The following is a 69,762-nucleotide window of genomic DNA, read 5'->3' on the forward strand; positions in this document are numbered from 1 at the left end:
CTAAATATAGTATATTTTGTATGATCAAATTAAACTCAATTTTTTGTTAAAGTTCTTAATTTTAATTTTATTTTTGCGTAATGTATTCCTAAAAAGTTGAGCTAAGTTTCCGGCCATTCTTTTTCTTCGATCGCAAAAGAATTTGTAAAGGCTGACGGTCACTTTTTCCGCAAAATCACCATTTAAACCAAATCAGATTATTACATACATATGTACATTATTCAATCAGATCAGATTGATTATGTACAAAACACAATCTGCGAAAAAAAGGTATTTTACTTTTATTATACTGTAATTTATACATAGCATTGTTAAAATTATATATAATTTAAATACCGTAAAGCTTATACAACGTATTGCCATTCAACGCTATAATTAAGTTCTTATCTAACTCGATTCGGAAAGACTAATTTTTGGTCTAAATTAAAAAATATTTTAGACTATTATTAAAATGTTTAAAACTTTTTGCGGTTTACAACCTTATATTACTTCATAAATATATCATTTATCTTTTCATTAGCTTTAGTTTTAGTCGTTTTAACAAATAGCATTCTACTAAACTTGGTATTTGTTCTTAACAACAAATTTTACGAACAAGTATGAAATATTGTTTAATCTAATTTAATACTTCACTTACAAAACCAGCCAAATTCTAAAATACAATTTCTTATTGTTTTGTTAATAATTGGAAAAAAATATTTCATTCATTGTTATCGTTTTGATAATTTGAATGTTTGTGCAAATCCTATATAATATCCATACATACATCAATTTTAAAAACCACTATTACTGCAATGCAATTCACTTTTCCATTCAACTGAAACAAAAACTAGTTTCATATACAAAAGTTCTTTACAAATCATCAAGGGTAACTTTTTTCTACTTTTAAACATTTATACTTGCATTAAGGACTCTCTCAAATACAACATATAAATGTAGACACACACAATTCATTACAAATGCAAAGAGTTCCGAACATTTTTACAAAATCTGTTGGGAAATGTTTTTAAAAGCATCCACTGTTTTGGAAAAATGCGAAATTAGCTTTAACTTATAAAAGTGAAAATACAAAAGTTTTGAATATTGTTTTGTATAAGATAGAAAAAAAACTATGGAAAAAAGAAAAACTTCTTGTTCAAATGAAGTTACGCTAAGCTAAATTTAATTTTAAAGTTATTAAAGATTTGAAGACCTGCCCTTAAGAATATCCATAGATTACTTCAGATTTTTTTGTGAAATGATTTTTTGAACATACATGTTTGCCTTCCTTTTAATGTATTAATCTAAAATATTTGTTATTCCGAATACGATGAGTTGTAGTGATTTTTCTTAACGAATAACTTGTTTGCTTAGTTACCGATAAGCCCTGTATGTAAGTTTCATATAATACTGATTTAAAATTTTTTATTTCTCTTTTAAGTGTTTGAAAAAGTCAAACCTTTACATTTTAAAAGTTTCCAGCCATTTCACTTTAAAATCTAGTTTCAATAATTGTTTTCAAAGGTATTCTTTTCCACACTCAACATATTATGTATTTGAAACAAATTTAAAATAAATCAATTAAATTTTTAAAAATATTTTTATAAACTTCACACTTTACAGCCGTTTAAAAATTATTTGAAATATTTTATTCAACTTTTAACACTTTAAACGAAAAATGTCGGAAAGTAAGAAAACATAACTCTTGTTCATATATACTTACATACATATAAATGCTTATAAAGACTCCAATATTTGCCATTTTCATTTGAAAAAATAAGAAAAACACACTACATGCAATACCACTCGCATTGTAATAGAATACAAAAATTTAAATATGATTTTATTGAATAGAAGGTTGTTATTTAAAATTTTTTTTAAATCCAAAAATTCAAAGAAAAGAAAATATGTACGTATTTTTCAAGCAAGGATATACATATTTAAATAAATTGAAAATGTCATTGATATAAATTTCACATTGCAATTCACAAAAATAAAATAAAATTATAATTTTAATTCTGTTGTAAATTTTCACATTTTTTGATATTTATAAAAAGAAGTTCTTTTATATTGGAAAATAATAAATTCAAATAAATTTTTAGGTTTCTGAATAAAATATTAATAATTTTCTATTCAAATTCATACTTTCTATTTAATATTAATTATGTACACATATTTTTCTTAAAAATAAGTTCACAATTTTTATATTGTTTATTTCCCTCTTACTATAAACTGATCTTAGGTGTAAATTATGAAAGATTGTTAATAAAAAGTTTTGATAATGGTACCAAAGCTTTTTTAACTTACTTTAAAAAATCGGATAAACATGAACAAACATTCAAAATTTATTACACACGTGAAAATGTTTAAAAAAACTTTTTAAGTAAGATCACTTTTTTAAAAGAATATGACGAAGCCTATAGTCTTTTTGGAAAGAAAACATATTTTGACAAATGAGCAATTTAAACTAATGATTTTCCAACCTTAAGTTTTTGTTTTTATTTAATATTGCTTTTAAATTTTCACATTAATTAATTAACAGAAATAATCGCCGACTAACTGCCAAAAGTATTTAATCTTTAAGTTTAGGGAAGGTATTAAAATTTTGTCTAGTTTCATGAGTTATTTTCAACAGAAATGGACTCGGCCGTGTTAAATTTATGTATGTACGAGTATTATTTGTTCGATTGCAATCGAATAAAAAAATTCTCAACTTTACTAAAAGAAAACTTTGTTCTAACTTCTTATTAATCGGTTTAAACTTTTACTCTCTTACTTTATAAAACAAAATTAATCTTTGCTATCTTTTCATATTCCTGATAGAAAAAAGACTGATTTCTCATTCTCTCAGCATGTAAGCAATCGAATTATGGTTTTATTTTAGAGTACTATATAATACAGGTATCCTATAAAAATAAGTTTTTAAAGCTTTCACCTTAATGACACTTGTATTGACCGACATTTTTTTTTGTGGCACAATCTTCTATCTACAACATTAAACATTAAAACTTTTTCCATTTTTTCTATTAAAACTTTGGACACATGTACAATTCGTTTTGCATTTATTGATGACCCAACAATAACAGAATTTCTTATTTTATTTTCATTTTGTTTAATTGTGCCTTTTGCGCCATTACCCAATTTATCTGTCTTCCCCGCTCTAAAATTTATAGCATTTCAAGCCCCTAAAAATGCCATTTTTGAACTATTTACTACAGCGAAACCATATGCATTTTTCAAACGCAGAAAAATAGTAACTGACTTCTTCTGCCGCGTCATACCATACTTGAACATTAGAAAAACAAAATGGCCGTTAAAATTTACCATTACCTAAAACCCGTTTTTGCCAAATTTCTAATATCGTTTTTCTTCTCGACAGAATGGTTCAGGAGTCTGAAATTGCAGCAACTTTTAGACACCAATAATTAGTTTATTTCGTTAGAAGAAACTTTTTTTCACTTCCACTTATAAGCTTTTTATAAATGCAGAAAGCTAAGGGTAAATGCCACGTCATTAAAAAATATAATTATTTTTCTTAAGTCACACAATTAACCCTTAAATTGGACAACTTAACATCTCTTTCAATTTTTTTGGTTTATTGCAATGTATTCAACATTGCTCATCGCAAAGGTATGGAATTTTTTGAAATATACTCATATTATTATGAAAGTAATATTTTAATAATATAGTACACAGGTGATTGTTTTTAAAAACGGTATTTTCACTTGTTGAAGCGAAAAGTGCTAAATTAAAAACCATTGGTTTGATCCAACTTTATTAATTTATACATGTTTTCAGCCTCGCGTCATAGAAACCTAAATTTCGCATTGTACTGAAAGCGAATCTCTTTTCAAATTGCGTTATACTCGTACTAAAAACGCATTGTATAAGTACTGCGTTAAACGAATACCTGTATATTAAAAAACTTTTTCAGCATGCCAATTTTTAAGCCTGAAATTTTATATACATACGTACTTATGTACATCATTATATGAAAATGCGGAATTGGCCGGCCGACATTCATCATGGACGCCTGAGGGATCCAATAGAGCTGCGAACAGAAATCAAACACTTCTGCTCCCTTTCTCCCCTTGTTTTCAATGTGGTGCTTGATGAGGTTATGAAAAAAACGACAAACACTGCAAGAGGAATAAAATGGACCCTCAAAATGGATTGGAAGATCTGAAATATGCAGATGATATAGATATTTCTCACACACACATATAAGGTAATGCAAGAAAAACTAAGAATCCTGCAGCAAAACGTTGCTGAAATTGGTCTTCGTATAAACATGAGCAAAACAAAATATATAGGAGTTAATTGATAAACAATAACCACTCTACAAATAAATAACAAGAATATAGAGGATGTCTCCGAGTTCTGCTATACTTATGCTGTATAGTTACTACAGATGCAGCACCACCATCTGTATAGCACACAGACATAGCAAACAGATTTAGGCTTGTAGAATGGCACTCGGAAGACTAGGGACGGTTTGAAGGCAGCATCGCCTGGCGAGAGTCACCAAAATAAAGATCTTTGACCCATGCGTCAAGTCTCTGCTCCTATATGTCAAGTCTGTGCTCCACACTAGATTCTAGATTCGTAGATTCTAAGGAAACCGAGTGGGACAGGAGTAACCCCCCAAGCCACCGCAGCCATTTTTGACTTATTGTAGCCCCCCCACTCTCCCGTCTATAATATCCCCGTCCCAATCACAAAACCGGAGATATCCCTAAGGGAGTTGGACAACAGTTCCCGAACACTTAGGGACCCATGTCCAAGACGATTGCGGCGCCGAACAGCCAGTGCCGGACAGTCGCAGAGAATGTGCACGGCGGTCTCATCGCCACCCCCACAAAATCTGCACAGGGGCGAGCCCGACTTCCCCGGCCTATGCAGGTGGTACTTCACTGGGCAGTGCCCCGTGAAGAAATTCGCAATAGTGCAAACCCGGGCCCTGCTCACCCCAGCAACTCCGCGGTGAATCCGCTGGAGCACGCCGAATGTAACGTGAGCTCAACGAAGCGCCAGCAGTGCAGCCCTGCTGTCTGAGAACACATGGATGGTGCGGTTTCTATACACCCTTTCCAAATTGATTCGCAGACAGATCTTTATTGCATGTATTTCGGCCTGAAACACTGTGCAATACGGGTCAAGAGTTGCATATACACGCGTGTCCGGGCGGACACCGTATACGCCCGAACCTACACCCGACTCCGTTTTGGACCCGTCCGCATACCACACCCTCGGACCCGACCTAAGTACCGGACCACCCCAATCCCACGTCCATCGACGGTAAACAGAACCCTGTACCTGTGGTCGAAGTTGTACCGCGGCAGACAGGTATCCGACATGGTTATTCTTAGAATCGGATCGCCCTCAATGAAGTCTCTGTGAGTCCTCTGGGCCAACTTTAGCCCTGCCCCGTCCTCTCCAGAGAGAATTCGGTAAGTCACTAGCCGAGCTTCCTTCAATATATGGAGGTGCAGTGGCGGCAATCCGATCATCACCTCAAATGCAGCGGTGGGAGCCGTCCGCATTGCCCCGGTCACTCCCAGGCAGGCCAGCTTCTGTAGCTTTTCCAGCTTGGCCCGCACACCTGCCTGCTGAGCCTTACGGCACCATACAATCGACGCGTAGGTGACGATGGGCCTAGCAAGGGCTGTATATAGCCACAGTGCTATCCGGGGACTAATTCCCCAGGTCCCCCCGATGAAGCTCCTACACGTCCACAAGACCGCCGTAGCTCTCCCGATAACTCTATCTATATGGGTATTCCAAGAGAGACGATCATCCAGGGTTACCCCCAGATATTTCACCTCCCTAGAGTAACTAATACGTTCACCAAACAGAATTGGGCCCGCTAATCTATCCCTGCTTCTGCGTCTGGTGAAGGCGACTAAAGTGCTCTTGCTTGGATTTATATTTAACTCAACACCTTTGCACCACCTTTCCACAACACGTAAATTTTGCTGTAGAAGATCAGAAATAGTGCTCTCAAATTTTCCCCGCACGACGAAGGCCACATCGTCGGCGTATCCCCAGACACGCGCCCCGGAGCCCCTGAGAGCAGCGATTAGATCATCCACTACAATGGACCTCAGGAGGGGCGAAAGAACCCCGCCCTGCGGACATCCTTTTGCAGCGGAGATGAAGAGTATATCATCAGCTATGGTGGACTTAATAATCCTATCCTGTAGCATCCGATTAACCCATCTGCTAGTCGTCCCATCAATCCCTCGTTTATGCAACGACTCACAGATGACATGATATGGGGTGTTGTCAAAAGCTCCCTCTATATCAAGGAAACAGCCAACTGCCACCTCCCGCACTTCCAGTGAGTTTTCAAGCACCTCCACCAGACTCTGCAGAGCGAGTACAGTAGACCTTTCCGGCTGATAGGCGTACTGAGATTCATGCAAGGAATTGCTCCCCAGTGCATCGTCCCGTATAAAACTATCAATCACTTTTTCCATTGCTTTCAATAGAAAAGAAGTAAGGCTGATTGGACGGAAAGACCTTGGGTGGTTGCTTGGTCTCTTACCCACCTTCGGAATATACGTCACTTTAGCCGCCCTCCATGCCTGAGGGATGTAACCCCACGCATAGCTGGCACGAAAAATTTCCAACAGTGCTTTGGCGATATGTTGGAAACCCCTCTGCAAAAATGCAAGATATATCCCGTCATCACCTGGAGATTTGAAGGGCCTGAAAGAGAAAACAGCCCATCTAACCCTGCCCATCGTGAAGACTAGACGGGATCGTTGCCAGTCATCCCTCCTGGAGCAGGATGCCCTCGGTTCAATGACCGCATTTGAGTGATTCCGGAGAATCTCCGAGTCGGGAAAGTGCGTTGACGCCATAAGCTCCAACGTCTGCTTTCCGTTCTCAGTCATGGAGCCATCAGGACGTTCCATTAGGCCCAACCCGCTAGCATACTTTTTGGAAAGCACTCTGTGAAGACGCGCACTGCTGGAGAGTTCATCAATGCCTTTGCAGAACGCCCTCCACGAGATTCTCTTCGCCTTCCTAATTTCCTTATTGTATTTTGTGAGTGAGTCCTTATACCCTTCCCACGAACCCGACGCCTTTGCCTTATTGAATAGCTTTCTGGTCTTTAGTCTAAGCCTTGAAAGCTCTTCATTCCGCCACGGGCACTTCCTATTGCTCCACCTCGGCTTAGCGCGGCAGCTCCCGTAATAGCCTCGCTGGCCAGTTCGATATCCATCACCGTTCTGACAGAAGCAGGAACCGATCCAATCCCATCCATGAGGAGCTTTTCGAATTGACTCCAATCTGTGGATTGGGGCACCCGATAAATTTCTTCTGCCAGGCCCCCGGAGACCATGATATCAAACCTAATCTGCCTATGATCGGACATGGTTGTCTCATTTGAGACACGCCATCCACCAACCCTACTGCCGATAAATTCAGTGCAAAGGGTGATGTCAAGGACCTCTTCCCTAATTACATTTATGAATGTCGGCCTATTGCCCTCATTCATAACCATTAATTTATTGCTATATATAAATTCAAGTAGGCACTCACTTCTTTTGTTTATATTGCTGCTTCCCCAGACGGTGTGGTGGGCATTGGTATCACTTCCTATTATAAGTTGGAAGTTCCTCCTTCCACAAAAGTCCACTAGATCCTTCAGTTGCTCGTCCGGGTGGGCACAGTCCCCCGGGAGGCAGGATGAGCACACAATGACCTCTGTCCAGCCCCCGCAGGACTTCACCTTCACCAACGCAGCCACTTGATCCTTAGAACAGTAATCTGGAATGGGAAAATACGTTAGCGTTTTACTAAACAAAATGCAAGCCCTAGGCCTGCCCCCAATTGTATTATCATACAATAGCTCACTTGTTAGGCCCCTAACCTGATCATTCACTATTTAAGGCTCTTGGATAAGGGCAATATCGAGGTGATCCTTCACAAATCTATGAGCTAGAACATCAGTAGATGCCCTGGCATGCTGTAGATTTATTTGGATACACCTCACAGCCATATCATTTCCTCCGGCTCTTGTCTATGGGCTTTGGCCCTTTAGACAAAGGCTTTACATGAGCCTTACCTCCCATTGCCGCCTTTTTACACATCTTGGTGGGCGCCTGCCCTGCCACAACCTCTTTTGTCGTCCCAGGTGCCACGCTAGCCCCTCCAACAGCAAATACCGAAGCAGTTCCGGGAAGGGCTTGAGCCCTTTTGGTTCCCTCGGGACGCTTGTATTTGGCCTTCTGGTCGATGGTCCTTCCGTTTCCCTTGCCGCCATTTCCGGAGCGACTTCAGACTTTCCAATGAGTTTTGGCTCTTTTGGTTGGCCTGAAGTGCTCGTCGTTGTCGCGGTTGGCATTAGTTTTTTATTTTGTTCTGCCCTGCCGCCAGCACCTTGAGAGGATTTTCTTCCTTTAACCCGAACGGTAACACGGAAGAAATTCAGGAAAAGCCGGAACTCCGCTTTCCCTAGATCATCCAATCCGGAATCATCCACGGAAAAGGTGATGGAGCAGCCCCCGTCCTTTTCCTTATCCATCCTCAGCACCCTCCAGGAGCTTATCTTGAGGCCGGTTTTGCTTCCCTATCCTACTTAGAAATTTGTCCCTGGAGAGACATGCTGTTTGAGCATGTCGTCGCCATCCAGTACCACGACGTCGCAACCGTCCCAAGGCTTTATCTTCCTGCAGACACTGGTTATACACTCCCTGGTGTTTTGATTGTTGCATGTTACGGATATCCATCCGTCCCTTTGCAACGCTGCAGTGAATTGTGGATGAAAGTCCACAACTTTATCCATTTCATCCATGATGGCTACTTTGATTTTCCCCATCTGAACTTCGGATAGCCTTTCCTCTGGGTGCAGTCTATGAGTGATGGCCACCTTGACCTGTGCTACTGCATCCCGATAAGAAGTCATTTTCGGGTTTTGTTGAGGAATGTTCCAGGGACCTTTTGCCCTTCATCGGCAACCTCAACCTCAACATTGCCCTTCATCGACCTCTTTCTTGAGGGCCCTGCATCAGGGGTGTTGCTTGCCGACCTTTCCCTCTTCTGGGGATGGTCGGCCACAACACCCGATCCGCAGGCCTTCAGCCTTTCCAGCCTTTCCTTCTCATATCTGCGAGCTTCCTCTGGGGACATGCCATCCCTGATATAAGTCGCGATACGCCGCTTGGATGCACCAGAGAAATATTGTTTTTTTCCCCTGATGTCCAACCTTTTCAGGTCCTCCTCAGTTTATTGGATAATAGGTCCAAGAGGATCCTGATTATCCGTCTCCATCGGAGGCGCCGCCTTTTCTTCTACTGGCGTGAGAAGGAGTTCCTCCTCTGCGTCAGTCGAGAGAAGCTCTGGTTCCGAAGACCCTTGAGCACTAACTCGGTTTATGTTGTCCTTAGTATTGTTGTTGTTGTTGTTGTTGTTGTTGTTGTTGTTGTTGTTGTTGTTGTTGTTGTTGTTGTTGTTGTTGTTGTTGTTGTTGTTGTTGTTGTTGCAGTTGTTGTGTTTGTCACAGTTGTTGTTCTTGTTCTTGCTGTTATTGTTTAAGTTTTCCATTGTTGGTCCCACGAATAGCGCGGGAAAGTAAAGTCACCCATGGCAGAGCCCGGCATACCATGGGAAGGCTCGTTTAAACTGGAGGGCACCTGGTATCCAGAGTCCGCATACTAACGACTAAGCTCCCCCTTAGTAGAAAAAGAATTAAGAGGCACCCATCAAGTTAGTATTCAATAACTTTATTAAAAAATTTTACATGAATTTTTATGTACTTAATAATTGCGATGTATCTGCAGCTCATCATTGAAAATGTCCTTTTTTTGATCCATTTTTCTATTTTTATTATGAATACAAATATTTAATTACAATTGTTAGTTAAAATGACACAAAAAGAATTTTCTTTTTACTAAATTTGTTAATGTATGTATATATATGCAATCATAGAAGCTTATTTTTTTGGAATAAAAATAATTTTTAATTTATTTTTATTGACCTTTTAATTTACTAAAAACTTAATTGAATGAGTACATAAAATAATTCTAATTTATAAAAACAATTTTATTGAAAAATGATATTTTTTATTAAAATATAAAATATATATTTTTTATTAAAATACGAGTATATTATTTTATTATAACATACCTTAAAAATTCAACAAAATTAAAACTGAAAAAAAAAATCTAAAAGGTGAAAGAAAATTTAAATTGAAATGTTCAAAATGCCGTATTTATACACACATAAAAAGATTTCCATAAATATAATGCAAAAGAAAACATAAATTCATTATTAATATAAAAAATTATTATTTTTAAAATATCAAATTAAATGCACTTAAGAATAATTAAAAATTTGCTAAGTACTTAAATATATTATATGTATTATACGTTAGTATATGCATAATATTAAAATTAAATTTTTGAAATATTATTTAAAATAAAAAAATTAGAAAATTATTTTTAATTGTACTCAAAAATTTCTTTACGTTTTCATTAAGTCAAAAAGGTCTAGTTCCCGAGGTCTCATATATCCCAAACGTTGACCAATGCGCGCCATAGCCAAAATAAACTTGCATATAAAATTTTACCAAAATCGGTACAGCTGAACTTTGCAGACACGCGTGCACAAACAGACTGACAGACCAACATCTCTCTAAAAGCAGTTTATTTACGATTCCCTACTATGGAGGAGTGTGTTCCCACTAAAAACTCGGCATCCAAAATTTGGTGCCATCACATCATCTGCCTCCTATGGTATACAATGGGGTCGGTAAAAAAATATGAAAATTAAATTAAAGCTGCAGAATAATGCTGTAAATTGTAAGCTATAAGCTTATGATGATATTCAATATGTCCAAATTATATTCAATTTATGATCAAAAAAACATCAAAAAATATGGAGCGGGCAAAATAATTAAATTAGAAAAAAATTAAAGAAATTTCATACAAAAATAAAAATATCATTTGTAAGTTTGTTTTCTGATGCAGAAAATATTAAACCTAAATGATATTTTTTACGTATCATATTTACTTGTGTGTGTTTATTGTTGCATTGCATATCATGTGATATTAAGTTCATAAATACGAGTATATACATACATATGCAGCTGCTTACAGTTGCATTTTACAAATATATTTGCGTGTGCATGTTTTTTATAATTACAAGATTTCAGAAAAGAAAAACAAAACCTAAATTAATTTTTGTTTCTATATTATATTAAAGAACACACATGTAATCTAAAATATGTATCTGCTAGAGATCATGGTTTATACACTCATAAGTCTCGAAATTTATTTTAGCGGAACGCAGTTTGTTGCGCTCTGTTGAATTTCAACATCATCAAACTATAAGAACAACAATCACGAAAATTTGTTATGTATCACACACAATAAAACTGAGCGTCACAAAACTCTGGCACATTTTCCGTTCCATAAAACTTTATACTATACCTGTTACATTTGAATTATTATGAGCAAGCCCGAAAATCAGTTAAATTCCAAATTTTGTTACTTTGTTCAATATCTTCTTGCCAAAATCTAACAATTCCTCATTTTGTACTTAATATGGGTATGTATGTATTTTAAAATGAAATATTACTGCAGAAAGCAAACAATTACAATAAAAAAATAAATATATTATTTTAATTAAAAATGTGAAAAGTTAAATCGTTCCAAAATGATGATACGGCAACGCAAAGACGTGTTTGCTCTTAGCTTTACGAGATGTATGTATGCATGTATGTATTGTCTTGTTGTATTGTTCGTTTATTTTATTATTTTTTTTAAAGGGAGTGGTATTTAACTATGTACATATGACTATCACAAGTTACTGCGCAATAATAAAAAGTTTATAGAACATAATATGATCATATTAGATTTTTTTCACTTCATGATTCTAAAAATCAAACAAAAAAAGCAGAATAGAAAACTACTTTAACTAAAATAAACTGATATTAACTTATTGTTATTTTTTACGCTGGTCGGCTGGTATGCTCTGTAATTCTGATCGGTTCACGTTCGCTATTTCCATTCTTTCCAACGCTGTATTTTAATAAATACATGTACATATATCTATATATGTATATATATCTTAGAACAATATGATTTCTTTTTAATTAACATTTATTGTTTTGTAACTTTGTTTTTATTTAAAAACTTTATTTTTGTTTTTAATATAATTATAAATTTTATTTTTTTTCTCTTTGTATTATAATTGCAATTATTTTCGGTTGATCAATCAACCGAAGTTACTTGAATTGTATGTATATAGTAAAAAATTAAGTAATGAGTGTGACGCGCATTTTAAAACAATCATTTCAAGTACAAATACGAATTAAATAAAAATTTTGATATAATTACGTTAAATGATAATTAGGAAAAATTCTAGATTTATGTTTTTCATTATAATGTTTATTAGAACTTGGCGAATTTTAGAGAGTAAAACAATGTTTTATAAATTTGTATTAACAATATTAACAATACGTAAATCAAGAATGATCACAATCTTTTTTTATTTTTGTTAATATTACAGTACAGACGGAAATCATCAAAAGCTCCGTGTTTATGTCAAAATTTAATAACTTTTATTATAACAAAATTTAATCACTCAAATTATAAACAAAATAGTAATAAATTAATCGCTCTTTGAAACTTTCACAAAAATTTATTGGTCGCCATATAACTTTTAAAAAATTTCATATAAAATCTGATGAGAGTAGAGTGATTATTTGCCGTCAGACAAAGTTTTTATATGTTCAATAATTCAATGAAAAATCTCAATTCAAGTGTTTCTACTTTTAATGGAAATTTTAAATAAATTAAATATGTATTGATCCACAGTGAAAGAGTACTATCAATATGAATAAAAACAGACTAAACAAAAAATCACGAAATGAAATTTTCTACACAACATTTGTCTGTTAACCGAGCTTCTCCATACAAAAAAAAATCCTGAATATGAAATTGAAAATATCTTTTATGTAGAATTTTAAATGAAACCTTTTTTTTATCTTTATCTGCATGCTCCCTATCTCTCTGCTTTTAAAAGGGCGGTAAGAATAGAAAAATACAGTTTTTGTGTTTATTTTGAGTTCAAAAGGTATAAAAAGTGGCACACTCAACCTGTCATTATAATTGAATATTAAAAAATCAATTTAATTTAATCCATTTTAAGCCTCATATCGATTTCGAACGAGTATTTTTTACATGTATATATATCTACATATGTAAATATGATAATGGTCTTTGCATATACATTACATACAGTATTGTAATTCTTTAATATCGTGTAGTAGTCAAGAAAACGTTGAAATTGCAGTAGATTTGCTTTTAATGATATATTTACCGACCGTATTGCACATAATGGTTATGTGATGCGCCAAATATCTATGTCGAGTTTTCCACTGATCTATGTAAAATGTGCAATGCATTTGCAGTGATGTGCAAATAAATTTTTTAGGACTATTGGTAAATTGAGCAAGGGGCTGATTTTTAATTTTTTTCCCGCATCTACGAAATTAATTAACGAAATTTTTTGAAATTTATTAACATTTGAGGTCCATTTGCTACCCAAACTAACTGACGAGTTTCCACTGGCGTTCCGATGGTATAAAGTGAATCTCTACTATCTAAACCGGTATAATTATTTAAAAGGAAACAGTGAAATATTCAAAGGTATCACATAATTACATTGAAACGTGGTAAATAATATAATATTACTTTATTTTTTTGTGATTAAATATTATGCTACATGCGACATCTTTCCATATTTATACACTTTTATAGCACAATTGTCTTATATTTTCAAATGTATTTCACATTTAACACCATCAAATACTCCTGTACATATATACATATATACACTATAATATTTAAATATTATTGAAATAGAACGAATAAAAACTCAGAAAACAAAAATTAAAATAGCTCTTATTATAACAATATGATGGGCTCAATAAATAAAATAACAGATATAGAAAAAAAACAAAAGAATGCATATAACAATTGTATTAATATAGACAAACAAGATGTCCCAAAAAATATTCCTATGTTTAATACTTTCATATGTTAATTATACAATATTTTAAAGTGTTCTTAAAAGGATTTCCATTATCTTTCATCCATACGGCGATTTTTTTTGCAAGCCTACATACGTATAAAGCATATAGAAGAAAAAGAGCACTTTATGTTTGCTGTTTTTGCCTCTTTACTTAGCATGAAATAAAACTTTAATTTTTATTTGACAAATTATTTTTATTCTCTTTTTAAAAATTTACCATTTATTTTAGTTTAGCTGCACGTTGCAGCATACCTGATCTTTGTATTTTCAAAAAAACAATGTACATACTTTCATACATATAGGCGTTTGTACTGTTTAAATATTTTTATTTTCAAAATTATCTTGGTACTAGAAAATATTTTAATTATTTCTTTGGTTTTTCACAATCATTTGAAATTCAAAAAATTTATTATAAATAACCTTTATAACAGTGACCTATAAAAATGAACGTAAACTTTCGGATACAGTAAGTGTCCCGTTTACGATATGCATGAATACACAGCTGTTAATGTTGTTATCATATCAAAATAAAATTTTTATAGTTCTTTATTTAAATTTTCAAAAAAAATATTTTCATTTGATTTTGGCTTTAAATCAAAAATAATCAAAAATAGTTTTTATATCGGCAAATATACACGTAAAGTGCATAAATATATGTATATACATATGTGTACGTACATTCGTAAAACGTCCGCAATTATTAATTAAATATTGATAAAAATCTTTTCACTTATAGAATAATATAATTAGGTCGGGGAATTTTCTTATTGATCCACCATAAACTGAATAAATGGTATACAAAAATATATTTTAAATTAAAAAAAAAAATTTCCAATAATATTACCGTTATTGGCTAAAAATAAATGATGAACTTTTATGAAATGTTGAACTATTTATGATTTTTTTTTGGTCGCCAGCATTATTGATTTGTTTCTTTCAATAAATCCATTTAATTGGTACTGCGACAATCTGCATCCTGAACATAATTTTGCATTTTTCTTTTTATTATTTTAATTGAATTTTCTTTGTACTCTCAGAAATTGTTTTTTTTTTACTAAATTGTTTATTGAAATCATATTTTTTTTATTGATTTTTCGTTATTGTTAGTTTAAATGATGATTATACACTTTTGTTGATATTCTAGCTTGTTCGTATTACAGTAGTCTCGATGCAGATGGTTTCCATTTTAATTAATAATTTAAAAGAAATACGTATGTATTTCCTCTTTGTTCATTCGCATGGACATTTAATGTTGGAACGCGAACATTTTGCTTGCTTATGTAAAATTGTTTAGACTACCACGCACTTCATAACATCGAAATGTAAAGTTCTCATCCATATAAAAAAACATTCGAATTGAACCAATATATAGGTTATAAAAAATATAAAAAAAATCCCTTGGAAATTTAAATGCTTTGCTTAGTATTCCATCGTTTATTTAACTAAAATTTATTTTATATATTATTTTTATTTTTAATATTTTCATCGCTTTGTTAATTGCTTTATATTTTATTTTGAATTATATTTGATAGAAAAAAATATCTAATACTTTATAAGATAGCATATTCCCTTTATTGACGTCTAAATTCCTGTAGTATTCAATACCTTTAAAATTTCTCTGTTTCGTGTACTACAAAGCATTAAATAAAAAAATTATTTAGGCGTTACAAAGAACTTCTTTTGGAGCTTTAAAGGCTTGTCTGGGACGACACATTTGATTTTATAGCCTAAAAGATGAAAGAGGATAGAAAATACATAAACTAAGACGAGAAAGATACAATAAAAGAAAAGGAAAAGTCGTTAAATAAAAAAAATTCCCACAAAAATCACATTGTTCATTGCCCAAAACTTTTGTAATCATTTTTATCCTTTGAAAGCGTCGAAATTTCAGTTTTTGGTTTTTTTTTCGATTCTTGCTTTCTGTTAAATTTTTTTTATTCGCTTCATTATAACGTTGTTTTACAACAAGTTTATGAGAAAATTTTCTCAATTTTGAGATTAACTAAATTTCCTTTTTTATTTTAACATTTTTTTTATTTATTTTGTTTTTTTTTCATGTTTTTTGTTTTAACTTTTTACTTAAAGAGAACATCCCTAAAAATCTTGAGTACGAAAAAAATTTAGATATGGAACAAAGTGAAACTGAAAGCAATTTAGTAAAATTTTAGAAATTCTTTTAGGAAGATAAAGTAACAGTTTCATTAGTTCAAATTCTAGAATCAAAGTTGAAATATTTTCGAACGAGTAGCAAATTTTTATTTAAACGGGTATTAATAAATAAAAATGGTTTCGTTATCGCGTATTTATTATAATTATGAACATTCTCTCCCCAAACTAATTAAGAAAAAATTTCATAGAAAAATGTTAATCGACCTGACAAAACGAATAAACCAATGTGACAACATAGTTTGAAATCAACGCATTCCTTTTATTGCCAATTTTTTACTATTTCGAGTTATCAAAAACTTCTACTGAAAAAAAAAAAATCTGATTTTGTAAGTACGTAAAATACTTAACATAAATTTTACTCTTGTATACAAAAATCTCAAGATAAAAATTACCATTGCCATGTAATATCATTAAAATAAATTATGTCACATATACATATGAGACATTATCAATTAAGGGTGGATCAGCGTAAGTTTGTTGGAAATATAGTTTTGTTAACACATCTACTTATGTATAATAGCCTAATCAATCTTTCATTAATATCGTCTTATAATCAGGAGTTATGTCTTTTAAAAATATTAAATTAGTCGGGTGGGTTACTGTGAGTCTGACAGTATGAGTTGTAAATTTCAATTTGACGAAAAGAATTTCTCTTTCGAATAAAATACAATTATTGGGTTTAATTAAAGAAATTATCTTACTTATTCCGAAAACAAATTCACAAATGGCCCACCCAACACATTCACGTAATATTTAGAAAACTTGATAGTAGATGAAAAAGGATCATTTGGAAGAGAACAAAAATCATAATAAAACAAAAGTAAACCAATCTGGTTTGTCCTTGTTTTCAATTATTATGTTAACGACTTTTATCCTTACTGATATCATCTATTCACAAAATCTAAATAAAGGCGGAGAATAAGAAATCGTATTTAAAACATTGAGAAAGCCGCAAATATATAAGATGCGCCCCACTGATAAAACACGTCTTATTAAAAACGAAAAAAATATGTTACCCTCCCGTTTTCTCTTTTTCCCCTATCTATTTCGCTTTCTTTCACAAAAATTTAAGAAAATTGTTTTTTCACTTTTAAAAAGAAAAAACCACAACAAAAAAAATTTTTATGTAATCGCTTAAAAGAATGAACATGGATGAATGTGTGTGTGAATACTTTCATTTAATTTTTCTAAGATTTTCCTTTAAAATGAAAATTTAAATGGCGTAATTCTTTTACATTACGAGAGTGAATGACTATAAACTTAAAAATACTTGAAACTTTTATTGTTTATAATTAATTTGAGGTTTACAAGTTCATAAGATAAGGAGCATTATAATAAAAAAAAACGTAAAAAATTGAATGGTTTGAAAATTAACTCAAAGTGTATCATGGGAGATTACAATATTTAAAACTGTATACAAAGGTAATTGAATATTTATGTATGTAATCTATGGCTGAATAATTTTCAATAACAAGATAGAGTATACATATAAAATATATTGATTATCATTTAATAAAAAGATTGAACTACTAAATACATTTAATATGTCACAAGATCATTTACCTTATAAAAAACGTTAATTATGAAAAAAATGTAAAAGGAATGATAAAATAGTTAAGTAGAAAAAATAAAAAAGGTAAGTTATTGAAAATTAAATGTATAGGGACGAGTTTTAATTGCATGAATTGTATAAATATTTCGTAAATCACAAGAGCCAATTTGGATCGACAAAAATTTTACGCAGTGGTAAATCATAAACCAGAGCTTTTGAGTACCAATATGAAATTTTAGGCAATGACTAATCGTTGGTAGTTCAAGCAATCAAAAGCTATACAAAATTTAAAAGAAGGTTGAGAAATCATTCTAGCAATATACATATACTTACGTATTTTCACATACAAGTAACGTAGGGATTTTATGTATGAGAACCATTACATATGATCATATCGATTCCGTATGATTTATGCTATTGAAGCCTTGTGAATATATTAAAATCAAAATTTATAAATATTCTAAAATGGTTTACATAAATAAACTGAGCTGTCAACATTAAAATTTTATGAATAAAATTAGAATAATAAGTCAAAATAAATAGAGTATAAGAAACAAGTTTTCGGGGTCATTCCCAAATTGGAGAACTTCGGAGCCATTCCCAAATAAATTTTGGAATTTATAGGTTCATTCTTTAATGCGTATACATGCAAAAATTACCAATAGTTATGAAAACTAATATAGCAAATAGTTTATGTAGAATTATAAGCGAAATAATTTTATTAACAAATTCTAAATATGCTTCTTTACAACTATATCAATTTTATTTCCATTATTTCATTAAATTTATTCCAACTAATTAATTATAAACGCACTTAAAATTAAAAAATATTCTTATTTTCCAATAATATAAACGTTATTAAAAAAAATTGCAAAATATTCATGCAAATAAAATGCCACAAATAATATTAAATTTTGTAATTACATGGCGTAAATAATTTAATAATTTATTAATTTTTAAAATTTCTTACATGAAAATTTCTATGTAGCTATAAGAAAAATATTTCTTAAGCATTTTAAAATAGAATAAATTTGAATACCCAAAAAAAGAAACGGAGAAAATTAAAATATAAATTTCGTTGAATTTATTTAAATTTGATATTTTTAAAATAGCATATACTCGTATCATCTATTATATATGAGTGCAATGAATAAGAATTTTATTTATTAAAATATAATTTATACGGGATTATATACGATATTAGAAATATTATAAATTAGATTTTTGATTCATATTTTTATGAAAAAAAAAATTTGGCGATAAACTGATCAATTCAAAATAAAAGTTGCATGAAAAGATCACAAGCGAAAATAATTAACGAAAACTCAAAATCGTTGCCTATTTACAATGGTTTCTTATACAATGTTTGAATAGTCGTAAAGATGCAATCACGTACGATACACAAGTAATATATGTATATTTATGTATATGGATGCATACATAGTTGTCTAAGCGACTAGCACATTTAATTAATATGAAATTATGATACTTAAATGAATTTCAAAAATCTGCAGTATATACTAAATTATAATTATTTTTTCTCAAATTTTTATAAAATTCACATTAATTATCTTCACTTTTAAAATTAATTGAGAATGATGAATTTATAAATTATTAATTTATTAATAATTGTCTATTTTTATATAGATTTCATTAAAAAAATATATATATAAAATTATTGAGGCTACTATAAACAGCTGTTTTTGAAAATTATTATTTAATAAAAGTTAGAAAGTTCTATTTCATTTGATTCAGATATGAAGTCTAAATTTTAGTTTTGAACCTCAATGAACCCTACCCGTCTTTTAAATTGATTTATGTTTATTAAACTTAATTAAACTTATTAAATAGGATGGAATATTTTGTGATATAAGCATTATATATTTTAAAAATTTGAAAAGATGCTCTTCCATAAGACATATTTAAATAAAATATTCTATTATAAAAAATTTAATAATTTTGTAATTAAACAGTAAATTAAAAAATTTAAATATAAAAGCAAATTCTAATTTTTAATATATAGCATTAACTTTATTATTACATATTTTGTTTTTTAAAATGAAGTCACTACAGATGCGACAGAAAAGTTCTAAAGTTATTTTTATATATAAGCACTAATGGAAGGATAAGAGAATTGTATATACCAAAAACACTTATGAAAAAATATTAAAAAAGTTAAAAGAAACAAACAATTTTCCTCTTTTCCATAATAATAAACTCTATTCATATCTTATGTGGCAAAAATACATACATGTATGTATCAAACATGTACCATACTTACATATAAACATTAAAAAGTTTTAACATTCTTTAAAAAATTACCTTGAAGTTTTTTTAAGTTTTATATATTTTTTACCAATACTAATTAGGAAAGCAATTTAAGTAATATTTAACAAGCATACATGTATGTATACATTATTGTGCATGTTATTATATGTATACGTAGATATATGTACATATATACGTTTAAAGATCATCTCATTATCAAATATGCACTCATAATATAAATTGCATATACAATACATACATTTTTCTAAAGCATATCAGGATTTCAACTCTTTTAGTCTATTATACTTTATTCTTTAGAGTTTTAGAGTTAATAAGTAACACCTTATACCTACAAGCTTTTAATTTACATAAATATGCAAACAAGAACTTTTGTAACAGTGCAAAACTTAAAGGACAGACAAATAAACTTGGATTCAACCAATGTTTTGTAAAGAAGTACATTTCTCTTAGATAACTTAAGATAACTAACAACTCATTTAAAAAAGAAACGATGTTTTAAATCATTCTCTATCAATAAAATAAAATTTACTCGTTAGAAGAATTGGCCTGTAACAGAACTGTATATCCAGTTTACATTTTATTATTGCTTTTGGTATTCATTTTATTTTTGTTTTATAATAAGCTGTCGCAAAATGTCACTTTTTACTTATGACTTTTGGAAAATGGAATTTAAATTTTAAATAAAAACTAATATGAATAAATATTAGCAAAAATTTCGTTTTGTTGTTTTTGTTTTATATATAGGTGCTTGCAATTTTGCTATACATATAACGTTTTATTGGTTCTAATATTTTATTACATCTTAAATTTTTTTTTATTTTCATTTCTTTAAAGTAGAACCCTCAATTTTACTCATAATATAAAAAAAAAATTTTAATATATATATATATATATATATATACACTATGCAGAAAGTATAACACAAAGAGTACCATCTTCAAGATCTTTTGAAATTAAATAAATTTTCTTCACTAAATTTATGAATTTTAAAATACTTTTAATGTTATGCATAAAATGGTGTGAATAAAACCCTTCCCTGGATTCAGTAAGACAAGGAAGAACTGGAGAATATAAACAGATGCATCAACAAATTACATAGAAACATTGAATTTACATTCGAAATTGAGGAAAATGGAGTGTTACCTTTTTTGGACATACTGGTGAAAAGAAAATCTGAAAAAATTGGATTCAAGATATATAGGAAGAAAACAACAACACAAAGATGCATTCCAAAGGATTCGTACCATTCAACGAAACATAAAATGGCAGCGTTCAACTCTATGATCCATAGAATGCTAACAACACCGACGGACAAACACGACTATAGATCAGAAGTAAACTTCATTTTGGACACGGCTGTCAAGAACGGTTATTCTACTGAACGTATTAACAAACTTATTAGAAAGAAAAAACGAAATATTGAGCAGGAGAATATATATGAGCACATTGTTTAAACAGAACAGGATATTGGAAGAACAAAGAACAACATGGGCATCTTTAAGTTATGATCATCACTGTACAAACTTGATAAATAAACAACTAAGGAAACACAATATACGGACATTGGAAACCAATAGTAAATATCAACTTAGGAGCTTGCTAAATTCGGCTAAGGATAAATTGAAGATACATGAAATATGCGGTGTGTACAAAATCAATTGTAATAATTGCGATAAATTTTACATAGGACAAACGAAGAGACCCGTTACAACAAGACTTAAGGAACATTTAAGTGAAATAAAACGTGCAAGGAGAGTAGGATTTAACAGGATTTTCGATTCTATGGTTGCAAAACACATTTATGAAACGGATCACACAATCACGGAAGATAACTTAAAGGTATTAAAAGAGGTAAAAGGAAAACACAGGAGAGAAGTTCATGAAAGCATGCAGATACACAAATCAAACAAGGACTGCCTACTGAACACGGACGAAAGTAACGCGACTACTTGGCTCTTTAAATTAATTATTTGACCAGTTTTAAGGTTTGAAACAGGTATAGATTTAGTTTGTAACTAATAACAAAAAAAAACAAAAAAAATAATCAAATTCTAGGTTAAGCCAGGTAGATAATTATATTAAGTCAGGTATAATATTCCTAATTTTAATAGATTTCAATTTTTATTGTTTGTTGTCTTAATTAGAAGAAAATCAGCTTGGATAAAGTGCGTATGTAGCGCACGAAATATCTTCTTCTTCTTCTTCTTTATTTAGAGCCTTGCTCTGTTAATTTACAAAAGCGTTGGACATAATATATAACATTAGTACAGAATATAAATACATGTATATTGCATACATTATATATATACATAAATTTATTTGATACAATATACTATATTTGTTTCTTTTTTTTTGTTAATGATGATCTGACATTGAGCCGAAAGTCCAGCATTCCTGCCATCTCTTCGGTGGTCTTCCTGGAAGTCTACACGAACTGGGTTTCCCCATGAATGCTCTTTTAACCACCCTGTCTGGCGACATCCTTTGTACATGCTGATTCCATTCTTTTCTTCTTCTTCTACTCCATTTGACAATATCCTGAATTTCGCAAATTTCTCTTACTTCATCGTTGCGTTTATGATCGTATCTGGTGTAACCTGTTATGGATCTTAATGTAGCCATTTCCGCTGCGCTCATAATATTTTCGGTCTTTTTTGTGTCTGCCCTGCTTTCTATTGCATAAGTGATTATAGGTCTTATGCATGTCTTATATATGCGGGTTTTGCTTCTAATATTCATGTGCTTATTTTTCCAGATAACATCTTTTAAATAACCTGAAATCGATGATGCTTTAGTTGCTTGTGTTTTAACTTCTTTGGTTAGATCACGTGATGATGTTATAAGTGCTCCTAAGTATTTAAATTCCATCACTTGTTCGATGCTTTTTTCGTATACTGCAAGCTTACATCGCAGAGGGTTTTTGGATATTACCATGTTTTTAGTTTTTTCTACTGATACCTCCATATTAAATTCCTCCGCGGCTTTCTCAAATGCATAAACCAATCTTTGCAGGTTATCCTCGCTATCTGATATCAGAACGGCATCGTCAGCAAAGCATACACATTTTATTTCATTGTCCCCTATTTTGTATCCGCGGCCAGCACATTTCACCTTTTTTATTATTTCGTCCATTATAACATTAAACAAAATAGGACTAAGGCTGTCTCCTTGTCGAATATCCGTATTTATTGGAACCTCAGCGGAAGTGCCGTTGTTCGTTTTTATGAACGTGCTGTTATTAGTATTAAGATCTTTTATTAGTGCTATGATGTTTTTATTGACGTTTCTTTTATTAAGCAGTACCAGTACATCCTTAAGGCAGACTCTATCAAATGCTTTTTTAAGATCTACAAAACAAAAAAAGGCTGGGGAGTTGTATTCTATAGCTTTTTCTGTTATTTGTCTTAAAATAAATATCGCGTCTGTTGTAGATCTGTTGGTTCTAAAGCCTTGCTGTTCTTCACTTATACCTGTATTTGCTATTTCAACTGCAACAATTTTTGTAAGAAGTTTCGACATGGCACTTAGCAACGAAGTTCCTCTATAGTTTTCTGGTACTTTCTTACTGCCTTTTTTGAATATAGGAATGGTAATACTTTTTTTCCACTCGACTGGTACCTTTATGTCTGAAACAATTTTTGCAAATAGATGGGTTATTTCATCCCAGAGTTTTTGACCACCATACTTCAGCATTTCGTTGGTTATCTCACCAATACCTGCTGCCTTCCGATTTTTCAATTTTTTTATATTCGCTTCAACCGTAGCAGACGATATAGAATAAACTGATTCGTTTTGATTGGATTCATAATCATTTCTATCACTGCTTATATTGTTTCGTGTAGGTTGACTGCCAAGCAAGTCTCGAAAGTATTTTTCCCACTCTAATGCTGAGATTTTTTCCATCGTCAAATATTCGTTAATTGGCTTCTTCCTATTCCTCAACATATTCCACACTTTTTTCTGTGCACCATATAAATCATGTTCCATATCTGTTGAGAACCTTTGCCAATAATCCTTTTTGATGTTTGATATTGCCATGTTCACCCTGTTGCGAACTAACTTATACTCATTATATGTAGATTGATTACATTTATACTTTAAATATGATTTCCGTTTCTCCATTGCTAAGTTTTTCACGTCTCCACAGAACCATGGCTTCACGTTCCCTTTTTTGTGTGGCAAATTTATGTTGCGCTTGCCAATTGACTCTAAGGCTGCTTCAGTGATATTAGTTCTAATTTTCTGCCAAGCAATGTCAACGCTATCATCTTGGTTTATCATGTTTTCTTCGATTTTCGCATTCAATCTGCTTTCATACAAATATTGAGTTGAGGAGTTAGTGAAAGATTCGATGTTGTACTTGGTTATTGTTTGTGAAGTTGTATTTATTGCTGTTTTGAGTTTGTCACGAAATTTCAACAGGAGAAGGTTGTGATCAGTTCCTACATTTGCTGAAGATAAGACCCTCACATCTACTATTTTGGTTGGGTGTATATTTTTATTTGTGACAATGAAGTCTATTGTAGATTTATGGCCCCTGGAGTTCATGAACGTGTATTTATGCTGTGGCTTGTGGTCAAAGAACGTATTATTAATTCGAAGCTCATTTTGAGCGCAAAAGTGGGTTAACTGTTCTCCACTATCATTGATCACATGCTCATTAAATTTATTTTTGACTCTATTGACCACTACGTTTCCAATGCGTGCATTGAAATCACCAGCTATGAATATTTCGTTGTTTTGTGGAATGCTCAATGGCTTTTTGCAATTCGTGATAAAATTCGTCTTTTTCGGTTTGTGGTCTTGTAATATCGGGCGCATAAACGCTTATTATGTGGGTTGCTGTATTGGGTTTAAATTTCATTACAACTTGTAGTAACCTATCATTTATATATTTTATTTCCTCGATGTTTTGTTCGAATTTTTCGTGGATCAAGAAACCGACACCGGATGCCGCATGTTTATCTTTGTCTTTACCACTGTATATGAAGATGTAATTGTTATATTTCATGTTTCCTTTACCCTTCTTCTTGGTTTCAGATAACGCGCAGATGTCTATTTTGTGCTTTTCCATTTCAATAAAAATTTCCTGATCTCTTTTCGAAAAAGATGAAATATTCCAACATCCGATCCTCATAATTTTATTTTTCTCTTTATTTAATCGTTTGTGTTTTCTCTTTGTCCTTTGTCGTGCTGTTTCATTACCATTGGGTTCATCACTTGTTCTATCCGAGGCTTTTGTTTTTCTTTGAGCAATTCGTTTTACTCCCAAGTAGGTTGCTAATCTTGCTTGGCAGGATTATTTATCGACCTTTTCTGGTCTAGCCCTTGCTATTTTTGCTTAAACCAATAAACGGATGTTTATTATTTAATTTCCAGGAGCCACCGCGAGGAGGTATAGCAAGCACTTGGCCAGGAATTAAACAGTTGCAACACTGGATCAGCGATCGGTCAGTGCCTACCCTGTTTATCCTTGCCCAGACTCCCCGCACGAAATATATTAGCGAAAAATAAAAAAAAGGATTTTATTCCGAATAAAAGGAAGTTTTCTTTTCATACCAATAATAAAAAAAAAAAAAGAATTATATTTCGGAAAAATTATCAGCCATTGAAAAAAATTTTTTAACTACTGAATTATACTCTGCACCTTAGTAGCATACAATTTAAGTATAAAAATTTGTTTTTGAAATGTTTAGAATTATATTTCATTGTTGTATGGCAATTACACGAATCTGTAAAACCATTCCGTAGAAACTTCAGGGATATACCTGACCTATAATTCAACACGCGACTGCCAAGTTTCATGAATCTAAATTTATTTTTTTTTTTTCAAATATTTGAAATTTACTTTTGGAGTTGTATGGCAGTTCACGATCGGGCGAAGGACGGACGGAAATGTCTAAATCAACGCAGAATTTTACGCTGAGCAAGAATATATATTTACATGTGTATACCGCAGATGACTCTTTCAAGTGGTTACAAACTCCGAACTAAAGTCAATATACCCTTCACGAAGGTCCTGCACCTTTTAAAAATATTTAATCATTTAAAATAAAACTTAACTTATTCTTCTAATGTTATTCTATAAATTTTTTACATGATGTTAATCAAGGTAGAGAAAACCATTTTTTTTCCTCATTTTATTGCACCTAAACGAAAACCATAACTATGTACATAACATTGCTAATGATAATGCAATTTTATAGTTATCTAACATAATATAAACAAGTGCAAACATGCATTTTATAACTCTTTCAAGTAAATTTGTAACAATTTGTAATCATACACATATGTTTACATACAAATCTAAAAATTTCAGGTTTATGTGTCTACATTTCTCTTATATTTTGTTCCGTTTTGTTCCTTATGTTAAAACCACTTAACTAAATAGCACAGTATATAACATTACGGACTAAAAACTAAAAACAATGTAGTGTTTTCCGGAATTTTTGTTTTTTCGGTTTTACTTCATTTAAACTTTTAATTCCGTTTTTCTTTTTCTTTTAAAGAATTTAAAAATCAGCAACCCTTTTTCTATTACATACATTAATGTTCTATACAAAAACTACATTACCTAGATAAGAATACATTCTTTTAAACGTTTGTTTATATGTATGTATAAGATTATCTAAAAAGATTAAATTTTTTTTATTACCAAGTCTACTGTTTTGCGGTCGTAATATTTACAGCTTCATCAAATGAATCTTAATAATATTTTTGGTTTTTAGTATATATGTAGCTGTAGCAAAGATCTTAATAAGGATAATAAAAATTATATTGTACGATTATATATATAACTAAGTATTTTTACAGTACATTTTCCTAATATCTTGAGAAAGGTAAGGAATTCCTGTTGTGTACAAAAATATGTGGATAAATAAAATTTATTTAATTTTATTTATTTTAAAATTAACAAACATTTATATAATTCTGACATTTTCTTTTGCGTTTTTTTTACTTTTACAAAACAATCAAACAGAAATTTATAATATTTTCATCAAAAGATCATAATAACTGAAAGAATATTTTTATAAAGTAATTGTATTTATAATAAATTTTAAAATTTTAATGAACTTAGGAGTGTAAATATAAATAACTACAACAATTCACAACAAACCTATATAAACTACCCATGTGTGTGTAGTATGTGAGTCATTCTTAACATTAAATTGGGTTATTGCCAAGTTGTAAATAAAATTCTGTAAATTAAACCAAGTTGTAAATAAAATTCTGTGATAAAATTAAAATAACATATTAAAATATTCAAAAATATTTCTTAAATTTCAAAAGAAATTTTGAAAAGTCAAAATTGTATAAAGGAAAGTTTCAAAAAAATCAAACAAAAGTTTTGCTTTTAATATGAAAGTTGTATATGTTATTAATTTTGAATCTACTATAATTATAAAAATTCAATGTAATTTTAAATTGCACACCTATAAATATGCAATACTTAACCTTTTTTCAGTAATGAAATTTGAAATACTTAAAAAATTTAATTTATCAAATTTTCCCGAAAATAATTTTATTACGACCGCAAAATGAACCCACAGCCGTGAAAACAATTAAAGTTCGTTTTGTCTTTAGAATAATGCAACAAATAAAATAAAATCAGATAATGGGAGTATTTATTCATTACATAGAGAAATATAACCATTTTTACCGACCGTATTGTGTAAACAATATTTAGGTTATGTGATGGCAACAAATTTTGCATATCGAGTTTTCGGTGGGAATGCACTTCTCCATAGTAGGGAAGTGTAAGTAAACTATTTTTAGCAACCTGTCGGTCCGTCGGTCTGTCGGTCTGTCGGTCTGTGTGTACGCGTGTATCTCAAGTTCTGCTGAACCGATTTTGATGAAATTTTATATGTAAGTTTATTTCCACCATGGCACGGATTGATCAACTTTTGGGATATATCAGGCCTCGGGAACTGCACTTTTTAGCGGGCCTGTTTTACATTTTTGAACATTTTGAAGAAAGTATTCAACCGATTTACTTGAAATTTCATATATGAGCTTTGCTCGACCGTCCGCGAATATTCCTAACTTTTGGAAGAAATCAGGCATCAGCAACTGGACGTTTACTACGGGCCAAACATACATTTTTGTGTATATAAAGAGAAATAATCAACCGATTTCATTGAAATTTAATATTTGAATTGCTCGTATTAAAGCAATGAACATGTAAATTTTTTGGAAAGATCAGGCATCGGCAACTAGACGTTTACTACGGGCCAAATATACATTTTTGTGAATATAAAGAGAAATAATTAACCGATTTCATTCAAATTTAATATATGAATTCCTCCTATTAAAACAATGAACATATAAATTTTTTGGAAACATCAGGGCTCGAAAACTGACTTGCGGGCCGATTTTACATTTTTCACCATATCTACTGAACGAATTGATGGGATTTCATGAAATTTGATATTTGAGTTCTGGGCATTACCAAAACTAACTGGTGGGCATTTCAGGGAAATCGGATAGCACAAAACGAAACTGTACTAAGAGCCAAATTTACATTTTTCTAGATATGTTAACTATAAGCTTACAAATGTCTTTAAAATTGGAAAGAAGTACTTAACAGACATTTCTTTAATATTCTGTAACACTTTCACTCAACTAGACAATACACAATGCGGTCGGTTATGTGCTGACCACATCAGATTTTTTACAATGTTATTGCTTCCCTACGGAGGAAATAATTGTCGTGTTCGAAATATACAATTTTTTCCCTATATATTTTGAAAGACACTAAGCCACTTTGTTGTTTAGGCATATAAATATACAATATATGTATGTATATATATGTAAGAATTTATTAAAAAAGGAAGAGAGAACTTTTTTACCAAGGTGTGTCGACATAATTTATTTTACTAATTCGTACACATTAATCCACTTACCTATATATGAACTTTATCATAGAAAAAACAACAAAAAAATATCACAGTTACATTGTTTTTCCGAGTTTTAATAGCGTATGTATATACACTGTTTTTATATTTGAAACAAAAAAAAAGTTATTATGGCAATGCATGTAGTATGTTATATTTTCAATTTTACTTGTACATTTTAAAAGAAACTTTCTTAAGTTATATAAGCACCTCACAGCCATACCAACTTGTTATGGTTTTTGTCTATGGAACAGAATTCTTTAGCAATCCCAAAAGATTGCAGAGATCATGGTTTTACTTAATTTAACATATGTATTTACATTAAAGCGACAAATCAATCATCACAAAAAAATCTTCTTATTATAATAATTATTGGCAATAATTAGAGCAAGAGTATTTCGAACTTTATTCAACGGTCGCAGTGTATTGTTACTTTTAATATAAGAACATTGTTACAAAATGGCAGTCAAAAGTTATTATTTATATGGAACAAATAGCTCGACTGTTTACAAAGTAATATATATTAATTTTAATTTTTCTTTAATTATTTAGGAAAGATATGGCCAAAGAGCTCCGCAACCACTTATGGTTTACCATAACCCTTCCATATCCCACTTACACTACCCCGGTTCCAAGCAAGTGCTCGCAAACCATCTGCGCCTTCTGGCGGCCACAGCAAGACAGTCACAAAGAATGTGTATGGCCGTTTCCTCATCTTTCCGGCAGAATTTACACAAAAAGGAATCCGGTTTGTCCAGTTTGGGCAAGTGATATTTCACTGGTCAATGTCTAGTGAAGAAGCCAGTAATAGCACGAACCCGATTTCGATCGATCCACAGCAGCTCTGAAGAGAACTTGAAAACGTCCCTCAGTAGCCTTCCAGCGAAGATTCGATTTTTCCTCAAATAGAAAGGCAAGTCTGCCCAAGTAAGCCAAACATTGACAGTCCACAGAAGGGGAAAGGCCAAACGAAAAGGATCCCAAATTTACTGGTGATGAAACTCTTATGTCTTAAATTCGTCCAAAAACAAGCTCGTACTTTCGATCTAGAATTCTCATAGCTTTGCTAATCCTTGTGAGATTAACGCAAAAAGCGGATGAGGAGTATGATGGCAAGAATGTGTTGTCTCGTTGTAGAGATCATAGGATTTATAAGAACGTTGATGGGAAAACGATGAGAAATGGTAACATAAATCTTCTATCCATTGCTGTTTCTATTTACTATCAAAATGTTAGAGACATACGTACTAAAAAATCTAAAGTTTTTGTAAATTCAGCTGTCCTAGATTGTGATACTTTTATCTTAACTGAAACTTGGCTTTGTCACACGATTAATTCTCTTGAACTATTTGGAAACGATTATTCTGTTTATAGATAAGATAGATATAATGCCGTTTCGAGTGATTCTGTTGATAGAGCTTTAGTTGCAAAAGGCGGGGGAATCCTAATTTCGAGTAAAAATAATTTTAATACAAATCAAGTAGATCTGCAGAAATTTTTGTTTTTAGAAATTGTTGCCATAAAAGTTGACCTGATTTACAAGAATGTTTTTGTGGTAATTTTCTACATTTTTCAATCTCTGAAGCTTATGAAAATTTGTAATTGTTGATTATGTTAATTTTGTTATGAATTCAGATGATGAATTACTTTTATTCATAAATTTTTATCTTTCAAATTTTTCTGGATGCCTCATGATGAGCAATGCTTTTTAATACCTGCTCATATTGCAAATGATTCCGAAAATATTTGCTCCAATAAATTTGCAACAAAGTTCATTTTCAAAACAAACAGCTGGACATGATTTTTATTACTAATTTAATAATATGTAATTTAATAATTAATGTTTGTAGTATATCTTTAATTAGTGTAGATAATTGTTATCTTGTCTTTTTTCTAAGTTATAGCTCGATGAAATGGTGAGAAGTTTTTGCGACGTTCTTTATCTTGCCTTTACCTTTCTTACTCTTATTAGGCGTGATGAACTTGTTAATTTTCCCCGCCGTGGTTTGATAAAGAGTTAAAAAAATTTAAAAATAAAAAAACAGGGCTTAGAATTTATATTTAATGTTTATAAGGTTAATTTTCAATTCAAATATGATGATTACCTTATTATTACGGGATATGAAATTAAATCTAATCCGATTTTTTTTTTTGAATTTTGTTAATTCCATAAGGAAGTCTAGTCAATATTCATTTTTATGAATTATAAGGGTTTATCTTCTAATACTTCAATACATATTACAAATTTTTTTCGGGAATTTTTTTCCAGCTTGTATTTAGTAATACCTTCAATGGATTTTTCCATTACTCGAGCAAAAAATATTCGATATTTACGGTCGATAGTAAAGTAATTTTCTGTTGGCCAGGATTGCTATAGGCCAGGATATTGATCTCTTCCGCAGAACTTTCTTCCGAGATCAGAATGTTGAATCTAATCTACCTGTGGTCGGACATAGATGTCTCATTTGAGACATCATCCGTAAACCCTATTATTAATACATTCAGTTATACATAGAGTGATATCAAGAACCTTTCCTGATCTCGTTTATAAATATTGACGTGTTCCCTTCTTTCATAATTGCTAGTTTACTACTGTATATAAATTCAAGTAAGCACTCACCTTTTTCATTTATGTCGGTGTTCTTTTCATTATTTTCTATTATTAATTGGATGTTCCTCTTCCCGCAAAAGTCCACAACTTCCTTTAATTGCTCGTCTGGACGGGTGCTCTCTCCCAAGAGATAGGATGGGCATCAACAAACTCTGTCCAGTCTTTAGGAGACTTCGTCTTAATCAGCGCAGCTACCTCATGCTTGGAGCAGAAGACTGGAATAAGAGGATACTTTAGAATTTTACTAAACAACATGTAGCCCTAGGGCTGCGCCCAACTGTATTATATAATAAGCGTGTAAATAATAACCGTAGATGTCCTTACATGATGTAGATTTACTTGAATGCACCTCACAGCCATACCAACTTGTTATGGTTTTTGTCTATGGAACAGAATTCTTTAGAAAAAAACTTATCGTGCTTATCTCTAGCTTCACCGTTATTTGCAAATAAGTGTATAATAATTCTTTTTCTCAGTAGAACGTTAAATATATCAATCAAAAAATAATCTTACTGTAAGTAACCTATGGTCGCCATTATTCGATTCGGAACAGAAAACATTTTTATGTTGTGTTAAGAGATTTTATGCTTTGAAGCATAATCACGGCTGAACCCGAAGAGGGAAGCAAACACTTTATTAGTAATGATGAATTTCAAAACAGTATATTAACAGTATGAATTATTATACTTTCATAATTATATAAACATAATAATTATACATTCGTTTGCACTTGCGTACATGCAAAATTCAAAAATCTAGAAAACCTTTAATAAAATTATGGACTTCAAAATATTTACAAAAATAAAAAAAATTAATTTCGCGATAATTATAATAATTAACCAAATACAAATTATTTCAATTTTAATTAAACATACTTTATGTGCACACCGCCGCGCAAATTCTTCATCGGTAAAATTAAATGATAAATTATTAGATTTTTCTTGTTTAATTTTAAAGAGTGTATCTATATACATAGATATGTTAAATTCCATTAACTGTAAATAACGCATACATAAGAAACCAATTTGAATAATATGTATAAAAAAATTTCACATTTGAAAAAAAGACTAAAGTACATTTTTCTTCTGCATACTTCCCTCTAAATATGTGTATAAAATTAATTACTTGTTTAATTTATCACCACATTTGTACCCGATTTTATATTACACTTTCATACATTCACGCATGTATAAATTTTACTGCGAAAAGTTATTTTGCAATCTTTCATTTGCTTAATTCTTCATTAAGAAAATTACATCGTCGCACCCATCAAACGAAATAAAAATTGGTAAAAAAACTTCTTTCTAATTTCTTTTACCTTCAATTAGGAAAAAATAAATGGTGACAATGATATTACAACCACGTTACGTAGCATGCATATACAAGGTACATACATATTCATCTTATGCAAAAACAATTAATACTTATAATACATGTACATATGTATGCAAAAAAATCTGTGCTTGTTTTTTATCTCTCTTGTATGAACAGTAAGTTGTATGATTCGAACTGTTTTTCATAAGAGCAATTGTTAATGCTGGTACATCATCAACAGATCGCATATAGAATAAATAGAAATATAACGTTACATTATATATATTAATCAGAGAATTATCATGCTTGTAATTTCTTTCACCATTATCACTCTGATAATTGCTTTCATACTTAATACTTCTGTCAATAATATTAACATTTTCATTTATGTGTATAGTTATAATTTTCATTTTGCAATTTGCACTTTTCACTGGCACGTTTCCAAGAAAATTTGAAAAAAATATACTTGTTTTGTTTAAATTGCCTGCACACGTATCTACGTATTTGAATGCGTTTATACTCATTAACAAGGAAAACGCTCAAATTATGTACGATTTTAAGAACGAGATCAAATTGATCCTGTTATCGAACTTTGTTCCTCCAGAACAAAATCTTTCCATATCATCGGCTGGACACGCGCATAAGCGCGAGCCTAAACCCGTAACGTTCTGTGTTTTAAGCTTAAATACATGCAATAGAGATCTGCATAAGAGTAAACTTAAAAAGGGGATATAATCGCACAATCAATGTTCTCTCAAACAGTAAGACGGCGTTGTCAGGTCGTTGAGCTGATATCAACATATTTCTATTACTGGCTTCTCCACTGTCTGGCTTCACACTTACTGGCCATTGTCCGGCGAAATATCACTAGCACAACCCGGACAAATCGGACTCTCTTTTGTGTAAATTCTACCGGTACGATGAGGCGACAGCCAAATACATTTTGCGTGACTGTCCCGCTCTGGCATTGTTGCCGTTCTCACATTTAGCTCCCTGTGGAATATCTTCGAATATTTACTTTGAGCCGAGGTAGGCTATAATAAGCCTACCTATAATATAATTTCGAAGGCTATAATAAGCCATGGCTGGCTGCAATTGTCGAAGGGAAGGATTTGCCTTGGCCAGATCTCTCTTCAGTAATCTAAAATACACAATCTACCTCCTTTATTTGGAAAAACTATAAAAATAATTTTTTAAATTTTGACTTACATCGTGTTAGGTAAACCTTCAACGACATTCTTAACGTAACTCCGTTTCTTATACCATTGTCCATTAATATTAGTAAAGATATTACTCTTAAATTATTAGTAAAGATATTAAATGCTTACTTACTTACTAATAACTTAAAATTAAATGTAAATTTGGCTCTTAGTAGAATTTCGCTTTGTGCTACTCGAATTCCCTGAAAACTTTACCAGGTAGTTTCGGCAAAAACTAGAACTCAAATATCAAACTTCAAGAAAATCCGTTCTGTAGATATGGTAAATAATGTAATATGGTAACAATGTAAAAAATGGACCTTTGATCTTGTAAAAATGTAAAAAATGGTTTCCGAGCTATGATATTTCAAAAAAATTTATAGGTTCATCGTTTTGGCATCCCGAATTTAAATATTACATATCATAAAATTGGATGATAATCTTTCCTTACATATGCGAAAATGTAAAATCGACCCGCAAAAAAGTTCAGGTCCCGTGGTCTGATATTGATCAATACGTGTCATAGCCAAAATAAACTCACGTATAAAATTTCATCAAAATCGGTTCTGCCGAGAACAGTAATGTTTAGTAACAGAAACTAACTGTGCGTATCATTCGTTTAAATGAACTTAAATGAAAATTTAAAAATGTTACCTATAAATAAAAGAAAGCAACATCCCTGGCAATAATGCTATCTATGTAGATCCCTTCTAAAAACAAAAAAATAAGAATTCATGCAAAAACCAACATAAATTTTTGTATCCTTAAAATCAGTGGTTCCACTTACTACATTTTCTGTCCGCTTGCTAATCACTTCCTCAGAAAAATGTAATTTTAACTGAATAAAATTTCAATAGGTGTTTGTATAGGTATGCAATTAGTCGCTCCTATCTCTTTATGAGAAAATAATAATTTAAGAAATAAAAATGTATTTATTTTGGCATAACTTTTACCTATTTATATAGCAATTAATGTGAAATGTTTCATATGCGTCATGCGCAATACATTTATAAACTTGTAGACAACATGTACATGTATTTACAAGAAACGTAAAAGTACATACGCTCACAACATTTACAAAAAACATCATTGAAAAATTTATGTCATGAGGTAAAAAACAGTTTGTTCATTAAGGAATGATTTTAAAAATAAATATTACATCAATTATTCACTGTTATTGAACCAATTGAACAAAACAAAAAATTTATTTGTACAATCGTATAAGAATGTGTTCTACATTCACGTACAAATATTTTACGTGCATATTGCGTATATGTAGGTATATTAAAAAATGAAAACATAACAAAAAAATAAATATGATAAATTAAAATGTCATCTGCAATCCTTTAGAACACCTTTTTGGCTCTAACAAAATTTTTTAATTTTCTTTCTTTCTATTATTTGAATAATAAATGGAAAATAACTATTAATATTTCATTTTCAACTACAACATTTAATTTAAATCTAAAACAAAAATGAATTAATTTACATTAAAATATAAAGAAATTGTTGTTTTCTTTTAAAGAATGTTTAATTATTTTTTTCATTTATATTTTTTTTTTTTTAAATATTTGTACGAAAATTTGAACAACAATTAAGTGCAATAAATGCAACATTTCAGCATTTGTTATATAAAACAAGAATAATAAATAATATTTCATTTTGTTTTTGTTTTTCTTTTGAATTGTTGTAAATTTATTAATCAAATTGGATTTAAATTTGCGCGTGACCTGATTATTTAATTAGACAAGACTATAATATATGTATATAAGTACTCACACCATATAGATTTTATTTTCCTTTGAAGAAAATCAAAAATATTTTTGCATTTTTATTAGAATTGATTTATCTTTAAAGGAAATGAAAATATTTGGCAGTTATTTTAAAAGGATTCTTTATGAGAATGGGGTGGTTATAAGTGCAATGTATAAAAAATAAAGTCAGCGTTACATAATAATATATTATGTTCTTATATAACAGTTGCATATTATGTGCGAAATAATAACAATTGTATATAGGAGACAATAATGGCATTCAATGATCATTAACTTTTCTAGCGAATAATTTTTAATTCAGCAAAACAAATTCCTCATACTGTTGAGAATCAGCCGGAAGCTCAAGACAATGTAATAATTAAAATAAGTCTCAGATTTTAAATGTTAATTAAATAAAAAGCCAAAAATTGCGGAATCATTTTACGTATATTTTTATTTTCAAAGCAATCATAATATATGTATGTATAAGTAGAATGTAAATAATATGCATATAGGGCAATTTAAAATCTTCATATATGATGATTTAAATCTTCATATAATTTAACATTTATTTAAAAAGTGTAAGATGACATTTAATTTTTACGATTAAATAAGTTGAAGTAACCCAAAAAAAAAATTATACCAATTTTAATATTATTTCAAACTTTATTTAACAAACATTAATTTTGAAATAAATTTAAACTATTAATATTAAATATTTTACCGATATTCTGTTAGTCACATCACTTGACGTGATGGGTTCTATAATATCTCATCACCTTACGTGTTACGACTAGTTGCGATATTAAATATTTCAAAATTCGAAATATTTCCTTATAATTTTTATATTGCAAAAGTTAATATTTTGACCTATAATACCATGCCCTCAAGCAATAGGATCAGTATAATAAAACTATATTGCAATAAGTCATTTTTATCTAGATTAAACTAAAATTTGAATTTTCTAAATGATCATGTGGAACTCATAAAAACAAAAGAAAAAACCGATATAGAAGTTTTCGAAAATATTTATAAATTAAAGTTTAAAGTATTAAAAAAAGCAAATTGGAAACCCTTGTTGAATTTATAGAAATACATTTGAGTACATTTTTAAAATACGTGTACAAAATAGTCATGTACCGACTGACATTTTTTACTTCAAATTTATTCATCCCATCAGTTTTTTATTTTTATTGCAATAAAATTTGCAATAAAAAGGATTTTTTTACCCTATATTTGCACAAAATAAAAATTGAAAATTTACAATAATTTTAATATTTAAGTTTGGCGCATTTCCTATACATAAAACCTAACCTGAATATGTATATATATATACGAGTATATATATATAGTACATACAAAGCTACTAATAAAATTAATTTCTAAAAATACATTTTGTTGCCCTTCTTATTTTTGGGTAAATCGAAAATTCAATTTATTTCTCCTAAATCTATGCACATATACATATATATATTTGTACATTTTAAAGTAGTAAGGAAGAAACTTTCATTAAAATGTTTTCATCTACATATACATATAATATTTATATATGTTTTTACTAGAACAAACCTTATAAAAGCCAACGTTATCAAATTATATATGTACAAGTGTTATATGCATGTTCAAATTGTAAAAAGAAAGCCTGAAAAATACTTATTCAAACCAAAACAAAGATAATTTTCAAAATCCTTAAGGTACATACACATGCAAGCATGTATCAAGAATCAAGTAAATAATTTAGTGAATGTCTTAGGCCATTTTCGCTTAACTCATTTTAAAAAGAAAAACTCATTTAAGAAAGTATTTTCTTTATACGTACATTTACACACACATACGAGTATATTTAATTTCTGTATTTAATTTATATTATAATATATTCATACAATCGCATACATACACACGTATGTTTCAAAATACGTTTCGAAAAAAGTCGGATAAGAAAATTTAGAAAACTAAATAACTAAAGGAAAAGGTAGTGAAAACAAATACAAAAGCAACGGAAACTTCGTTGAAACTGGTGCATAGAAGAAATAACTTTTTTATTTTTAGGTTTTTACCATGTACTCGTATACAATAGATTTCCCTTTTCCAAATAAAATTTGCAATATACTATTTTTGTAAAAGAAAATTTTATAACTTCTCTTTCATATTAATTTTTTTATCCTTTATTTTTATTATATTTTAGAATAAACCTTATATTTTGATTAAAAGTAAAAAAAATGTGATTTTGTTTTAATTTTATAATTTTTATTTTGAATTTATACAAAAATATATAAAAAATATAATAGTGATGGCCAGTATACATATTACGAGTACTCGTATATCAAAAATTTTACTTTAAGAAGTAAATAAAGAAAATTTCTTAATAAAAGTGTAGAACAACATATCGTGTATTTAACTTATCATGGACCAGAAGATATTTTAGTGTCAATGTAGCTACCTCACAAAAATAACATGTACGAGTATAAATAAAATTCAATCAGAAAGCATAACAAAAAAAATATACGTAGCGTGAAACATTTTTTAAATAATACGACCTACAAAAAAAAAAGGAAAGGACTTTCTGTCCGTTCGTTCCAGCGATAATTGCTTGGCTCCTTCTTGAGAGTTATTTGGCTATATATTAAAAACGTTTCAACCTGCAGTACTGAAATTTTTCAAAAAGAAATATGGTGAAAAGGCTATTATATTCACTGAAAGTTTTTGAGATCTCATGAGCATTTGTGACAGCTGTCACACAACTCCAAAAGTTATTTGGTCATATCTCAAAAATTATTCAGCCCATAGTTTTGAAAATTTACAAATAAATATATTGGTAGGGCGTTATGTTTGATAAAATTCGTTGAAATTCCTTAAACTGCTTGTGCTAGCTGCAGTATAACTTCATAAGCTGTTTGTTCATAGCCCAGAAACTATTGAAGCCACAAAGCTGAAATGTTGAACAAAGCAGTTTGATGATGTGGCCGTTATTTACAGTAAAAGTCTTTTAGATTATATGGGATTGTATGATTACTACCATATGTGTATAAAATATCCCAAGACATATAATAAAGTTAAAGTCAAACCAATGGTTTGTATTGTAGCACTTTTCCCTTTAACAAGTGAAAATTCTTCTTTTGAATACAGTCTATGTATACCTATCACACTATTAAAATATTATTTTCATTCATATACAAACCTATTTCTAGGATTGCATATATTTAGGATGAACGATTTATGCAGTCTTTGAAATAAAGCAAAAATTAATATAAAGAGGGGTTAACATAATGCTCGATTTTAAGGTTTAATTGTGTGAGTTAAGAAAAATAATTATATTTTTTAATGTCATGGAATTTACCGTTAGCTTCTTGCGCTAATAAAAATTTTAAAAATCTTGCGGTTTTGGAAATATAGGTGTCAAAAATTCAAATTTTCAAGAGGCGACAACTTGAGAGGGGGTGGACATGGAAAAAAATTTTCTTCTAACGAAATGAAGCATTTATTAGTGTCTAAAAGCCCCTAAAATTTCAACCTTCTACAGGCTGGGGTCTAGAAGAAAAACAATATGAAAAATTTGTAAAAAACGGACTTTAGATAACAGTAAATTTGAACGGCCATTTTGTTTTTCTAAAGTTTAACAGTAGTATACCGCGCTAGGGGAAGCAAGCCACTGCCTTTCTGCTTTTGCAAAATTTCAAAAATGCTTATGGTTTCACTGCACTAAATAGTTAAAAAATGGCATTTTTATGGTTTTGGGGGGGTATAACTTCTAGAGGTGGGGAGATAAAAATTTAGGTAAAAATTTAGAGGTGGGTGAGGTAAAAATTTTTTTCTACGGAAATAAGTTTCTGGTAAAGATCTATGTACGTATTAAATTTCAGCTTTCTATCTTCAAGGGTGTAGAAGTTTTGTAAACAAGAAAAGTGTCCACGGACGGACGGACGGACGGACAGAGTGAAACTAATAGCACTTTTTTTCAAAAAACTTTTGGTATGGTATGTTAACTATAAGCTTACTCATGTCCTAAAAATTGGAAAGAAGTATTTAACAGACATTTTTATAATATTCTGTAACATTTTCACTTAACTAGACAATACACATTGCGGTTGGTTATGTGCTGGCCACATCAGATTTTTTTAGTTTTGTTAATAGAAGAAAGTACATAAGAAACATGTGTATATGTAAAATTTCGAAATAAACCACAATGTGTTAACAAATGTTATTTGTTAACACATTGTGGATTGAACACAATATATAAAACCTGCTTATTGAGTTTTGTTCGTGTTTATTTTGAGGCCGACTCCCGAAGTTTCTCTTTCTAGTAGGTTTATTTTAGTCTGCATATTCGCTTATGTATTCGAGTTAAGAGCCAGATATTGTCTGCTTACCCAAGATTCTCCAACCTGTTGGTCAATCATATTAATTTCATCACCTCATTCAGCTCCATTCTCAGAACTGGTATTCTCGTTCATGCCTTAATGACGCTTACAATTTTTCTGAGAACACTCTTGTAATATAATGTATATTTAGCAACAGCCTCTTATGTATCGTATAGAAAAGAGTGATATCCCTTCTATTCATGCATTCTTGAAGATTGGCTTTCTTCGACAGTTTTATAAGTATTTCTTCTTTACATTTGTTATTTATTTTGACTTCTTTCCAAATCTTCGCTACAGTGGGCCCAATAATTGTAGCCGCCAGATCAGGGTTTTTATTTTTCAATCTCATGATTGCATCCCTTTATCTCTTTTTGGGATGGAGGCCTAGTGTTAAAGTGGTCGATATTGCTGTTCTTTTAGTCCTCTTTTAGGGTAGCACAATTCAATTGTTTCATTGGAAAGTTCCCTCCATCTTCACAAGTTGATCTTGTGTGTTTATGATCAAGTTACCTTTTTTATCTTTTATTGGATGGTGTCTTTTGATGTTTACTTCTTGTAAGGTCATTAATGTATTTATATAAGCGCCTCATGTTCTTCATGTTAAGTGTCGCCTGTGCTTCTCTGGCTATATTTGTTGTGGAATTTTCTCTTTTTGTTAGCTTCTTAACATATTTTTCATTTGAATGGTATAGTGTTCTTCTTTCTGGATTTTTATTTTGTTGGAGTTGCCTATGGAGGCAACGCCAGACCTCAAGTTATTCCAGACGTCATCCAATATCAACATCCTCTTTTCTGGGCGTACTGTGTCTCATACGATTTGTCTTTATATGTTTATTATGTTATTTGCGTTTATATTTCTTGTTTTCTCTGTTATTTTTGACTTTTGAGTGAACCTTAAAAGAAAAAATATTATGCTACAACAACAAACGCCTTTTATAAATTAAATTTGAAAACAAAATAAGGTGTCAAAGAATTAGAAAAATAATTTTTTTAAATACAACAAGTATAATATAAATATACAACATTAGACACTTGTTGGTATTCCCCAAGTAAGGAAAAAGAAATTTCATTCAATTTAAAATGGACGTTGCACAACCTTCTCTATCATCCGATCTTATAATAGAGTTTTAGGAAAGTGAACTCTAAAATGAGGTTTTCCAAAATTTTATTTGGAAATGCAACTCTAGTGCTTAATTTATTTGAGCAGTATTGCTCAATAATTTTGAGTAACTAAGAAACTTTGACTGATATTGTCTGCTACATTTCTAATGTAATGTTAAAAAATATTTTATGCTGATTGGAACAATAAATGTCACCAACGAAAAGAAAGCAAAGATAAGTTTTGTTAACAAATGAGTATTATTTGTAAAATTTTCATTTTTTTTGAATTATAAAATAAGTTAATAACCTTGATTTTTTACTTTTTTTCTTTCTAACAGGTTCGAACCCTTTTTGTTAGCGGTTTACCGATGGACGCAAAACCTAGAGAGTTATATCTTTTATTTAGAGCTTATGAGGTAAATTATTTTTTAAACAATTCATTTGCAAAACAACTTTGTATTGTAAAGAACAACGTTCGATTTCACAACTAGACGTTTAGTTTAAAACTTAATTTTTGAGTATTTAAAATAAAACCTAAAAGTATCTCATTTATGTTAATATTTTTTAGGGTTATGAAGGTTCCTTACTAAAAGTTACCAGTAAAAATGGAAAAACAGCATCGGTAAGTCTTTTGATTACGAATTTTAGAAAAGTAAAAAAGCAGATTACCTAAAATATTACAAATTACTGAGCAAATACCTTAACCGGGTCAAATTCCGTTTCCTATGTAAAATTTTTTTAAAAACAGGCATTTGACCAGTATCAAACGTTATTGCAGATCAGACAAATTTTTTATATTTTGAATATTTTATAAAATCAAATTAAATGTAAAGGTAATTGATGTTTGATTTTTCATTGTAGCCTGTTGGATTTGTCACATTCCATACAAGAGCTGGAGCTGAAGCAGCTAAACAAGATTTGCAAGTAAGATCTGTTGATTTCTTATAGTTTTTAGTATTTTTTATCAGTTTCTTATAAAATATTGATTAAACGTTGATTTATTTTAATATTTATCATCCAAAAATTGTTATTAAGAAAAAAAAATTGTATTCCTTTCCTGATAAATAACCTTAGTTTAGTTGAAAAAAAGAAAATCCTAAATATTCCCGCAATTATGTTAAATGCATGTTTTATAGAAAGAAAACTTCCTTTTTTCTATTTACAATAAAATCTAAGAAATTTCCTTCTATAAGCATGCAATTAATTTTTGCATATATATATCCTCATATATTTTTATTTTTTGTTCATATTTGTATGTCTAACCAAACTGACAGGTTTTTACACAAAAAAAATAAGATCCTTCAAAAAGGAAACAAAATAAACAACAAAATCGTATAATTTTTCTCACGAAAAAGTAAACATTCACACATTTCAATTCTATTTTTTGTTGTTTTATTTAATAAAACTAAAAATTGAAACAAATAAAATGTGCAAATTGCAATTAACATGTATTTTATCAACGTTTATTTGATGATGCAAACTTTAAATTTAATAAACAAATTTTCACATATATGTGCAAAAAAAAATCAGTAACTTTTGGACTTTTAAATGCACGGAACTACTTGAAAAAACTGAATTGATTTTGTTTTCAAAATTTGCATAATTACTTGAATATATACATACGTCACATTTTAAATTAGCCCTTTAGTAACAAACATTGCCAATTTGTATAAAATAAATCATCGAAAATTTACAATGAAATTATTATAATTACAAATTTATCATAAAAAAATTAAATTATTCAATGCTCAAAAAACTTTACTTAAAATATAAAAAATATTTAGCGTGCATGCATATTTAAATTTGTTATATAAATTGCACTTTCAATTGCGAAGTGAAATCATAAAGTCTTAACTGTATTTAGCAACACTCTATTCTTAAAACTTTATCTTATTCATAAATGAAAATTTAAAAAAAATATTTTGAAAATCGATTCATATGCTCATCTCTGTTACTGTGCTCATCTTGTTTATGCATAAAAATATTTTTATTATCTTAATAAAATTATAAGAAAAAATCCGAAAAAATTTTAATTTTTTGTTTTAAAACAAAATCATGATCAAGTGTGTCAAGTAATTATATTGTCAAAATCCCTATACGATGGGAAAATATATTTAAATTTGGCTTTTTAGGTTATTTGACTATTGCAAAGGCACTAAATAAATATGTATTTGTGGAAACTTGTAGTTCCAGTACAGAGCCACGTGTTAAAATGAATTTTGTTGATTGAATTTAACTCAATATTTATTTTAACTATATAATTATAATTTTTTTTTTTATAAATCTACATTTAATTTTCTTTAAGCAAATTTTAAATAAGTTCAATTAAAATTGATTAAATTCTGTAATATACAAATGTACGTGCATAATCCTTTTAAACACTTTTCCAAAAAAATTTACAAAAATTCGTTTTGCCGTTTTGAAAAATCTACATTAGTCTGTCCGTCTGTATATCCGTTTATAAAACTTCAAAGCCTTTTAATATAAAAAGCTGAAATTTTGTATATAAATTGATCTTTAACATAAACTTTAACAAAAACAAAACTTTCATTTATTCAAACGAAATTATTAAAAATATGTCAGCTAGTAAAGAAGAAATTACTGTTACAATTTGAGAGTATTACAATTATAAATAAATTTTAATAATCTGTAAAACAAAATTTAGAAATAATACGACAAATACACTTGAAATGAGACATAAAAAAATATAAGCCAAACCTCATACAAAAACGGTAACTGTCAAATTACTTTGTATTTGCTTACCGCTATTCTCTAAGATTCACCACTAGAACAAATGCATTTCTATTGCAAAGCATGTCAATGGACAAGTACAACTGCATGTCAGAAATAGATCGCGCCAACTCCCACTGCATAATTAAGTACTTAATTTTGATTTTATAAGGGTCGTTAATTTTTAATAAACTACATAATATATTAGCAGTTTTGAAAAAATCTATAATATTAAAAACGCATATTGGCAATTATAAGAAATATTTTTGCATAATGAGGAAGAACTTCATTCAAATATCATTTTGTTTGTGCTAATTTTTTCAATTTTATATAACATAAAAATCTGAAAATTCAAATATGCTACACGTTTTTAATTGCATTTGCACATTTTTTTGTTTTATTCACATAAAATAATATATACATATATATATATATATATATATATATATATATATATATATAAATATATATATATTGTTTTTTATATACATAAGTTATAATAAAAATAAATAAAATTAACACACACACTCACAAATTTTACAATGTATTACTTTTTCTTTTCTATTATTTTCTTATACAAATTAGTTTTGTTTTGCCTTCAATTAAGTGAATATATGAATATTTATAAATATACACATACAAATTTTTTTTTATAATTGTTTGTATATATATACATATATACATATAATTATCATGAAAATTAATTTGAATTATCTGATCTAACATCACACTACTTAATTTTTAAACAAAAGAGAAATTCCAAAAAATTTTATTACATTTATTTACAATTATTACAAATTAGTTCTTAACTCTTTTTGTAGGTTGCTAGATATATTATTTATACCTATACATAATATATACATACAGAGTGATTGAAAACACTTTTTAAAATAATTTATACACAAGGCGTTTCAAATAAGGTGGCAAATAATTTCCGGGATGATTCTTTGATCAATTTCCAGAAAAAAAGTGTTTGAGTAGAAAATTTGCATTTTTTCGCATGTTTTCAAACACATTTAACACGCTTTACTGGCAAAACTATGAGAGATAGAGGAAAATGTTATATGGGTTAACTTTAAGAATAAAAAAAAGAATAACCAAAAAAATATAAGCAAATTTTCCAGAAATTTCGAGTTTCAAAAAAAAATTCGAAAACTATGGCTCAAATCAAATTGATTGTAGGAAAATACAGAGTAATTAATCTTCTGTGAAACCAGCACCCGATGGTTATTCTATGTCGTACGGTTCTAAAGTTGTGAGCATTCTAAAATTGAACCGTAATTCAAATTAAAAATTTGTTTATATTAAAAAAAATCTGTTATCATTTTTTCCACAGACTGTAGCTCGAAGACGAGTATATTTGCACCACCTTGAACAGAAATTTATCAAAGAATCATTCCTGAAATTATTTGCCACCTTCTGAAAAACACCCTGTATATATACATATATGATGGTTAAACACAATTTTTAATTTCACATTAAAACCTACTAACACACTACTATTACTATACTGTATTTAACTCTTCCTGTTGTATTCATAATTTATAAAATTACATGATATTAAATAAAAAAAATCTATAATTTCTTGTTTTCCTTTCCTGTTTGTGAAATAAAAATCAACAAATTAATAGTTTAAATAAAATTTATAGCTACTCAAAGCCTATATTTTTTCTTTTATAAAAAAAAAATTGTTATGCATTGTGTTTTCGGGATAAGCCCCTTTGCACTTAAAATTTAATTGTAGTCACCGTTTGGCATAGCGTCAACAACCAAGCGTTAGTGCAAATTATTGCACAGTAATATATTAATAGTAAATTAAAAAGTAATTCATATGCAAATGATTACTTTCAATTCATTTTTTTTCGTTTATAGATAAAATTGTCAAAAATATAGTTTATAATTAAATAAATCAATATACCTATACATAAATGAAATTTCAAGCTTAGATCAAAAGTATCAAAGAAAAAACTTACCCCAAAATTTACGAAAAAATGTTAACCCTTAAATTGCATTGTAACCCTTCATATTTTCTGTTGCACTAATTGGCCTACCTTTAGAAAATATATAAATCCTTTGATATGTTTTTATTATACGGTATATATAGAAGAACATTTCAAAGAATGAATGTATGTATTTCCTAGGTTTTTTAGTCATTTAGTTATTATTTTATAAACATACCTATTATAAATAGCTAGACACCTTTAGAACATCTAGTTTTTAAGTTTTTTTTATAACTATATTATAATGGTAGCATAAATAATTCGGGAACGTGCACTTTCGGTGTACTTATTAGAAAACTGTTATAATAGTTTAAATTGGCTAGAAATAGTTTTAACTATATACATATACTCGTATATGTATAAAATGATATATTTTACAACATCATCTGTAGAACATGTGCAATAATGAACAAAACATGTGTAGGATAAAAATTACGTTTTCAAAATTTAGATTGAAAATTAACAATTATGTAATATGAAACATAAATTTTGCGACTTAAACAAATGAATTGAAAATTGTTGCCTTTTAGTGGTATATATAAAAAAAATATTTTATATATTTTAACTAAGTTAATTAATAAAAACCGAAAAGTTATTTTCTGATTATTTTTAATAATAACATATCAAATAATATACTTATATTCAATGTTTGTTTTAATTTCTCGTTTTTTTAAAATCGAGTGTAGTGAAAATGATTTGGCATTTAATTTTTAATTTCATAATAATTCTTCTGCAAATACATATTAATAGCAGAAGAATTATTATGAAAAATTGTTCTTTCTGTGATAATCGGCTTGAATTATTGTAGTTGAATTGTAAGTCATACACAAATTAAAAAATCGTTCGTAGTAGTAAATTTTTTATTCAAAGATTTTCTTCTAAAATATTTTAACAAAGTGCTCACAATTTATTATATTTACTCCGCTAATATGTATGGGATCTAATGAACTGGTTTGATTTAAGCTTGAAGGTTGTTCATACTTTTAAGGTTTTGGAAAGTTTGAATTAGTAACATAAATAATAATTAATACATATATACATATATATGTAGTATGTCAATCAAGACAATTTAATATATTTGTGTAAAAAAAGTAGGTATACAATTGTATAATAAGAGTTTAAGTTTTTACCTCGCTATATATCGATTTTTTAACTCGTAGGTTTAAATTTTGCCTAGAAAGACTAAGTCAAGCATTGGCATTGTCTTGCTTTCTTTAATACAAAATTTTCTTGTCAAGCAATCGCAATTAAAAACTAATAATGTGTTTTAATTCTCAATATGTAACCTTCCATCCATCAATAAAATAGTTTCCAAGGCAGTTTGATCCGATACAAACTCAGTTAAATGACTAAAAATAATTAATTTATTATATACTTTTTACCAACAAAAAAAAACAATATACAAAACATTTTTTTTTAAGTATTGTAAAATGTAATTGCATTAAAAATATAATATAGATATAAAAATACTTTATTTATAAAAAAATCCAAATCATACAACAAAATATCAAAAACCAATTTGCAGCAGGGTGTACGCTTCGATCCTGATATGCCCCAAACAATTCGCTTGGAATTCGCCAAGAGTAACACTAAAGTGAGCAAACCTAAACCACAGCCCAATACAGCGACAACAGCCGCACATCCTGCATTGATGCACCCACTCACTCAACGTAAGTAAATTCATAAAAAAAAAAGAATATTCAAGATCTGCAAAAGTAAAAAACGTAACAAAGACTCGCAAAAATTTCATACATTAAAATATTAAAAAAAACATTACGGCCATCGATAAACAATTGCGTACATACTTTAATCAGTAATATATGAGGCAGCAAGTAATTATTATGATTTAAAGAAAACTTCAAAAATTTTGTTTTTTAGTGTTTATTTTCTGCAGCATATTACAAACTATTGGAGCATAAAAGAAAATTTCCTTTTGATTAAAACAAAATTTTTGAAATTTACATAATATTTTTTAGATCTATAAAATTTCTAGAGAAAACAAAAAATAGCGCTAAAAACTTTTCCATGGAAAAAAATAATTGCACTCCTCTTACCTTTATAACTTGTACTACAATTATTTTGCTTCTTATTAAAAAAAATCTACTCAAAAATATACCTAATCAAAGTCGTAAGTAATTTTCAATAAATCAAAAAAATTAAAATTGTTTAGCACATTACTATTTCCTGTATCATATGTATTTAGAACAATTTTATTTAGAACACAATGAATCCTTAATATTTTTTTTACAATAAGTACATTTACATTCACCAGTCAAAGCAATAAAAATAATATGTTGAACACAAATTTTGTTGAAAATTTATCAAATTATTGTAATTTAGTTAGCAAAAAGAAGAAATTTTTTTGTTTATTTTATAATATACATACAATATTAAATGAAAAGAAAACCGCCACTTGATATTATATATAATTTTAAAAAATTTATGTAACGTATTTTGTATACACCAAATCAGCGATTTATTCCTATATCTTTATACAAAAACATTTTTGCACAATCAAAATTGTATACATATATATATTATATAATACAACATATTTTTATATAATAATAAACTTTACACTTAGCAAAAAAATAAAGCAAATTAATTCAAAAATGTACAAGCAAATTTATTTTCTTTCTCTCAAATGAAATTTTCATAAGGCAGAAAAACTTACACGCTAAAAACATTTGCATATGTATGGCAACACTGTTTTTTTCTGTAGGAAATTTTCACAATATTAAAAGCAATGAAAATACGAAATGCAGCATACAAATCTATATATATATATATATATATTTATATATATATATATATATATATTTATTTAGCATGCAGTTTAAACTGTAAAAACTAAAATATATGCAAAGTATTTAGTTAAGAAAGCAATTAGAAAAAACGTCACTTTTCCTAAAGCAATATCCTCAAATTCCTTTAAACCTATATGAAAACGTGTTAAAAATATTTTAACAATAAATTAAGCTTAAAAAAGTATTTTTTATTAATTTTAAGTAATTAATCAAAAAATAACGATACACAAGAAAATAGTTTTTGACTATCGATATAACTATTAACGTGATATTAGCCAACGCATTCGTTCTGAAAGTTCAAGCGCTCTTCTATAATAAATCTATATTATTAACTAATCTAAAAAAAATAAAATAAAAAACGAGAAAACCATTTCGCTTTTTTAAATTGAATCGAAATCAAGTTAATGCAACAAACTTTGTTAACTAAGTTCAAATAAAATTATGTTCTTTTTTTATCACTATTCTAACAGATTTGGGCACACCATTCTTTCCCAGTGGACCTGAATTATGGCATCATCCTTTAGCTTATTCAGCTGCAGCAGCTGAGCTACCAGGGGCAGCAGCATTACAGCATGCAACACTAGTGCATCCGGCTCTGCATCCTCAAGTGCCGGTGCGGTCTTACCTCTGACTAAATTCCGAGAAAGTTTTAGAGCAGCAGCCAATGCACCCACAAGTAAGTTTGACATATTATGATTACGATATTAATATTACACGATTATTAAAACCACAAATTTATTCAGTTTTATCTACAAGTTTTATCAAAAATTTTACTGGTAATCAAAAATAAGCTCCGACTGGCAAAAATTACTTCAAAATAAACAGGAAAAGATAATTTTCTTATAAAACAAAACGAATTTTTTTTATAATTTGGATCATCTACAAAATACTGTCAAATTCCTACAGCACAAACTCTCGTTAGGCGAAACCTCCCTTTCCATGTTGCATTTTCATCATAAACAAGTTGCAATTGCTAACTCTTTATATTTTGCATTATGAACAGAATTTTCAGGTATTTTTAACTCCGTAACGGCAGGATTATATAAGGGTTGAATCGAAATTCTCCTTATCACGAATTTAGCAAAACAAAATTCAAAGGTTGTCTATCGTTTTATTGTAAACAACCTTGTAATTTTTCCTAATCCTGAACTTTAAATTCTCTCTAACTAGAAACAAAATTTTATGTTTGCAATATGGTTATTCGTGCTGTGGAAGTTGGATTGTATGTGCCTTTATTTTTTAACAATTCGTTTTTAGAATTCAAATCGTTTCCAACATACTTAACATCATATTTTAAGACCCTTATCTCTTATTCAAATTAAATTGTTGTTTTTGGGGAAAAAAGCTGAAAACACCCCCAAAACATCATAGAAACCAAATATAAAAATTGTAAGCTAAAAACTGCAAAAAATAACAAGTATTCATATGCGAAGTATCACCAATATGTATATGACGCATATTATGTATTTATTAATTTTGATTTCAGTTTTTTGCTTATGTTTTTAAATCGAATTTCAAAAACTTAAAATTATAAAACTCAAACCGAATATTTAGTTAAACTATTATTAAAATTTTTAAAATATTTATTATTAAATTGCATGTATAATAATAAATTGTGTTTTTTTCTTTTCTTTTTCTTTAATTTTCTCTTTCTTTGTTTAATATTTGTTTTGATCTCCGGGTACTTTACTCTTACTTAATATTAACTCATTTTATTTTACGTTTACAATTTTTACCTTTGTTTGAATATGATTTGTTTGTTTTATTTTGTTTGTTCTTTTCGTTCTTTTTATTTAGATTTACTGTTATGATCCAACTGTTGTTGTTGCAGACACTGACTACTATGCCGCCGCAGCACCACCATCCACATTCAGCAATACACCCAGCAGCGGCAATAGCAGCTGCAGCAACACCAGCCTCAATGCATGTATCCGTAACCTCACCGGTAACAGTTACACAACAAGCATCGGCAGCAATGGTACAACAACAAACTGGCCAACAACATTTTCTACAAAGTCCCGCTTTGGCTAGTCCAATAGTAAACTCTAACGCCACTATTGCTGCTATTGCTGCTACAAATAATACTAATAATTGTCATAATATCATAAATAATAATACATCAATAATGACTACAACAGCAACATCAACACCAAACATTATAAATAATAATCATACTAACAATAATAATATTATGCATAAACTTAATCATAATAATTTCAATAATACGAATAGCAATAACAATCACAATAATCATAATAACATTAATTTGTTAAATGGTGGTAATGCAGGAAATTTGAATGGTAATATAATAAGTTTTCCACGTAATACGGCCACATTGGCTGCTGCTGCTGCAAATGCATCTTGTTCTACACTATATGTTGCTAATCTAGGACAATTTGTTTCTGAACATGAACTAAAGGAAATATTTTCAAGGTAAGACAATTTTGTATCTAAACTGCAAATAAATCAAATAAAATTAAAAGAAAAAATTATTCTAAAAATGAAGCTCATATTTTTGAAACAAAATAAAATAGTTATGTACATATGTAGAGTTATTGTAAATTAATTTTATAGTGCTAGCCAACATTTTCATTTAGCAAGATTTCTTGTTTCTTTTCATTATCAATGATTCAGAATCAATTTTAAATTAACTTAAATTATATTCTTTTTAAAAACAATAACAAAAAATGCTAATTTCATTAACGCTGCAAAACTTACAAAGTTAACTTAGTAAAGTTAGAATAAATTAAATAATTTAAGAATTATAATAAAATTATACATTTGTAGTTAAAAAATAAGATGTAATAAAGTTGGGTCAAACCAATGGTTTTTGGTAATGGTAGCACTTTTCCCTTCAACAAGTGAAAATTCTGCTTTTAAATACAGTCTATGTATACCTATCACACTATTAAAATTATTTTCATTCATATACAAAACTATTTCTAGGATTGCATATATTTAGGATGACGCATATATGCAGTCTTTGAAATAAAGCAAAAATTAATATAAAAAGGGGTTAACACAATGCTCGATTTTAAGGGTTAATTGTGTGAGTTAAGGAAAATAATTATATTTTTTAATTTCATGGAATTTACCGTTAGCTTTTTGCGTTTATAAAAATTTGGAAAAGCTTGCGGTTTCGGAAATATAAGGTGTCAAAAATTCAAATTTTACGAATTTCAAGAGGTGATAATTTGAGAGGGGGCGGAGATGAAAAAAAATTTTCTTCTAACAAAATGAACTATTTGTTAATATCTAAAAGCTCCTAAAATTTCAAGCTTCTACAGTCTGGGGTCTAAAGGAAAAACGACATCAAAAATTTGGAAAAAAAGGACTTTAGATAACGGTAAATTTGAACGGCCATTTTGTTTTTCTAAAGTTTAACTATAGCATACCGCGCAAGGGGAAGCAAGCCACTGCCTTTCTGCGTTTGCAAAATTTCAAAAATGCTTTTGGTTTCATTGCAACAAATATTTAAAAAAGGCCATTTCTAGGGTTTTGGGGGGGTATAACTTCTAGAGGGGGGGAGATAGGTAAAAATTTTGTTCTACGGAAATAAGTTTCTAGTGAAGATCTATGTACGTATTAAATTTCAGCTTTCTATCTTCAAAGGTGTAGAAGTTTTGTAAACAAAAAAAGTGTCCACGGACGGACGGACGGACGGACAGAGTGAAACTAATAAGCACTTTTTTCAAAAAAATTTTTGGAAAAGTGCTAAAAAGCTAATATCAAAGCGGAAGAATAGATGGATTTTTTTTTGATTCAAAAAAATAAGTCAAAGAGTCTCCAAGTGTAATCACATAAAAATAAAGTTAGAAATTAAGATCAAGTCAACGGATTTTGATATGGCACATTTTATTTGTAAAACTCTTGATTTTATTCTTTTTTTTAAAACAGGGAGCCTGTATGTTATAGAGCTTTTTCTAGTTTTTGTTCTCCACTTCTCTCCCCTCTTCTTCCACTCCGTAAAAGTTAGCGTTAATTTTTGTAATATAATTTTGGTACATTAATAAAATAATTTAAGTCGACGATTTTCTTTAAAGAAGTATGCATCTTGTTCGAGGAAAAGTGCTATTTTATAAGCCATTGGTTTAATCCAAATTTTTGTACATTAAATTGCAACTTTGTATACTAAAAGGTATAGAAATTTTTCATTGACCGGCGAGCAGAATAAAAAACAGTGTGAAAAACGTTAATGAAACAACGTTTTTTTTTTAATTTTTAATTTTGTTACTTTACTTCTAAACTTCTAAAAATTTTCCACTATTCACAAGTTTTTCTAATCTGCACATCCTTTTAAGCTTTTATAGAAAAATTTAAATTATCAATCGAGATCATTTTTAAATTTTTACAACAATTGGCAAACTAATAATTAAAAGTATTTAATTCTTCAAAATTTATTTTTATTGAAATTTCACTTTCATGTTCCCTATGTAAGGGAGTTTAATGTATGTTAACAAAGGAGTATTGTCGTACTAGCCCACTTTTGTTATCAGTTTTTTTTTCATCAAAAATTTCTTATTCAGTGTTTCTCATTTAGAGTTGACTAAAATTATGCAGTATGTCTTAAGACAATGAAATTAAGTGGTGGTACTGATAATCTCATCTACATTAATAATTCGGTGAAATTACATCTCATATGTGAAGCAAAATTAAAATTCAGAAATTTTTAGAATCGGTTTACAGAAAAAAATCTTGTAAAACTAAATATTCAATTCGAATTTTTCATAATGCAACATATGGAGTTCGGATTTGATCTCAAAACTAATATATCGAAGCCACCATTAAATTTTAATCTACATTAAAATTAGGATTCATTAACATTTTTCTATAATCCAACTTTAAAGTAAAGTAATATAATTATATAGTATTTTTATTTTTACTTTTTTATTGAACGTGCAAAAATTTTAAAGCATAAAAATGTATGTACATTTTCATTTAGATATTTATGCAGTAACTATTTTTATTTAAATATTAATTTATTTAGCTTTTTTCTTTAAAAATTTTGTAAGATTCGATTGCATTGTACAACATATACCTAGATATACCTTTTCTTTAATTTTCTCTCAATTTACTTTTGAAAAGAAATCTATTTACTCATAAATATAAATACATATTTGAATTTATATGTTTTTCATTTTTCCCTCACCTATAAATTACACATTATTTTGTTATAATTTATATATGTATAATATAAAAATGTACATATAATATGTATAAAAATGTACACAAAAAATATAATATAAATATGTTAAATGCACATCAGTATGCCTGGCTTTTGTCGACTTCGTATGCACACAAAAAGAGGTTCACACAATTTTGAGCAATCAACAAATAATAATTTTCTTAATACAACAGTATTAAATAATATCACCAACAACAACAACAAAATTAGCGGCACTTCAAATGTACAACCAGTTTCACAACAACACCAGCAACAACGATCACCTACTCTTCACAATAAAAAAGCGTTATTAAATAGTTTTCTAACAGAACACGAATTGAGTGTTTATAATTATAATAATAATAATAATAATAATAATAATAATAATAATAATAATAATAATGATAACAATGATAATAATAACAATACCATTGACTTTCCTATTGCACTTGTTGACTACAAAGATCCAATAAGCGCCGGTGCAGCAATGAATAATATGCAAGGCAAATTTCTATTATCATCGGATCGTGGAGGTATTCGTATTGGATATGCCAAACAAAAATTAATTAGTGAATTAGTTCAGTATAATAATAAACCAACAGTAATAAACAAGAGCACAACGTTCTCTAAATCTTTGCTTCTAAGAAATAGTACTTTAGCTACAACCGCACATATACAAAATAAAAACAACAATAAAATACCACAAAATCATATCAACATTGCAAATGCACAACTAATTCAACGACAGCAACATATGAAACATCAACATAAACTTCAAGAACAGCAACATCGATACTTAATTCAACAAGAAATGTCATCACAAAATAATTTGAATGTTCAATCGCACCAAACGCACTTATTATTAAATAATAATTTTAACAATATTATTTATAATAATATAAATCACAATTTGCACCATAATATTATAAATAAAAGCAACAATATTATTATTAACAATAATTATAATAATAATATTAACTCAAATCAACAGCACCAAAATCACCATATTATTAGAGACGTATGTATATTAATTTATATAAATGTTTTTTTTCTTGTATTTATAATTGTTTATTTTTCATTATAACGTACATGAAATTTGTCTATATTGACTTCATTTATTTACTAGTATTATAATATCAAAACACTTTATTGTATTTATACGTATTAACCGTTCAACAGCCCTTTTTTCCCAATTTTTATTAATATTTTATTTTTTTACTTCTTCCAAAGTCTTTCACATAAATTATTCACAAAAATATATTATAATAAACATCAAATCATTTAATTTTTAGACTTTTATAATAACCAGTATAAAAATTTTTATATTTAAAATTTATGTATACTTGTAATTTATTTTTTATTAAATTTTTCACAATTAGGAGAACTTTATTTTATTTTCTTAAAAAGAAATCTGAATTGCTATATTATTTATGACAACATGTACCTGTATATACATATAACGTATATAGATATTAACATTGAGTAAATTAATCTGGATATTGCCCTAATCTCATAACTAATCTTACTTATTTGCTTTCAAGATTACGTTATCCATTTTTATATTTGACATTCACACCTTGACGTTCACATCTTTTTTTGCCCATCTTCAAATTTTGACTTTTCTCATTAAGTATGCGTATTTTCACAAAACCTTTTGGTCAAAATTAGAGATCAACAATTATTGACACAGTCTACAGCTTTTACTAGTGAACACCTTTTTTGCTATACTGGTGTTAAAAATCATCGACCGATAAAGATAGGTGAACTCGAATCGTTGTCATACCTATCAATAATGGGGGACTTTAACACAACCTTAAACACATCTAACTTGCACACACTTCCGTACTTTAGTGTCTATATTCCGTGAAGGAAGACTAAATCAAGAGATTTCGTTGCCGTAAGCTTATCGTTTTTTATCGTAATCTTATTAACATTTATATGGCACCGATTTAAAATCTTAATTTAAGGGATGTGAATCTTGCCATTTACGTCTCATCCTTCTTTTTTTACTAATAAATCGGTTATATCTTTAGGATATTTATTTGATACAGATTTTAATTTCGTGTACATATCTCGTAATTTTCAATAAGTCGGAATGTCAGTAGAATGATAGCAAATGATAGCATCTCAATTCCGAAGAAGCTTCCCTTAGCTCTCTGCCCCTGGTTGAGACCATGTGAGACCATTTTCTCCAGCACATAAGAAATTCCTAAAAGTATATTTCTTTATATAACATCTTGGTGAACAATAAACTGAGTCAGTATTGAAGCTGCGTTGATATACTGAGCCATAATAAGCTGAGCCCCATCCATCTCCATTTTGGATTCTTTACTTTGCTTTATAGTACCATTAACTAAAATAGAACTACATCCTCTTGAATAATTACTAAGATAAGTTGCGTTAGCGTTCGAAGTAGCAATTCGTATTTTATTTTTGTAATTTTTCTGAAATTTTTCATAAATCCTTTTGGGATTGCTTGATATACATTAGTATATCTGTTCTAAATAGTAGGTCCAGTCAATCTCATGGAGGTTTCTTAGCAACATGTCTTGCATCATTTGTTTCATGTTTCATGTCAATTTATTGTTAAGCTATTTTCGTAAGTATGCCATTCTAATTTGGTCTTACCTTTAGTAAGTCGCCTGTATTCATATTCAGTTTCGTTATTCAAATGATCGTTATTATTTTAATGTCATGTAACTGGTTATATTATCCACTATTACTGGGAGAGGTTTATGTTTTTTAAGTTCAAGATTTTTCTTTGATGGAGATCTCTTTATTTTAATGTTATTTAGTTCCAATGGCGGTTCCATATTTAATGAATTTTTGGCTTTTCTCTTCTTTTTGTTTTTTTTTTATTTTGAGAATATATACGCTCTACGTCTCCTGCCTAACTATTAACTATGTCATCGAAACCACCGAATGGATTTGCAGAAACCCCTTTTTTGTTATTTTATTTGTTTAAATTGTAAAGTCATATAACTCATAATTTCTTATTTTACAATTCAAAGTAAGAACAAAAGAGCTCTTTAAAATTTATTTAACTATTCTATAAAGCAAGGCACTGCTATGCTTTATGAAATCATTTGTAATAATATTCCATATTGGTTTTGTATCAAATTGAGTTTCCTTATTTCTGAAAGACTCCCAAAATTGGAGTCATATTTTCTATAATATATACATATGTTCGTATTTTAGATTTATAAAATTCATATTTTATATTTATAATTAAAACATAAGTGAAATTGAATACTAATGCAAATTCTTTGTGTAACTTATTAAAAAATTATATTTTTTTATTTAATTTCATATTTGTCTTCGTCAAATCTTATATTTACTGATGTACCAACATGTATTTTATGACTATCGATAGAGGAGCAATTATGGAATCAAAACAAGAGTTATTTAATAAGAAAGCAGAAATTGAATATCATCCATTTTTGATGGCAGCTCCAACTTGACCAACATCGGATTATTTTAATTTTTATGAAAACCATAGCACTTCTGGAACTTATTTATGAAAAAAATTTTAAAATTAGGCAAGAAAGCAAAAATACAAATATAATAAACATATATGTAATAAAAATACCAAACTCATATTATCTGCAATCAACATTTAAGAATAAAATTACTTAATATTATTTTACCATCATTAATGACTATTGATCTTGTATGATAATTTAAAGCTGCTGTAGATGAATTATTTATAGATAAAATTTCATGAACATTAATGCATAAATATTTTATTTTGCATGTTATGGATATTATTTTGATTCAGAATTACTGTTAATTTGATATCATCTTTATAAAACAAAGAAATAAACAAAAGTGAAACGCAAAGTTACGTACAATTACTAATAACTATATTTGTTTTAATATAAATATAATTTAGATTTGTATAAAATTTTATTTAAAGCATAATTTCCAAACCAAATAAATAAACAAATAAATTCATAAATTTATAAAATAAAATAAAATTTTTTAAATTAATATATTAATTTTGTCCAAGATATATACATAGTTACATAAAATATACATACTTATATAAAAAATAATAATATTTAAACAAAAAAAACACATTGAAATAAAATAAGATTATTTGAACATTATGCGCGCAAAATTACCAAAAATCAAGTTAAAAACAAATGAAAATAATAGGTATTAATGGTCTATTCTTAATTATTATTTTATTTAATATAAATATCTTAATATAGTTTTATACAAACTGAAAACCAAAAGAAAAAATAAATAAATAAAAGAATGTAGAATATTTTATAAATTATTTGATTTTGCCCCCTTAATTTTTGTAACAAAGTACCTACGCTATTAACCGATTTAACTCGTTATGCCAATATATTATTAGCACAACTTATTTATATTACAATATCAATATTTATATCACAATATCATTGATTAATTGTTTATCCTCTGGCATTGCTAAAATAATTTCTCTGTCAGCATTTGCAATTAGTTTTATCTAAATTGATAAAAATAGATTATTTGAATGATTAATTATTCAATATAGGCAAATTTTTCTATTTCAAATCTAAATAATTTGCATTAATTTTACGCAAGAGACAAAAGGATTTTGGCAATAAATAAATTCATTTAGCAAATTACTATGTTCGATAAATGTTTAAAGATATTTTCAATTTGATATACTCAATCAGAAATATGTTCCAAAATTACAAACTTACATCATTTCCTAACTATTTTAACTTTTGATTACTGATTGGTTTCAGAAGCCATTTTTTTACGTCAAATTTGTTTATATATTTTAACAGCACATTTGGTCAAAAAATCTTCACTTTTTTTCTGAAAGACATGAATTATGTACTTAATTAATACATTAATTAAAAACTTTTAATGTGTTACAAACTTAAAACTTATGTACATAAAAAAATGTAAAATAAATTTTAAATTAAATAGTTTCCTAAACATATTTTTGACTTTAAATTTCCATCACATATTGTTATACAACTCTAATCATAATTATCACGTACTAAGCAAAGAAAAAATCTATTTTTACCATTAAATATGGTTTCGAAAAGGGACGGAAGACAAAGCTATTGAGTATTACAACTTATTGTTGAATTAACGAAATATTCACTGGTGTTTAAATTTATATATATAAATATAGTGCAGCATTTAACAGTAAATTCCTTTATATGCAAATGTATCTGTTAAAAAATAATTTGAATAAGATTTATCTTCAATAAGTAATTTCAATTTCATTATAGTTGGATAATTAATAATTTGGCAAAAACAAAATAACGGTTAATGTTAGTAGAAGCATATTTTTCATTTCAAAAATTTTTTTATTTTCAATTTTTAATATTGGTAATTCTAAGATATGCTATTATAATATCTTATGACGTAATGTCTATAATTTTTTAAAAAACTTAAATATTTTGTTATATATAAAGAGAAACCGGAACTCAAATTTAAAGAAAAAATGTATTCTGCAATTCTTTTATTGCTTGTGTAAATTTTGTTTTTGTCTGTGCATAATTATTTCGTTTTTAATTTATTTATTACTTTTGCATGAATATAGTTAAAAAAAATTTTGTTATAATTAAAACAATCATGATATTATAATTATTATATATGTACATTTAATAATAATTTAAAAAACCAACAAAAATTATTAACTCAAAAAATATTGTTTATAATATTTTAAAAAAAATTTAAAAAAAAAAATACATATATATATATATATAAAAATGTGAAATATCAAAACAATGTGTTTAAATAGTACGATATAAACTAAATAAGGGAAATAAAAAATGTCCCTTTTAGAAACAGAAATATATTAAAATGTAGATTAATAAATTAGAAAAGTAAGAAAAAAACTAAAAACTAAAAATTTTGTGAACCAGAAAAAAATATGTTCTTTAAAAAAAACTAATTTCTAAAAAATTTTGGAGAACCAAAAAAACAAAAGACAACATATTATTAAATTTTAAATGAAAAGCAATTTTATTTTATAGAAATTTAGTTTTCTGTTTTTCTAATTTCGTTATTGTTATTAAAAAAAATTAATAAAATATTAAAATTTCATGCATGCTATTCAAATTTATAATTTACAATCGGAAAAAAAATGAAAATTTATAAAATTTATTTTTGTTTACAATTATGTCATTTATAATTAACTACGAAAAAAATATTAAATGAACCAATACAACAATTATTTATAGTAATATTTTAAGTATTTATATAATAAAATAATATATATATACACATAGAATAAAGATAAAATATAATATTATTTAACATTTAAACAAACATTTTTCAAAATTCAATCACAATATTTTTACATTTTCTTCCTTAATGAATTTGTTTCGATATTTATATTATAAAACAAGATTTATTTAAAGGAAAAATATTTGCTGAAAATAATTCATGCCTAATAAAATATCATATAATTGTTTAACTTATTAGAAAAGATATAAATTTAGTTTTTTAAGCCAAACTTTTTTTACATATCCAGTCAATATATTAATTTATCGTAATATATTAATTTAAAATAACAAATACATACATATATAGTGAGATATAAATATGAAAAACAATATAATATATAACATACAAAAATTTGCAATGTTTAAAAACTTATTCTATTTAAATTAGTGCAAATTCTTATGAATAAAGCAATCAAAAAGAAAATTTTTTAAATTTTATAAAAAAAAGAAACAAAATATACTTTCCTCTTTTTTTAAATCGCTTTTAAAATTTTTGGGCAGAAAATTTGTTATATACTTGTACATGTTTTTTTACCTTATTTTACTTAAGTTGAAATTTGTAACATTTTAATATCAACTCATTCATATATAGTAAAATTTTTTAACTATTTTATCTAATACATTTAATTATTTTTTCAAAAAATCTCTCGGAGTATCTATCATTACAAAATTGGTTGTTTTAAATTTTGCAAACAAAAATATATAAAATCCTTTATTAAAAATATTTTTTTAAGTTGTAAAAATAATAAAAGATGAAAAAGTTAACATTCATATTTAATTATTTATACCAAACATACAAAATACTTGTATGTAAAATAATGATTGAAAATTTTGTAAGAGCATAACCAAGGTTTCGTAAATTACGTGCGTTTTTTGTATATTACAATTGCAATTACAGTGTTATAAATTTCAATATAATAATTTTTATATAACAATTTTAAAAGCAATATATATTTCCTGACATCAATACAAATAAGAAAACTTCGAAATCATCAAATATATTTAGTCATAATATTTATTGCAATATATAAATTACTGTATCTAACTTCGGAATCGCAGAAATACTATGTATCAATTCAAAATTCAGCAATAAGCATTTATAAACTGGAGTGTGCAATAACATACTGCAAATCTTATATTCGGGTATATCTTTTCTGCCACACTTTTTTTTTGTAATTATATTCAATATTAACTATATATATATTTATACTTGTTTAAAATATTTATGAATTTAAATAAATAATAACTTGCCTTCTTAATTTTATCTTTCGTAATAATATATACATTCTTATTTTCTTTATGATTTTGTATTGCTTTAATGTACGTACATATATTTAAAATATGTATGTTATATATGCATGTAAGTGAATTAATTAGTAAAAACATTTGAAATATAGTTATTATATATTTATAGCTTAACCGAATGTGCCCTTTTACATAGCTCTCTTTCTAAAAAAAACAATAAAAATAAAAGATAAAAAAATAATATGATAAAAATTCATTGTAAGAATAAAAATAAAAAAAAAGTATATTAACTTAGTTCAATTTTAAATTAAATAAATGAAATTCAGTAAATAGGGAAAAAAGTGCATGAAGTAAAAAATTTTAATATTATGATGCATCCATATATATATATATATATGGATACATATTAATATCAATATTTTATATACATTATAATATATATATATATATATACATATATATATACATATATATATATATATATATATATATACATATATATATATATATATATATATATATATATATATATATATATATATATATATATATATATATATATATATATATATATATATATATATATATATATATGTATATGTTTTGAAGATTTAGTATGATAATGGATAAATATTTCGAATAAAACGCATTAAACAGACCTGATAAATTATTTATCTATGTATGTATGTACACTTATGTACATTTACATACTATATATAGATATTAAAATCTTTCTCAGCAGGTTTTTAATAGTATTACATAATAAATTAAAAATTAAATCAAATTATAAATAAAATACAGTAAGGGTTTCAAAAAATTTTTCAAAACCAATAACTTTTATTTTTTTCAATGGTAGTTTCCAATCATGAAAATTTTCTTCTTTTTCGATAAAAGCAAATTTCTTTTCGTTTAATTTCTTTAGATAAAATAAGAGTAATTTAGATTTAAAAAAGAAGTTTCGAAACTTGAATGAATCATTTTTTGAACTTAATATAAAATTTAATGCTGGAAAAAAAATTAAAATTTTAAATTTTAAAAGAACAATTTATAGGGAAAATTTTATAGAGCAAACTTTGAATATTCTTAACAATATTTAACCAAAATTAAAAAATGAATAAATACAATATATAAACACTCGTATATGCATAAATTAATAAATAAATATAATATAAAACAGGTAGAAAATAAAAGTAATTCCTCAAAAATTTTTATTCAAAATGTGCATAAATAATTCATTGAAATGGCATAAAAAAATTGAAGAAGATCTATAATACATAAAATTTATAAAATACTTAAAATATAGCGAAATAATAATATGTAATCATTATAAGGTAACCAAATAAATAAAAATTTTTTTTAACTATAATTATCGAATAATTATAATAAAATCATAATAACACAAATTTAACATCACAAGTGAGATCTTGTACTTAAAACTAATTTGAAATAGAATATAAAACAAACGTATTAAAGTAAAATAGCAAAATTAATTTTTCGAATGAATCAAGTTAACTTTTTTTTAACAAACTGATAAAACCGATTCAATAATCGGAGACAATATACAATTCAGCTTATGAGCTAAATTGATAACGGTGAAGTGTACCAGTGCAAGTTTACTATGGTATAAAGAAAAAAAATATTTTAGTATACTCAGTTTTTCAATTTTTATATTTTCTGGGCAGCTCTGTCCCTCTTATGGTAAAATTTTTTTGGTTATGTTACTTTTCCAATTTTTACTAGGAATATATGAATTTCACAAGAAAATTTATCTTCACCTATTGTTTTTAATAAAACATGAAGTTATATTTTAATTTTTTGGAATAATATTGTTTTAATCTCATCATAAATTTTTTATTTGATTTGAATAGCATTTTTTCGGAAACTGTATTTGCCCATGTATGTACAACTAATAATTGGTCCTTGTATACAAAAGTTTTCTAATTAATTTAAGACTCTTTTTTTAATGAATGAATTAACATGATTCCAAAAAATAATTCCAAGAGAATACTGTTTATTTTATAATCAGAAATGGAGGACATAACCAATGTAAACTATTTGTCTTGCAGCTACAATAATTTTTGTTTCAGTCATGCTTAATGTATTACTATGTTTTTCAATATACCCTGGTTTTAATAATGGTATAAGAATAGAAATACTTATCATTTCTTTTTATTTTTTGCTTCGTAACAAGAAGCATAAAGTCAAATTGTTTAATTAATTTAAAAACTATAAAAGTTATGCTAAAACATCCTATGATCTGCATTTTTGAACATAAAACTGTAAGTAAGCACAACTACATATATAATGGTATTAACTATTATATAACAGACAAAAACAAAAATAAAAATAAAAAAAATTTCCGCCCAATCGTCGAACCTTCTTTACTAAACTTTAATGCTAGAAAGAAAAGTAAATTAAAACAATTATGACTTTGTATTAGTCTACTCCGCGCAAAAGAACAATCAATTATCTTTTCTAAATTCTTCATTTTTAAATATAATATCTTAAAAAATTTGCTTATTAAGTAATACATATATACAAATAAAAAAAGAAAATAATATTTTGATTGAAGTGCAATTTATAATAAAACTCATAAAATTGATACTCGATCATTTTTTTTTAAAATTACCAAATATGTATGTAAATATGCTTAAAATTTCTCACAATTTAAAAGAATTCGATTATAAAAAATTACGAAAAAGTTGAAAAATTGAAAAATGAGGAAATGTAAACAATTTTATGTGTTTATATATAAATGTACACATATTTACATAGATATATATTATATACATGCATATATATGTATACGTACATACGTAAATATTATATATACCAAAACATATCATAAAATTATGAAACATATAAGACCTTTTACAATTAAATTACAAAAAAAATAATACAAAATTATTAATATGAAAACTAAACTTACAACGTTAAAATACAAATTGCTTTCATTATAACTTTCAAGGATACTTTTAAAAATATAATAAGGTACAATCATATTATACGCAATTATATAAAGTGTTTATTTTAAATAACATTCTCGTACTAAATATAGAAATTACTTTTGATTTATTCCACAGAATGCAATTTCTGTACTAATTTTTCTGATATTTATTTTAGTTTTATTCATATTATGTGTTATTTTAGTTTTTTCTTAGATATTTGAATATTTTATACGTTATACATATTATATATTTTATAAATATTTATTAAACTAAAAAAATAAAAAAAACAAAATAATTGGAAATTTTGGAACATGAAAAAAAAACAATGAATGAATTATCGATTAGAAAATCTCCCATACATTACAACATTATTTAAATCAAAAATAACAAATATAAATTTGTTTTATATATTTTTTTAATATTGTTTAAAATAATTTGTTTTAATATATATATATGCATATGTATTTATTAAAGCCTTAATACTAATTTCTCATTATCAAAATTTAAATCAAACTTAATCAAAAATACATATTAATTTCATATTTCATGAAGTGATACTAGAAAAACAAAAAATATATACAATAATACAAATATATTAATATGTGTATATTATATATATGTACGTATATTATTTTATTTCTTACAAGTATTGGTTATTGTTAAATATTTAATATTATATATTAAATAGAGCTTTAAATAATGTTTAGTATTAAAAGTGAAACTGAAATATGTTTAATTTTTATTAATTATTGGGGTATGATTATATAGGGCCTGTTTGCAGTATTAATGCAAGTTACACTTATGATATATTTATGAGCAATTTTCAAGCCAGAAATTCTATACTAATTATATAATGCTTACAAAAAATACGAATAAAGCTATAAACCATTTCTTTTATTTAAATCTAATTTATTTCAAAAACTTTATTACGAACTTGTATTATCTTTTTTCCTATAAACTCAAAATATCATCGCAATGTATAGACAACAGAACAAAAAACAATTTTTTCAATTAAGAAATACAATTGAGCGACACTGAAACAATTTTAATTCATTGCTTCTTAATTTTGTTTTAATTTAAATACCTACAGTAGTAGTTTAAGTACCTTAATACCTGCAGTAGTAGTTATAAGGTAAATTATATATTATCGCCGCATATTTATGTATTATATTTTATTATATATTATCGTCCCATCTCATAAGATGAATTATATAAAATATTATCGCCGTATTTCTACAATTTTAAAGGCATCTCCTCTTAATAATTTAATATAGTATATATATATATCTACATTTACATATATATACCGTATGCTTATAATAAACAAAATATAAAATTCATATAGAATTTATAAATTTATTAAATATTTGATATTTATATTATATCAATAATTTAATCAATTGTTTATCTATAATCGAGATATGATATTATATAAATATTAAGATAATGATATTGAATCAATTAGTTAATAATAATAATACATATATATATATACATATACATATATATATATATGTATATATATATATATATATATATATATATATATATATATATATATATATATATATTTAAAATACATATATACAAAAAAAAACATACAAAATACATATAGATATATACATCCACGCATAAGTTTATTTTCTTTGTAATAGCGTTTACCAAAGTATTAATTCTTATAATTATTTTTATTTTTATTAATTTATTTTTTATTTATCTACTCCATTAAAAATATAACATAACATTTCAAATGAAAAATAAATCTTTTTTTTTTTAATTTTAATTATTTATTAGATTATTTAATTTAATTAAAATTACTAAAATTTGCACATGAAATAATTTATATTTAAAGTGCATATTGAAACCAAAGGCATGTTTCAAAAATTCCAAAGGGTTTTTGTGTATGTAATTTACGTTTGCACATTACAATATTACTAACTTATATTGTTTTTAGAGCTAAAGTATAAATAATTTAATTAAAAAAAAAAAAGGATTATTAAATCCAGAAATTGTAGTTTAAAAATTACATTATACAATTAAAATATTAAATGTTAATTAAAATAATTACATAAACACAAAAAAAATTTAAAACCGGGAAAAAAATATTAATATTAAATTGTGGATTAATTTTCTTCTAAATAGGAAATAAAAATTACACTTGTTATCACATTCACTACTGGTATTTGAAAATGAATGAAGTATGAGTAAAATATTTATAACTAGAAAAAATATATTATATTGTATTAAAAAAGTTCTACAAATATTAAAGTAAAATATATAAGAACTACAATATTATACACATTGTTGTCGACGCAATTTTGTTCATTATTATAATTAAAAATGAAAACAAGTTAAAACATCTACATATACATATTATATTTGAATTTAAGAAAAAATTAAATGTAAAAAAAAACATATAGAAAACTACAATTTCAAAAAAAAAAAATTAAAATTTTCTTTCCTTTTTAATCTTTTTTTATTTTATGTACTTTTTCTTCTTAATTTTTTAATCAATTCAATTCCTACCTAATTAGAAATTATAACATATTTAAAATTATTTATATTTAACTTATTTTTTTAATATAAAAAATTTATAGAGAAAATGAAAAAATGAATATATTCCGTCCAAAAAAAAAAAGAGTAAATTTATAAATAAATATTATAGATTAAAAATACAAAATAATATTATGCATATGCATTTACATATCTATCTGTAAGTATGCATATGTATGTGCGCAGGAATGTGCGTGTAAAAAATTTATAAACATTCATATTATTTCGAAAAAAACGCGTACTATGCTTAAAATAACATTTAGTATATAATATACATACATGTGTGTAGCTAAATATGAATATACAAATTGAGAGCAATTGTAGTTTAATCTTAAAAATTTTCAAGAAAAATAAAAAAGTTCATTTAGTAAAATACTTAAGTAAAATATTTTACGATCTAAGTAAATACCAAAACATCATAAAAACTTGAATTAAATTACGTACATACATGTACAACATGTTTCAAAAACAAACATGTTCTATACAAAAACAAAAAGAAATATGGAAAAAAAAATTCAGAGAACATAAAACACAACTGAAATTGTATGAAAATAAAAGAAAAGTTATATTATAACAATATAGAAAATAATAAAAAACAAAAATTTTAATTGAAATCAATGCATATCAAAACGCGCCTTCAAAATATTTTCATTTTAATTTTTTAAATTTTTAAACAAAAAAAAATAAATTAAGTTTAAAACTTTTGTATCATAGTAAAATGTAATAATTATAAAACTGAATATATTAAAAAAACAATACAAAAACACATAGGGCTAGTAAATATGTATACATTTTTAAAAAATCATTAAAAAATTTATACTACTAATTGCATCAAAGCAAGTAATTTTAAGGATTTAAAATATTAGTAGTATAACATTGAATATTAAAAGAAATATCGAAGAAGAATAAAGTAAATAATTATGAAAAAATAAAAACACAAAGTAGTAAATACTTTGGATAAAAAAAAGAATATGAACTTTTTTATTAAATAAATACATACATATCAATGAACTGCAATTGTATATATAAACAATATATACTCTATATACTAATTTTATTCAAAAAAACAAGAATTTATGTAGAATATATTTTAGTGAAAATAACAAGAAATTTCTTATATAATAAAAATTATTAAATTTAGATGGTATTGTAAAGGAAGGGTGTAAAAACTAAATACAAAATATATATAAAGTAACACACATCTTTACATATATAAAGACGTTCATAAATGAAGCAACATGTAATTTTGCTTATACATATTTATTACATTTAAATGTAATAGAATATTCATAAAATTAAAAAAAGTATGTGTTACCAGATTAAAAAAAACGAAAAAAAAAACTGCAATAATGTTACCAAATTAATTAAAAAAAAAATATGTAGAAACAGATAATCATATCTGTTGTAATTTATAACTGTACTTTTACAGAATAAAATAAAAAATAACATAAAATTTTAAAAATTGTTAGAAAGACAAGCTAGATTAGAAAAAAAAATAAAAAAAATATACCAATAATTTATTTAAGAATAAATGTAAATAATGATGGTTTTTGACATACATATGTATGTTAAATATTATCAATATATACAAATCAGTACATACATGTATTTATATTTATACAAAAAATAAATATAATAAAATCTCTCACTAAATCACAAAACACTACAAAAATTAAAAGTTTCAAAAACGAAAATTAAACAAAATACATACAAGTTTTCGACAACAAAAGAATCAATTAACTCAAATAAAATAAAACAAAAGGAAATCAAATTAAAATATACTAAGGAAAGAATAAAATTTTATAGATATCATAAAATAAATTTAAAAATTAATCGGAAACAATATCAAGTCAAATTAAAATATTTAAAACAAAAAACTTAAAGGAAACAAGCATTAATTTGGAATTTACTTAAGAAAAATATGAATATTTAAATACATACATATATATAAAAATTTTATTAATAATAAAATTAATATTAATGTAATTGTATAAAAAGAAAAACAAATTTTGTGCACAAAAAGTGTAATTAAAAAATTTAAAAGAAAAAAAATTTGTTTTTTTTTTTTAATTTTTTGGCATCATTAATACAGAATTTAAAATGTAAAATTTGGGTTTAGTAATAAAAAAAAGTATTGTTAAGCTTATAGTAAAATTAATTCAAAAACAAAAGATATAGTATTAAACTTTTTTGAAAAATATAAAATTTATTTAAAAAAATTTCAAATTTAAGTATGATGCCTTTGAATTCTATGTTTCATTTAATTACTTTATTTTTATCAATTCATATACATATATATATATATATTTTCGTTAAAATAAATAAGTACATACCCGTGTTTTGTTTGTATAATTGCTTACAGTATATGTTTTAAATAAAATATATAAGTTTTGCAAGTACTCTACTTATACACGTACACGAGTAAATGTCAATCTTCGGTTCGGTAAGTTTTTTCTTGTGATCATTTTCTATTTTAATTATTTTACAAAAAAACTATAAAATCAATTTTATCTTTGAATGAAATGATGTTATATACATACGTAATGTATATACATACAGATTGTAGTCAAACAAATTTATATTTTTTCCTGGCATAATATTTCTGGATTTTTATTTTATTTTTTCTTTTTGTTTAAATTATATTTAATTTATAATTTTGTATATTTTTTTCTTATATAATTATTATACTTTTTCACGTAATATATATCAAAAATTTTCATATAATACGTTTTCAATAAATTATATTAAAATATAAAAATAAATAAAAAAATACCTGTTTTTCATTTTGTTTTTTATTATAT

The 69,762-nt window shown here is 27.3% G+C and overlaps 2 protein-coding genes across 2 annotated transcripts; one reads left to right on the forward strand and one right to left on the reverse strand.

Annotated features, from left to right (window-relative positions):
• Positions 1-22,393: 22,393 nt before the first annotated feature.
• On the reverse strand, positions 22,394-33,828 carry LOC129616165 (uncharacterized). Its single transcript, XM_055531651.1, has 3 exons — positions 33,704-33,828; positions 24,757-25,017; positions 22,394-24,677 (listed from the first exon to the last, which is right to left on the reverse strand). The coding sequence occupies exons 1-3, from the start codon at positions 33,826-33,828 to the stop codon at positions 22,394-22,396; spliced, it is 2,670 nt and encodes an 889-aa protein (XP_055387626.1).
• Positions 33,829-34,338: 510 nt separating this feature from the next.
• On the forward strand, positions 34,339-60,058 carry LOC129616166 (putative uncharacterized protein DDB_G0277255). The gene is made up of 10 exons (XM_055531652.1): positions 34,339-34,350; positions 41,611-41,688; positions 41,841-41,894; positions 42,134-42,196; positions 47,528-47,672; positions 49,280-49,430; positions 50,607-51,242; positions 54,076-54,120; positions 54,412-54,991; positions 57,347-60,058. The coding sequence occupies exons 1-10, from the start codon at positions 34,339-34,341 to the stop codon at positions 57,380-57,382; spliced, it is 1,800 nt and encodes a 599-aa protein (XP_055387627.1). The 3' UTR covers positions 57,383-60,058.
• Positions 60,059-69,762: the final 9,704 nt, after the last annotated feature.

Source organism: Condylostylus longicornis, unplaced genomic scaffold (genome assembly GCF_029603195.1).
Source record: "Condylostylus longicornis isolate FDR11 unplaced genomic scaffold, ASM2960319v2 ptg000163l, whole genome shotgun sequence".
Lineage (NCBI taxonomy): Eukaryota > Metazoa > Arthropoda > Insecta > Diptera > Dolichopodidae > Condylostylus > Condylostylus longicornis.

Excerpts from the sequence above, each read along its gene's own strand:
- LOC129616165 (XM_055531651.1), bottom strand. The coding sequence starts at position 33,828 with ATGCCAGAGCGGGACAGTCACGCAAAATGTATTTGGCTGTCGCCTCAT. Across the intron at positions 25,018-33,703 it reads ATTTCGCCGGACAATGGCCA|TGGTAAAGACAAAGATAAAC; the intron begins GTAAGTGTGAAG and ends CTTCATATACAG. Across the intron at positions 24,678-24,756 it reads CAACGAAATATTCATAGCTG|TGGAGAACAGTTAACCCACT; the intron begins GTGATTTCAATG and ends GATCAATGATAG.
- LOC129616166 (XM_055531652.1), top strand. Across the intron at positions 41,689-41,840 it reads TTTTATTTAGAGCTTATGAG|GGTTATGAAGGTTCCTTACT; the intron begins GTAAATTATTTT and ends AATATTTTTTAG. Across the intron at positions 54,121-54,411 it reads ATGCACACAAAAAGAGGTTC|TCCTATTGCACTTGTTGACT; the intron begins ACACAATTTTGA and ends TACCATTGACTT.